The sequence below is a fragment of the Aphelocoma coerulescens genome, chromosome 3, assembly GCF_041296385.1.
Source record: "Aphelocoma coerulescens isolate FSJ_1873_10779 chromosome 3, UR_Acoe_1.0, whole genome shotgun sequence".
NCBI classification, from domain to species: domain Eukaryota; kingdom Metazoa; phylum Chordata; class Aves; order Passeriformes; family Corvidae; genus Aphelocoma; species Aphelocoma coerulescens.
The window spans coordinates 64414635-64486723 of NC_091016.1; the positions used below are offsets into that span (position 1 = coordinate 64414635).

General features: G+C 40.0%; 1 protein-coding gene across 1 annotated transcript; it reads left to right on the forward strand.

Moving 5' to 3' along the window:
* The first annotated feature begins 9507 nt into the window (after positions 1-9507).
* NOX3 (NADPH oxidase 3) lies at positions 9508-49251 on the forward strand. Its single transcript, XM_069008546.1, has 13 exons — positions 9508-9594; positions 10260-10355; positions 10558-10668; positions 12458-12542; positions 21236-21381; positions 24445-24626; positions 27404-27533; positions 31204-31296; positions 32329-32582; positions 36023-36185; positions 43394-43540; positions 46790-46914; positions 49125-49251. The coding sequence occupies exons 1-13, from the start codon at positions 9550-9552 to the stop codon at positions 49249-49251; spliced, it is 1704 nt and encodes a 567-aa protein (XP_068864647.1). The 5' UTR covers positions 9508-9549.
* The last annotated feature ends 22838 nt before the right edge of the window (positions 49252-72089 follow it).

Here is a 72089-nt window from a genome sequence, read left to right on the forward strand (position 1 = left end):
ACTGGACCAAATATTATTTTGTGGAGGAAAACTGAAAATCAGTAAATTTTCAAATGGCTTTGAGAACCAGATTTTGGATAAAAGAGAATGAAGTAGGAAAAAAAAAATGGAAAATTTAGCATTCAGTGGACACTTAGACAGTGTAATTTACATGTATAGGAGACAGAAAGAAGTCATTAAAGGAAAAGCAAATTATGGGATGGTGTAAGTCAAAATCTGTTCCTTGAGAACTTTAATTAGCTACCCTCATCATTGCTTTTCTCTTGTAGGCTCTTCTGCCCCATCTCATTCAATTGACACCAGTCTAGTTCAGCACCTAAATTCAGGGATAAATTATATGTTTTAATAAATACGCCCGTTCTCTGACAGGCTCGGTTTACAGCCTGTCACTCTTTATGATGTCACAAAACTTAGGCCAGCTTTGATGGAAGATTCACTCACTTTACCACAGCCCTGATTAATCTGTCTTGGAAGCATGATTTGAGGAAAGCTCCTTGTGATTTTAGAAATACAGTAAGAATTTTATTTCAAACATTTATTTTTGAGGATTATTTTATTTGATTAAATATAGCAGTACATACTGTTGCGCACAGCATGATTTATATGGTGGGTCTGAAATTACATTTATTGTGTATTGTCCATGCAGTTTCAGCTTTCAATGTACCACAGGCTGTCATTTGTAGGTTTAATAGTTCATTCATATGTGTAGGACACTTCATATTCCTCAGCAATCATCCCATGATGTCTTTAAGGTCTGGGAAACATCACTATATCAGTTTGCTCTTGATTTATATTTTCAAGGCTGTCACCACAACAAGGTCTAGGATGTGGTTCATTTATTTGCCAACTGAAAGCTGACATTCTTGAACAATGTTCCTGGGGAAAGGGTGAAAAATATTTAGAACTGAGTGTGTGCAAAGTTTTTCAAAGGATAGCATTATCTTCAGCCCTGATCTTTGCAGCCATCTTCTCTATTGTTAACAATTTTTCTACATCATTTGTGACTACTGGTTCTGGTGCATTTTCCTCTATCGATTTTACCAATGCTATAAAGCATGTCATGTTCCTACTCCTACTCAGAACTCCCACAGCCATTTAGCCATTGTCTCGCCCACTGTAATAGGAATTCAGAATGAGTCAGTTTTCGGCTCAAAACCACAAACTTTTCTGAAGTCGCTGCATGCCAGGAAACAAAGCTTCATCCTGAGCATACAATGTTTTTCTTACATACATAGACATTCAGAGTGCATTTTGTTTGAAATGGCCCAGGCTGCAGGATGAATCTGTGTGTGAGTGTGTCTGGCATTTCCTGCTCAGGCTGGGCAGGTGAAGGACACCCTCCCTACACTGCAGATCCTGTCCCAGGGAAAGGTCCCAGTCTCCAAAGCCAGTATCAAGCCATAATGTCAGAACAGGGATGCTGGAGCAGGTCTCACAGGCTATGGTAGCAGTTTCCCATTTAAAAGGTATTAATAATACATGGGCTGAAAATCTTTAGAAGACAAATAATGAATTAAGCAATAAATTTCTTGTCATCTTTCTTTTTGTTTCTGGCTGCCATTCTCTCACGTAATCTATCTAATCACATTAAAAACATTTGGGTCTAGTGATTACACATTACCATTTTCTTTACTATAATAACAATTAAGGGTGTAGTTTTAATGTCTTATATGAAGAATGTTTCAGCTTTTTTCCAAATAACATACAAATAGCAAAAGCCTTATGAACTGCTTATGAGCCACAACCTGTTAATAGTTGCTGTAACTCTGACATGTCACTTAATCTCCCCTTCTTATTTTCCTTTTAATAATAACAACTCATCTTTGTCTTACAGAGTTTGATATTAAGACTAAATAGAAATGTTTGAACAGCACTTTTAATATGGCAAGAGCCACCAAAAAAGAGTGCATGTTTTGAATGAAAAATACATTATTATATAATAAAATTATATTAATATAAGCTTTAACAATTATGTAATAAAATATGTACTATTCAAAAACTATGAAGTGAATATTGAAGTAAATGAAACAGAACATTTGAACCGAATTGCTGTTAATTTAAAAATTAGCATGATTTGTAAATAGGCTTCCTTCAAGGTTATATTTCTATAAAATACATTACAAAAATGTTGCTCAACTTTTAAATTAATAGCAGTTTACTTATAGTCCTTTAAGTGTCTTTTAATTTCTTTATTTTCAAACCACAGGCAATTGTTAGAACCTTTACAAGATCTGAAAGGAGCAATATCTGAATATAAACCAACTTTAATCTCTTCTGGTTTAAAGCACTATGTTGGGAAAGCCTTTAAAGAAATAGAATTCATTAGCTTAAGTTGCAACGACAATATAAACAGGCATATATTAAATACTATAATCATCATGTCCTTGCCATTACCTTTATGTTCATACTTACAATAAGGCAAATTTACAGTTCCACAGAAATTGCAGGCATCTCAAAGCCTTGAAGCACTTGCAATGTTAATCTAAATTTGGAGCAAGATGATGTAAGAGCTGATTTCCTGGAATCCTGGTGAGGAGTGATGCCTGCGGAGAGCAGGTGTGGGTGGGGCAAGGGCATGGGGCCAGGGAAGTGGGGTAGTGCTTTGGTGGTGCTACAGCAGCAGGGAACACTGCTGGTCACTGCCTGGCTGGAGGAGATGGGAGCTGATTTTGCTGCTTGTGTTGCTTTCTTAACAAAGTGTGGCAGGACGCCAGCTTGCATAGGTTGTGGATAGGAGGAGGAAGTCCCCACACCATGCCCAAAGGGGAAGGGAGGTGAGAAAAGAGCATGAGCTGTCTACTGCTTCCTTCTCCATGCTTAGCATTATGCCCCTACTGATTGGGAATGACTCCATTACAGGTGTCAACTAATGAAATCGAGGTCTTATTAGAAGGAACCACTCAAAGTTTAAATGCAAGGATAAAATAAACATGTGCAGCCACTAAGCCTTTTATCCTAAAACTTCATTTGTTCCTTTGTCCATAACAAGTTAAATCAAATGTGTCACAAATTGCAAGGCTTCTTACTTACTTGGCCCACTGGCATGAGACACTGGAGAAGTCTCGCATAGGACTAATTATTAGTTGCAAAAACTTACACTGCTTTTAGAATAGATTTAGGATAGGGGAGAAATATGTGGGGAGAAAATGTTGAAAGGAGAAAGGCATCAGTCGGAAACCTTCGCTTACAAGAGCTTTGTTCCTTAAACTGTGAAAATACTTTTAAAATATATCATCCTCCCATTTTGTCTTTGTTCATCGTTTCTTCACCTCTTCTTCGTGTATTCAATCCTTATTACCCATCCCTGCCTATGCCTCTTCACGGCTTCTTCTCACAACAGAGAGACACTTTATAGACAGTGCCACTGACTTATTTGAATTTCAGGTAATAGAAGCAAATAACATTTTAGTGGCAGAGAAATGAGTCCAGAACACTTACAGCTTATGCTTTTACATATTGCTATACTGCAGTGTTAAGAATGATGGGCTATAATTACTTTAAAATACAATTTCCACTTTGAACATCCTAGAAAAATGCTTTCAACTAGGTGAACTCTTAGCTCTTGACCTCTGTTCTGTGCACACTTGTGAAGAGCCATCTGGAAAGCTTGTACGTATTGTTACTCTTCCTGCGTGTGCATATGATTACTGACACCAAGGAGTACATAGGAGTGACCTTTTAATGCTCCTATGCTAGGCAAACTGTATTTCATTTTTAATTTAATATGAAATAGGGTTTAATAATAATCTCGGAATGAATTTAGGAAAGAATATAAAGTCTAAACTATGAGAAATCATTCACTGAAAACCATTCAGATAACGTACCATTTTATCAACTCTGGTAATTTTACTACTATGCAAATAAGGAATTTGCATGATGATGTGTTTTTCTGAAAAATTATTTGTAGCACACAGTCATAAAAACATACCTACACCCAAGTCCTTATATTAATTCAATTGAAGTCTTTATTTGTGACATTGCTGTTCATTTTAAAGGTATAGGAAGTCTCTTAAATACCTATGAGTCCTTCTTACTATTTTTGGCATGTCCAGTGACAAATTTAAGACTGCATCAACCAAAAATGCTATAAAATATTCCACTGAAAATATTCAATCTAGCACTTCAAAACATATCCTCCTCATAAAAATGGGCTGCTAATGGGATCACAAAGTCCTGAATTAGAGCCAGAAATAAAATCAGACTAATCTAATAACTGCTTCATTAAAATTTTAACAAAAGACAAATTAATTTAGTTAAATTAAATATGCACATAGTCTAGGGTAAGAAACTTCAGAACACTCCCTTCACTTTGTTCTGGTAAACTGAATGGAAATTTCAGACATTCAAAATATCTGACATTGGAAGGGACCACTGGAAATCTCCCTGTCCAACCTCCCTTCTCAGAGTTCAGAGCTGGATCCTCTACACCAGGTTGCCTGGGGCTGCGTTCAGATGATTTTTAAGTATCTCCACGGAGGGGAATTCCATAACCTCTTTGGGCAATCTGTTCCAGTTGCCATCACAGTAAGAGTTTCCTGATGTTCAGGCAGAACCTGCTGTGCTCCAGTTTGTGCCCATTGCCTCTGATTCTGAGTATGGCTGAGAAGAGTCTGCCTCCATTTTCTTTGGGCCTTCCCATCAAGTATTTATACATATTGACAAGATCCCCCTGAGTCTGCTCTTCTTTCTCCAGGCTGAACAGTCCCTCAGCTTCTTCCCCCATGAAGGATGCTCCAGTCCTTTAATCATTGTTGTGGCCCTGACTGGACTCATTCCATTAAGTACGCATCTTTCATGCACTGAGTAGCCCAGCTCGTTGTAATGTCATGCTGACTGTACTCATCTTGTCCTTCAGGTGTCTGAAAATGGTTTCCAGGTGGATTTGGTTCATCATCTTCCTCGAACCTGAGCTGACGCTGACTACTTCAGGTTCCCCAGATGCCCCTTCTTGCCCTTCTTAAAGACAGAAATGACACTTGCTTTCTTTCAGCCCTCACGAGCTCCCCCAGTGGCTTTGACCTTTCAAAGATGATTGAGAGTGCTCTCACAGTGACATCAGCCAGCTCAGCACTCTTGAGTGTGTTCCATCAGGTTCCACAGACTTGCCTTTGACCAGTTGGATCAAATGTTCCCTAACCTGATTCTCCTTCACCAAAAGTACACCTTCTATGCTCTAGACTTTCCAGCTTGCCTCAGGGGCCTGGAATAACTGAAAGGCAGTTTTACCAGTAAAAATTTACATGAAAAAGGGTCTGAGCACCTCAGCTTTTCCATGTCCTTTGTCACCATGTCTCAACATTGATCTGACCAGCCCTAGAGAGCATGGAGAGGGTGATGTATGAGCAGTAGTATTAAGGAATTGGTTGTGTGTTGATGTGCAACCTGAACAACCCTTTTACACCCATATGGAGTCTCTCTCAATACTTCCTCCATTGTGTCAGTGATGCCCTGGCTCTGGGGGAGGTGAATCATGGATGCTAGTGATCCCTTTTTCCTCCTGCTCCTTGTTCTTCCCTTTTCTCAACTCATCCTTAAACTCTTTTCCACAGCTTGCTGCCTACAAAATAGCTAAGAGGAAAATTCTTCTGGGTAACCTGTGGACACATCTATTTGTACAAGATTTTAGCTGCCTTGAAGGATTGTTTCCTTTTATTAATGTGGAAAACAGCTCTTGTGGGAAAACTAGAATTTTGCACATGTAATTAGGAAGGTATAATATTGTATTTCTGGAGATGCGCAGTCAAGAGCTGGGAGATTTTGGCACTTACTGAAACAAATAGCTTCTGAACATCTGAAATTTCTCCTGAATATGTTTTGATTACAGTGTGAGTATGGCAATAAAAGAGTCCCTTGAGAGAGAAAAGGTCTGGAATCAAATATTAATGTTGTTTGGCTGGGAACTGGTTATCTCCCAAGACAGAGCTGTTAGGTTTCTCATTGATAAACATTTCTATTGGCTTGAGGAAAGAGCCAGAGTCTGCAAACAGGGTGCTGAGCCCTGTTTTAGGCAGAAAAAATAGTTGTTCCCACACCGGTCAGTGACAAACTCCCTTACAGCCTCCAAGATGATTTTGGATTTTGATCCGAGACCCTTTGCATTTTGCCATGCTATTGACTCCTCCTCTTGACTCTGCAGGCATCACTGGTGTACACTACAATTCCAGATTCTGGCACTGCCCGTCAGTTGAGATATCCCTAATACCAGTATCAGGTCTGCTAACAGGAGCTGTTTTTTTGTACTGCCTTACGAAGTTCAAGAGGAGCTGGACCTACAACCAGAACTCTTTTCTTCTTCTTTTTAAAGGGGTTATGAAACTTTGTTGTTATTTTCTGAACAGAAATAGAAGTTTTTCTCTCAATTTTGTGCCTTGTGATGAATTGTGGATTTTGTGCCTTGTGACTGATTTTGTGGATGTAGTCAATACTTGCTATACCCTTGCTAATTCTGCCAGCTGCATCACAAGTGTTTTGATAACTGCATTATTTTGTTGTTGCTCAAGCCCACTTTTAGGGCCAAGATTTTAAATATTTTATTAAAAAATAAACACACTGTTACTAACAAAAAGCTGTAAATGGGAAGCCAGATGCCCTTGAAGTTTCAGCACTGTCCCCCAAACTGCACACTCTATTTTTTACATTCATAAATTTTAGAACAATCTGATGATTTTTGAATCTTTGGCACTGACAACGATGGAATTACACTAGTCTTTTAGAGCTCTGGGAATTTTATGAATGTTCTCAAACTGCAAAACAGTTCCCCCATCCATAATGTGAGTACAGTTCATAAAAGAAAAAAAAAAATCCATTAACATTAATGAGGCAGTTAAACATAAAAAATAAAGCCCCAGTATAAGAAAATCTCTAAAAATTATATAGCTGTTTTTTAATGCTACTAGTCACTCAGCCACTGTTTATGGAAATTCAGTGTTCTTTTGTAAAGCTAGAATCAGAGCACTGCAGAATAAACCAAAGATGAACCTTGGCCTCTGTTCCCTCAAAGTTGTCTTTATAGGGAAAAACAAACAAACAAACAAACAAAACCCACAAAAAACCACACAGACAAAACCCAAACAAAACAAAAAGAAAGGGTTTGACCTTTAATTAACTTCAGCAGTTTCTCTCTTCACAAAAGTGAATGGATTATCCAGTATTTTGCTCAGTTTCTTCATCCATCAGAGACAAATCTGCCTTCCACTTCTTGAACATTTTTGCGAAATGTTATGTGGAGATAATGTAAAAATTAGAGAACACTTCATTGACACCACTTTCTACACTCTTAATACAAAGCATATCCTCTGATACAGTCAGCAATGAAATGGTTTCAGCTGGTCTGCAAACTTACAGCACTCTGACTCTCTGGATCACTTGTTTACCTATATCCATCTCTAGAAGTAGCACAGTGAGGCTTATAAAGTTCATCCAGGTTAGTAACAGACATAAAGTCAAGCACACAGGAAAATTACGAAAGGGCTAGGGCAGAGTTCAGAGCCAACTGAAATGACTTTGCCTTTGAGAAACAAGGCATGCATATCTAATAGTAAAAATAGGATAGCCTAGAAAAATGAAATATGTATAGGTATATGTATGCAGTCTCATGCTAATAATTAATTTGTCTTGCAAAGGGTAAGCACTGTTCAAAAGTACTTTGAAAAAATTACTAACAACCTCAGATAGAGGTTGCTGTCAAATAGAATAGAACTAACTGTGATTGAGGTCTGTAGCAGTAATTGATACAAACATTGACATTAATGCTAAGATACTTACATGGAAGAATTCAGCACCTCATAAACCTCTTTCCATGCAAAAACTGACCTTTTAAGCTAATGACAGTGTTGCTTGTCTCTTGCACAGGAACTCAGCATTGGCCAGCACTGCTTTCTACCCAACTGCTAGAATGAACCCCTTTTCATCCTTTTTCTATATCTTTTTAGGACCGTTGTAGCTCATGATAATGATAAAAAAAAAAACAAAATGGAAAAGCATTACATCTTTAATCAACAAAATGTCCTTTCCTGAGTCTTGTCTGAATAGTTTGTGCTAGAAATTGGATGAGATCACTGCGAATCAGTATAATAAAATGATGTTGACCAGTTCCTTTGTACAAAATGAAGCAATAAAGAGCTTTTCTGTTAACTTTATATTTTTATTGATAGATACCATACTCGAGACCGCACACATTACCATTATATATGAGAAAAAACATAGCTCTTTCAACAGACAAAAGTTAAAGTGCAGTTGATTCATTGGCTCCTTTAAGAGGACTGGCATCTGGACCACATGCACTTCAAAGTCAAATGCTGTACTGAGATGTGCTGCTTTGAAGTACAGCTGCTGATCCAGACAAATTTTGGAGCCTAAACCAGCATATGAATCTGCTGTACTCTGAAAAAAAATCCATTTCAGATGCCAGTTTTAACTCAGTTTAGAAAATTGCTGTCTGGATCGGCTGAACTTCAAAGCCGAACATCGCAGTGCTGCATTTCCCTTTGAAGTACAGCTAATCCAGATAGTGGATTTTCTCTCCCTCCTTTTTTTTTTAAGTAGTTAAAATTGGCATCTGACCTTACTAGTATTTCTCTTTACCATCTGCACACTCTTCTTCCCGTCTCCCTTATTTCCTCATCTTTTGACCTCTGAAAAATACAGCAAGATTCACTATCTTGTTAGCTCCTGCACTACCAAAGCTACTATAAAGGGGGTGGTTGGGGGGACAGCCTATATCAAAGTTACATAATGGACAGTGGCAATTACTGCACATGGTTTGTCATAAAGTTTGTTAAATAATACTTCATTTTATCATCCAAGAAAAACAAAGCTCAAGGCAAATCCCTTGTAAATGTTCGCATTCAAAGCATTTGTAAAGGCATTCTCATGGTTCCCGTAGCTCATATTAATGACCATTAGCACTGGTTTAAAAAGTAGCTGAGCTTGATAGCATTTCAATTTTAAGATATTTTCAGTTATTTTGTCACAGAAAGGTCTCCTTCACAGGCTAGTCAGGAAAGCCTTAAGGAAATCGTTTTACTAGAGAAAGAATGAGATTACTACAGGCAGAATTTGCACAGCTTCTGGCAAGGGGAACCAAGGGTAAATGCAGTGCCCTCACCAGGACATGCTCCCATATTATACACACATAAGGGATGCTGCCATTTGCAACTGAATTACAAGACAAATCTTGAAGAAATGTTGCACCCTATTCAAACGACAAAAACAAAGTGAAAAACCCCCACCCAAATACATGCTAGTACAAAAGGCCAATTTAATGACAGCATCTCTCATTTGCTGAGAAATGACTCTGAGAGAGAAAGGACTGGACAAGGACCAGCATTTTATTTACAGAGATCATGAGACATGTCACTTGGGCGATCTGTTCTTGTCAGGCAGTCTTTAATTAGAAAATTCCTAGAGAGAACTCATGCTCCTACTAGGTGCTTATTAAAAACTAAAGACAAAAGGAGTTAGTAGAAAAGCCCGAGGAATGGACAGAGAACTCAGGTTACACTGAAAGGCAAGAGTCAGCTGCTGCTAGCTTAGGAAGAGGCACTCAGGATGGGATGCTGGATTTTGAATGAAAAACTCTCAGTGCTGTTATTAGTGAGTATTTTTAGCATTAAAAAATCTAATTGGATATATATAAATATTTTAAGCTTGTTTAAAAGACATTTTAATGTTTGCTTACAGTAATACTCCCCAGCTTAATGTAAAACTTGCTATAAAATATTCAGCAGCCTTTTTATAACTAGTCTTAAAAACAATTTAAAGTCTTAGTGTTTTATTTTTAATTATTTTTAAGTCCATGTTCTTTAGTCCTCAGATAAAGGGAGCAGGGGTTTTCAATTCTAATTGAAATTACATTCTGAATTCTTTTTCAGACAGTTTGGTGGATTGTGTATGGAGAGCAGAGAAAGGAATTTTCTTAGCTCCTAATTCCCTCAATTTCTGTGATTTTTTTAATGGTAGCATTTACTGCCTTTTTAGAGAGCAGGTCTGTGCTTAAGAGGAAGTTTAACATGACACAGCAAACATCATTTTTATCTTCTACTGGGGATCTGGGGGTAGGACTGTAACCCTGCATTTGCTAAAAGATAGCCTCATTCCAGTAGGATTTTTGATTTCTATCATCTGTGATCAAGAACTGCATTGCACACTGAGAGTTTGAAACATCTCTCAGATTCTCTTAAAACTATAACCATAACTAGTTTTATAAGCATTAAAAAATACTATAAATGGCACTAATCTGTAGCCTCTCTGCTTTGTAGCTGGTGTGGCTGGGACTGAACTTCTATTTGTTTATTGATACCTTCCACTGGTATGAAGATGACAATGCTTACATTTATACACGGATTATGCTGGGAGTAAGTACGAGATTGATTGTTAAAGGGCTTCACAAGAAGAATGTATTCATAGTCTGATTTTATTTACCTCCTTCATAAAACTTTTGATGCTTCAACAGTAATTTTCCCATATAAGAGTATTATATTAATATAGTATTTTCTCTCTTTTGCTCTTTCTATACCAAGCTTGTAATTTAATTTCTTTATGCTGTTGTATGTACAGTCAACCCTGGCTTGGGCAAGAGCTTCTGCAACGTGCCTTAATTTTAACTGCATGCTAATCCTGTTACCAGTCTGTAGAAACCTTATTTCATTCTTAAGAGGAGCAAGCATTGTAAGTACCATTTCTCAAATAGCCATATTATCCTCTTTTTTATTTCTGTAGTTCAGCAGTATTATCCATATCAAACATTTTCCAAGGAATTTTAATTTTTGATAGAGAAGCCTGTACACTATTGCCTAGTTATTACCATTTAAATTGTCAGTATTCATGACTGAAGAGAAACAAATGACTTGTTTAACACAGTGCTCTAAATGCAACACTGATTTTGGCAGCTGCTGCATAGCATGGTGTCATGAAGAGAAAAGTGAGAAGCTACAAAAAAAAAAGGGACATAATAATATGACTTGGGCAAATGGAGAAAATTCATATCCATCATGTGTATTCTCTGTAGCTGCAAAGTGAAAATTGAAGAAGTAAAATGTTCAAAAGATAATAACGGACATGTTTAAACACTTCTGTCTGAATGGCCACCATTCAGGTCTTCATTCAAGGTAAATGCATTTTTGTAACAGTGGTCATCTGCTCAGAGGTGTTTACATGAACCTTGGAATCATGAATAGGAAGTACTTAAGGCTTTAGCTCTATTAGCTAAAACTTCAACTTGCATTGAATTATTATAGTCAGACCAATTCCAATACCACATATTTGGGTAAAAAATCACTGATCACTTCATGACTCCAAGAACAACAGGAATTTAGAAACAGAAAGACACAGTTTTTTTATAGTAAGCTGGTTCTTGTTTCAGTTCTGCCTTTTTTTGTTTCCTTGATTTTTAGGCTTAGATGTTAAGCAGTCTTTAGGCTAGGAATCAACATATATAATTGTTTGAGTTCAGGAGTTGTACTTTCACAAAAAGAAAAGAAAAGGTGAATCAGTTTGTGAATTAGCACAGAATATATGCATGCCCACTTAGATGCTGAGTAAGAACTCAGAGAAATGGAACTCTTCTCACAGATAATATTTTGCTCTTCTGGACAATATTCTGCTCTTGAGGAGCATGGTACAGAGCAACATGACTGGCTCCAGCATGGCCAGCACCAGGCTGGATCCTGTGACTCTCCAAGGAGGTGCCGTGTATTGACATTGCACCCTGTGGTGCTCCAGATTTTTGGAAGACTTATTAACTGGGAAACAACGTGGATACATGCCAGCATCTTTGTCATGGCACCATGCCAGGTCATGTGAGCAATCCAGACACCCACACCACCACTCAGAGACTGAATTCTGTCCATGAGTGCTGTCTGGGTTCCAGCAGAGCATGTTGGTTTTGGCTCAGTGCAGCCGGCCCCTGGCCCCAGGCTGGCTCTGCGCAGGGGCACCCAGCTGGCCGTGAGCGCACCACTGCCGAGCCCTTCCAATAATGGGAGCACAGCTCAGTAACACATCAGCATGCAGCCACCTGAGGTCTAGACAGCCTCACCCTCCTAGGGTGTGCATTTCCTGAAAGCAGACAAAATGTTTTCATTGCAAGCTGGCTTTGCCAGCACTTCAGCTGTGCTCATGCAGCTAAAGCTAAGCTTGCAAGGCGGTGGGGGCCCAGCCTGGTGTCCTTATACCAGCAAATGAGTTAATGTCAGCTCAGATAAACCACTCACAAATCACAGCTAAGTGTATCAGAGCTTTATCAAACCCTTTTTTTTAGCCCCTATATAGGCTGAATAGCTTCAGAAACCCTGGAGTGTTACTCAGGAAAGTACCTGAGTCCTAAAACTAACCCAAAGCTTCCACTGAATTCCTTCAGCATTCCATTTTCAAATGTACTTAACTCTTCTCCTCTCCAAAATGTGAGTTGTAAACACCAATAGGAATGTTATAAAACAAGTTCTGCTTTTTCACCAAGTACTGTGGAGGAGCACTGAGGAGACAGCTTGACAAAAACATCACATTTCACAAGATGGTTGCCTATGGAATAGCGTTAAATGCAAGTAAGCTTTTTTTTGTTTTATTTTTTTCATCTTTGCCTTTGAACTGTTTTGAATTTCCCAGTGATTCTGCCTAGTGCTGTAATCCCCATCAGCTCTGAGATGTGATATTTTAGTGCAATCATTTGTTGACTGCAGCTTTAAATATGTGTAGGAGTCCCATCTGATTAACCCTTTGTAATCATTTTTGCTTGAGAAGAGTTTGACTGTTAACGCACTAAACTTTCCATCTGAATAGTAAACACCAGTTGCCACTTAGTTAATCTGACCAATTTTGTGCTCTTAAAATTAAGTGTAAACAACTTTCATTGAATCCCTGAGGGTAGACGTTTTGGGAGATGACACAGCGTTACTATCTGATTCTGTAAGGAAATTATGCTTATGAGCCACACCACACATCTTCCCAACAATACATCTTCACTAATTTTTCAACCAGATAATAAATTTAATCTGAATTTGAGAGAGGCAGGTGTCTCAAAAACAATGGATTCCTAAATATTTATTTTAAGTAGGTGACTATTTAGTAGTCACCTACTTAAATCATTAAGTCATTAGTAAGAAATTAATGGCCTCCTTGGGGGAAAAACAGCACCTTGAGATCAAAATTTATCTGTTCTGCTGGTCCTAGTGGTTTACTGAGGTGTTTGTTCACCTGGCTGGGGATAAGACATGGCACCTTCCTGTTCCCTAAATAGTAAAAGGACCTGGAGAAGACTGAAGTTTGTAGGAATTCAGAGGACGTGAGGGGAACAGGAGATAGCTTGAGGAAAAAGGATGTACGGAGAGGAATGATCAAAAGCCAGTGTGAAGAAGGACATGAGCACACAGAGATGGTGAGGTGTCTGAGATAGATAGTTCTCTGAGAAAATGTGAAGGAGATAGAGGAATTAATCAGGGCTATTTGCAAGCACAAGACATTGCAGGGTACCAGTTCTACCCCCAGGCTGTCAGGGTGGATTCTGGTCCCAATATCTTTTTCAGCCTGCATGAGGAAGCTGCTTTTGCGTGTATAGGCTGTTAATGTCCTCATGCAATGAGACAAGAATATGAAGTCAGGATTGCCAACAGGAACCAATAGCTGAAGTTTGTCTTCTGTATGTCATGCTAAAGAATTCAGGGGGGGAAGGCTGCAGGATGTAAACGTGCATCTTATATTGTATTATAGTGAATTACTTATCTGTCATGTCCACTCATTCATCAGAGTTCAGTTTCACCAGAGAACAGATTCCTACAGAGTGCGACATTGCTTCTTTAATTCAGAAATCAACCCAGGAATACAAATTAACCAACTTTGCTTTGTGCATAATAGGTCATGTTCCAAAAAGAAAGCAAAACTGCACAGTCAAACCTTTTATGTTCTTGGTTTTCAGATTAGTATTAAAGTGTTTGCTAGTGCATTAAAGTGGACAGGTTGGGAAGCGCAAGTCTATCAGAAAAGTGATTACTTTAACGGCTTCACTAATTTCAAGGAAAAAGACATAGAAGCCGATGTGAAATGACAGAAAGCATCATCATAAAATTCTCATTTAAATCACTCTCTAGGGCGAAATCAAGGGTTCATTTTTGAGTAGTTATTTGGGTTGGTTGATTTTTTTTCCTAAAATATAAAATGGAAAAATAGCTGATGAGATATTTGAGAAAGAAAACACAATATGGGGAAGTCCAATGAACAAAGCATGACAACATATTAATTCCTGCTTCCTTAACAGTCAAGTGAGAAACATCTTTCATATTTGGAAAAACACTACATCACTGTATAGTCAGACTTGCATAAAGAATGGCCAGAAACTCAATTGCCTGAAATTAAATTTTAAGTTCATAAAAATATAAAATCTACAGAACATATTGTGACAGAAAAGCAACATTTCAGTGGTACCCACAAGTACACTGAATCCTTTTTAATAAAATCTAACAGTGTTAAAATGATGTGTAAATAGATGCCATTTTCCTCTCAACTGACACATTATTTATCCTAGTGCTACCTATATTCCTTTCTATTACACAAAAACATAGTCAACTCCTATTAGTCTATTGCAATTTAGTAATTCTTAGTTAAATGGATGTTCTCCCTTGTATGATCAATAGCCTAAATGTGGCAGCAAGAAGTTGAACCAATTTGAAGATCAGATCAGTAAGCTTAGCCTCACAATATAAAATTGTAAACTCCTTTATTATTAAAGTAACGTGTATTCATCTTGGCTTCCCAGGTGGTGTTATTCCAGCATATTTATTTAATAGTGTGCTAAAAATAGTCAGTGCAACATTAGTATTGTCTGGCTTCTAACAGGCAGCTAGCTCAGCTGAGGTGTGCCTGGCCTTGAAAAAAGTACATCTGCGCCTTTAATTTTTCATCAGCTCTAATACAAATTCAAGAGCAGGCTTTAATTGGTCAGGTCATAAAGGGATATAATTAGAGACTAGTGGAAGAGGGAAGTTGGAGGAAAAAGAGAGAGTAAACAATGCTATCTATAATCAAGGGCATCATTGAAAATTCAGTAAAGGGAATTCTGCTTAGTTTGGCTTCCTGCGTTCTGCATGCCTGTCTGTGATAAGAGCTGTCTGGGAGTTATTCACCCACTAATAAATCTTCCTTATAGACCTGTAACTCTGCTAGAATAAAATCAGAGTTTTATGCACTCTCAGTTTGATCAGTGCAAATAATTCTTTGCTTCCTAATGGAAAAGAGACTTTTCAGTTGAGACACAGTGGCCTGAAAGTTAAAGACACTACAAGAGATAGTAAATAATGTTTTCTACAACACCTACCTCTTACTATATTGTTTTTATCCTCTCAAAAAAGCACATTCATACATTTTCCAAAGTGGGGAGTATTGGGGAGATTTTTTTTTTTTACTTTGATATGACATGCTTATCTTAAAGAACAAACTATTTGCATTGTTTTGGTGTTTGCGGAAAGGTTTTATAGATACTTTGCTCCAACAATTTTGAATTATGATATTAATAAAGTTTAAGCAGTTAAGGGAAAATAGGGGAAGGACAGCTAGGTTGTTTGGAGTTAGGCTGTTTGAAATGGTGGTTCCAGCTCCTTAAAAATTCCAGCAGTGTGATTTCCTTTAAAAACATGCAAAGTGCAGAAAGAAGTATGGCGATGCCAGGTGTGTTTGGCTTCTGACGAGCACTGAGAAATCTATGGCTAAAAATACTAGGAAAGCTTTCCATTTTCAACCAGTTTTTTGTAGACTATGTGAATGGCTTTGGTTAAATGTTACCTGAGTAACATTTTTGTGTAAGTGATTAAGTTTTCAGGGAAGCAGATGCTTATCTTCAAAAGAGGTTTAGCTGATATCTCAGTGTTGTACTCCCAGAAATTACAAAAAATCAAACTTCTATTAAACTTTTTTTTTTTCCCAGTCAGATTGTTTAAATCCAGACTTAGTGCAAGTACTAGGAAGGAAACTATATTAAATTGAAGATTATAGGCTTCCAGCTAAGATAAAAAATGGTCCAAGTCATGTTCTTCTTTGATGTTTATAACCATTCCTTAAAACAAAACAGAATGCAAGCATGTGTGTGGTCATTATTTTAATTTTTACACAACCTGCAGCTTTTTAGTTCACAAAGGCAGCATGAAGTTGAATTAGGGTTTCTGAGTAACTAGGAATGGCACAAGAATGGGTGGCAAAAAGAACCCCAGCCTTGGTTGGGGGCAGAATTCTCCACGCCTGGGTTATCTGCCTGTGAAGTTGTTCTCTTTGCTGTGGGCAGAAAGGCCAGGATTTGACCCACTGACTTTATCATGATAGGCTGGTTAATCAAAATGTTTAATTGCCAGCAGCAAGCTTCAATTTGATTATTATCCTGTACAGGCATGCAGAAAAAGAGAAAGTGAAACCTTGTCCTCAGATAAACACATGAAATTTCTGTTTAGTTCAATGAGAGTTGTGCATGCTTCACTGAAGGCACAATTGGCTGAATAAGACTAACTAAATTGACCATACTTTCAAGATAATTTAATTACATCTCTTTGTATTTAAGGATATGTACAGTAAACACCATGCTCTAATAGCAACCCTTTTCTTCCCTCTCTCCTTCCAATAAAACCTTTTATTTGATCTCAGAGGTGGACTAGATAGAATGTCTCAGGGTCAAATACAAATTAATGTATGTTAAGTGCTTCAGAGGTTCCAGATGTCATTAAAAACAACAGTCAAAATCCTTCAGTCTTCAGGAACTGTTATAAAAAAGAACTTTGTTTAAAAGATTGGATTATTTATTCCATGTGTTTTATTTGGACATGCAGACTGGGGAAAAAAAATGACCTGAAAATCCTGAGATGTAGTCCCTTAAACTTTGCCCTCATGGTTAACTTAGATAAGTGGTGCAGAGGAAAAAACTAACAACTGTGGTAAGCTCAAATTTCAGAAATCTGCATATTAAGTTTGGAATTGCTTAGTAAATCCTATACACTGCAGATGCAAAGACCTTCAGAAAATGCACTTTAGGGATGTAAAATCTTTTAGTTAATGGCAATGTGCTCAGTGCCAGACTTTATTCTGCTACAACTATTATACATTAAATGAACCGCACTGAAAATGGAATTAGATCTTTGCATTACTCTTACCATCCAGCTATAATTCATTTTTAGATTGCATCATTTTTTGCTAGCAGCACAAAAAAACCATCAGAAGTATTAATCTAATAACACTCCAGGCAATATGTAAGATCATGGGAGACTCAGGTAAACCAACATATTCAGTACATCATTAGTTTGAATGTTAATATTTTTCAATGTATCATTATGCTCTGTACATTAACATTTACCACAGAATAGCTTGCAGAAAAAAAACCCCAAAAACAACAACAACAACAACAACTCTCCTCTTCATTCTGGAAGTCTTCTACACTTGTAATATCCTCGACCTGTCAGATGAAACCTGGAGAGGTTGTCATCCAGAAGGGAAGATGTGGTAGATCCCAAAGAAGGCATGATTATGTTTCCATTGACAGAAGCACAGGGAAACAGAACAATATGCAGATGGAAAAGACAGTGTCCTCTAATAGCCTGCAGAAAAATCTTACTGGGCTAGGTTGCCAGAAGTGGATCTCTTCTTCCAGGGGAAAGTTGCAACATGAGTACTCTTCATCAAACCAGAGTCTCAAGACCTTCCTGAGAAGCTATACCCATTTGAACAATTTTTTTTCTGTCCAAGACTAAAAATACTCTGTTAGGAAATGTGGACCTCTGTCTGTCTGGAGAAAACTAGCACCTCATTTCACTCTCAACACTCAGCATTTAGCAGATAGCATTAGATATCCTGTCACTGCCAACATGACTAGAACTTTTACAAATCACGTGGAATCCTGCACTTCGGGGAAAGTACAAGATTTTGTAGCCTTATAAACAACAGAAATGTCATCATTTCATGGGAATACTTTATAGTCTGCAATATCACTTAAAAAAATCTGTTGTTTTGAAGGTGAAAGGGAGAAAGCATCTTTTGCTATGAACCCCGATTCAAACCTCCACAATTAGTCAATGTCACTGTTCTAAATGAGCACATATGATCCAAAACCTGCAGCTGACAGGCTGCAGGCAAGCTTTGGTAAAATAGCACTATGGATCCTAACTGTGTGAAACTCTCATGGTCCCTAGGCTATGGGGACTATTACATCGTACCAGAGTTATAAAGAGCATCCTGTAGGTATAGAGAACAAGAGGCCCAAGTTACAGTAATCAATGATAGATGCCAAAATAAAACTGCTTAGTAGAAGTCCACTTAGAGACTCATTGTCAGAGTTTTCCATCCTTGAAAGTTTTCTTTCCTCTTTCCCTTAGCCCATACTAGACAATGTGCAGGATGTAACTCCACAACTTACCAAAGACTTTTACCCCACACTCCTGTCCTATGAGTGAGCTCTTTCAGATGTCAAAGAAATCAGGCCCTCATCAAGCAGTGACTTGGTTCCCTTCCAGCTGGATCAGATGACATCCTTACCGGGCCAACACATCTGTTCTGAAAGGAGCCCCTTGTAGGAACAGTTCCGTCCTTCCCACTCAGCACTTAAATGCACTGTTACACTTAAATACATAAACAGTGTTTATATACTGATTATACATCAGTTGTACACTGGGGAACAGATTGCCACAGCCCCCACACAGCTGCCATCTAAACCATGCAGCTCAGAGCTTCTTGAGCTCTTGGGTTTTGATGGCCTAAATCCACACATCTCACTCGCTGCTTGTCCAGTGTAACCTTCCTTCCAGTGTCCCTGCACTGCTGGGGTGCTGGGAGCATGCTCCCATGCACAGGCTCCAGGAAGCATCTCCCACCTGATGCTGGCCAGGTTGTTTCACATGCAGCACCTAATCCATAACAGCAGGTGCAGGACATGCTGGGCCACTGAGGCCAGTGCCCTCTGACGCTCACAGTCACGTCATGTACACCATTTCATAAAATGACCAACCTTCGGCTGAAAGCTGCTTAGATTGCTTGATCCCATTATCCCGTTTATTGAAAGGTTATTTTAGAGTCTCATTCCTTTGATGGTTTGAATCTGTCTTCTAATTTCCAGGCTCATTTTATCTCTGTGCAGTTCATACCCATTTGGATTCAGTCTCCATCCTGCTGAAGCTATTCCAGCTTGTATAAATAATTTATTATCGTTGGGCCAAAGATTCAGGAGAAATGGGAGCTTGATTTTGCAGTTGGGGTGCTCAGGATATTCACGTGGGATGCCCATATCAATAAATATTGGATTATTTTTATTAGGGGTTTCATCAGGAGACAGCTCAAAATAGAATAACCAGTCAACCCAGTGACTAGGACATGTGATTAAGTTTAAATCCTTACTTTAATGTAACAAGGATTTTAAAATAGGTCTTTCATCTCCCAGTGAATATCTAAGCATGAGGCAATGAGGTGAAGCAGGTGTCAAGGAGTGGCGGGGGGAGTCCCTAAGTTTATTGAATAAAGTGCATCCTGACAGTCAACCAACCACAACACATCTACTGCTGTAGAAGGATTACCTCAGAAGTACACAGTGAAAACAGCCTCTCTTTTGGACACCTGGGATAACCTACTGTTGGGAGGAAGGTTTTACCTTCTTGCACTGGCTACTTTAACCATTTCCATGGCCAGCATTCTACTTTAACTCATATTCCTGCAGACACAGCTGTCTCCAGGTGCTGCAGAGGAGCTGGACTCCAGCATGTGGAGTGAGGGAGTCCACTAAGTGGATAGGCACATAAAAGACCGGCAATATCAGGGTCCTTATGCAATTAATCCTCTGTTTACATCTATGAGTACACAGTAACTAGTATAGTAAGACATTACTTTCATCCACATAGTTATGGTTAAAAAAGAAAGGCAGAAAAAGGCAAGAAGAGGAAAGAAAGAAGACGGAGGGGAGAGGAGAGGAGAGGAGAGGAGAGGAGAGGAGAGGAGAGGAGAGGAGAGGAGAGGAGAGGAGAGGAGAGGAGAGGAGAGGAGAGGAGAGGAGAGGAGAGGAGAGGAGAGGAGAGGAGAGGAGAGGAGAGGAGAGGAGAGGAGAGGAGAGGAGAGGAGAGGAGAGGAGAGGAGAGGAGAGGAGAGGAGAGGAGAGGAGAGGAGAGGAGAGGAGAGGAGAGGAGAGGAGAGGAGAGGAGAGGAGAGGAGAGGAGAGGAGAGAATCTTTTTGAAAATATTGTTCAGGGAAGATCATATTTGGTTGAATACAAATACTGCCTTTTAGAAAGGTTTTTTACATGGTCAGGGACAGAAACAGATAACCACTGAAGGAGAGATGATAACAGGAAGCTAATTATAAAAACTAGAAATAGCTCTGCTGTAAACATATAATTATCTTTCACTGTCATTTTTTCATCCTTTGGCATTTAATATCTTGCATTAATTACAAATTTCATGTAATGGATTTGAGAATCTCTCATATTGAAAAATGAAACTCTGCACCTAGCTTGATTACAACTTTATCTTTGTTAGCCAATAATAAAACAAAGTCCTTCCTTTTCCACTCTTGAAATTATACTCTTTCCACCCAAGAAAATAATTACAGGGGAGTTCTTACTTCAGTCTAAGGCATTTTTCTAAACTGACCATTTCATATACCTTTTGGAAGCAGGCCAGAAGTAGAGGTGACATATGATACTCAGGACAAATCAGATCTAACACTGCAATTTGCTCTTCTCCCTTTAAATCGTAGTTCCAGTGGCTTCCCCAGACCCCACCTGCATAAAGTAATGCTACAGCTACTTGTTAATAGGGGACAGATTTTGAAAGCAACTCTAGTGCAAGTTGCAAACTGGTCCATGCCTAAACCAGTCAACTCAGTGTCCTGTGTAGGAAGGGTAAGCAATGGCACATTCTAGGATATTAATTAAAAATAGGAATTTTTATCAGTTTACATAATTTTAAACAATTTAAAATCAGAGGCATACACTTTTATGTCAACTCTCGAGAGGTGCTCCTTTGATGACACTGGAGACTGCAGGGCACTTGACTGTAAACCTGGGAGATGACCCTGGAGCTGTTCCTATCCTCTCCACTGTGAAGCAGTCACTTCATATTAGACATGCAGCTGATAAAATTCTCTTTTTATTGTCAGCTTAATCCATGCAAAACTCTCAATTTATGTCTGAGCTTTTCAAATAGTTCGCAGTGTGCATAATGAAGTTCCTTCTGGCACTGTGGGCACATACAAGTGTGCCTGTAATTTCACACCACTCTTTCTCTCCCACAGCCATCCATATTGTTGCCCACTTGATCAACATCGAGCGGTATCATTCCAGCCAGTCAAAAGAAGCTGGGGAGTTACGGAATAAACTTTCTGGTCTTGGCAAGAGCCCAAATGAAAGCTACTTGAACCCAATCAGGACCTATGAAACAGTAAGCTGTCACTTTTTAGGTTTCCTCATCTAAAAAGTTTTCCTCTGTGGATTCTATTGTCGGTAAAACTGCATTTCAAAGCCTTTTAACCAGAGCGAGAAGGTCCTGCCAAAGGTCAACCTCAATTTCAGCTGAAAACACTTACTCAGAGCTGCAATTTTCAGGTTACTAAGCTCAAAGAAATGTCTATAGTATTTTAATTAGTTTGTCAGGAGACAGCTGGTGGGGGGAGGATAAGGAGTGTTGTGAATAGTAGGCAATTAAATAAACCTGCAAAGAATTTTAAAAACTCCCAAAACTAAACTATCAATATGTGGAACAAACACAACTTCTTTTCAGAAAGGAAAATAACCAAACAGCAATAGCCCTTCACAATATTTCTTTCACATTTACTATTTGTGTCTCCCCACGGTGGTGCAGCACCTTCCCAATCTGAGGGCTGATCCTGCCTCATTAACGTGTGGAGTGTGGCTGCCCAGGGAAGAGCACCTTTGAAACCACCCAGAGGGTTGCTGCATATGGGAAGCAGTACAGGGGGAGGCTACTGCTGCTGTGTGCATTTCAGAGTCTAGCAGACCTACAGAATCCCCAACCCAGCAAATGAATAGTCCTGCTTGTTTTGGGGAAAAAAGTGACTCCTGTCACTGTCTTGGATAACCCACAACAGAACTGTAAGCTCTTCCTTATAATATTCATAACATAAAGAAAAGCTGAGCATGCAGAGAATGCATGTGAGCCATGCAAAAGTTAATCAGCTTTTTTTTTCCTTATCCCATTATAGCACACATCACATTTATGTTATGTTTCCTTGTGTATCCTGTTGCATAGTTACATATTCCAGGGTTGAAATGGCCTTGATGAGACTCCCCATGCATACTGTTCTACTCTTTAGAAAATTCCCACATAGTCAGCATGAAATAAGGACTGCTTGAACACCATGGAGTGGTGCTCTTTCAAACAGTGATGTGCTCCACTGAAACAAGAAATCAAGTGAGAAGATGGTTGGACAACCATCGATAGGATTCAATAGTGCTTCTAAGCTGGATGGCTTGTCCTGCTTTTTCTTAGTTCCTTTCCAGTTTAGATAGCATGGGGTTTGCATCTTTCAAAACAAACAAGTAAACAAGTTCACTTTTGAAGAAAATCAAACAAATTGATGTAGTCAGTGGTGTGAGTGCAAAAATCTTCATGTTAGTGTCGACAAAGCAGTCAGGTTTATCAGAACAGGACAGCAAGCCAAAGGCTCAGCTGCCAAGTCTTTCAGTACACTCAGTGACCACTTTCACTGCATGCCTGTGAGGTGCTCCCCAGGAGGAGAACAAAGCTCACAGCTCTGAAGAGGAACTTACCATCTTTCAGTAAGCATTTTTTTCTCCACTAAGCATTCTCATAGTGATATAATTGTGAGGTAGGCCTCTAATTAGCATTAAGATTCTAAATACCCTTGAGGAGGAAGGCTGGAATATTTTGAGATTCTTTCTCAGATTTCTCACAGCAATACACTCCACAATTACCTTTCAATTTACAGCCTAGATTTTACTCTAACCTCTAATATTTATATTTCTTTTATCACTCACTCATGTCTCAGTAGCTAAACTCAGAATTAATAAATTATGAAGGGAAGCAAACAAAAGATTGCTTCTAACTTCAGAGAAGAAAGTTCTGAGATCAACAATTCAGGCTTTCTTTGCAGTTTCATCCTACTGCCATTGAAGCAGTGTACTAAGTGTCTTTGACATTTTACCTTTTTTCATCTCAGCATTCAAACTAGCCACTGTAGTGGAAATGTTCAAAATATCACCTAGATCAATCCTGTTAATATGTAATAGGATCTGAACACACTCTTCACAGGTACCAATTTGAAAATGTACTGTGTGCTGTCAAGTGTGAGCATTTGAAGGAATTATTTTACTGTAAAAAATGACTGTAAAAATGGCGTTGTGGAATTTTATCTAGGATTTCCATATCAAATGAGTGCACTTTACAAGTACAATAGAGGGTTGTTTTTTTCCTCCTAGTGTGTTAAGCTGTAGAACCAAATCAGGATCCAGAGGATGTGCTGAGCTCCTTCATTCCTGTGCATCAGCACAGGGAAAACAGATATACATGCTTTGTAGGCCAAATGGGGACTTCATTTACACTCTGATGGCATATTTAGCTTGATTCTCATCTTGCATGTGAGATTTTTACTGTTCTTCATGATTTGCACCTTATAACTGCAATCAGCATCTGACTGTTGTGTTCAAAATATGTCTTCACTCTCACTTCAGTTTATTTTGGTGGGTTTAGACAGATATACCAGACCTGTGCTGACATCTGTGAGTCATGAACAAGAAAGAACATTTTCTAGCCCTCATATTAATGTTTAATCACTGACAAGAATAAAAATGTAAATATAAATATGTTTTTTAAAAAATAAACCCAAGTGTTATGCAATGCATCTGCAGATAAATGTAAGGAACAGGCAAACAAGATAAGTTTTTTAGGTAAATGAGAGTATGCCACCTTTGTACACCATTTCAGGGCTGCTACAGCCTCACAAACTTTGACGTAAAGCAAGCACAAAAGAGTTCCACACCTTTATGGCTGCAGGTGTCTTAGCACCTGACTTTATCGCCCTCACATAAATAAGCTGGTTTCTAGTACTGTTTTCTTTATCACACTTCTAGGTTTAATCTTATTTCTGTAATGATTTTTCTTTATTTGTGACACACTTTTATGTAAGCAAAATTGATAAAAGTATGAATGAGACTGTCTAATTTCCTCCTTTCAATTCCTGAAACAACTAAGTGGCAGCAAATATTTACATATCTGTTTGGAATAAGCCTGAGTAGAAATGGAGCAGAGGGATTGTCTTTCCATGCTGTTCTGTGTTAAAATGAAGGCTTGCCTTGCTTCTATGTCCTGTTCTGGTTTTGTTCCTATGCTGAAGATTTTGGCTTCACATGTAATAGCAGCAACAGAAACAATAATAAAAAAAACATAACAGAAATAGTAATAAAAGTAACAATTATAACAACAATAACTACTAGTACTAATACTAATAATGTATTCTTATTCTAGAACACAACAGGAGAAGTACTAACTACAATAGCTGGAATAACTGGAGTTGTGATAACTGTGGCTTTAATTCTGATCATGACTTCATCCACTGAGCTCATCAGAAGGTCATGCTATGAGGTGTTCTGGTACACCCATCACCTCTTTGTGGTTTTCTTCACTGGTTTAATAATCCATGGTATGGGGTAAGTGTCTGCATGAACTACATGGGGTATATGTACACAGTTGAGATGAAACACTATCTAAATCTACAATCCCGTGCTTTTCTACTAATAAACTGCTGGGATCTTTGGTGAGATTACAAAATGAGAACACTCTGAAATTAAAACACATCACTTTTCTGAGGTCTGAAAGTGTCCTTTAGTTTATTCAGCCACTCTTCTACCATCTTATAACCTGCACCTTATCAGTGAATGAACTTTCATGCTTGGGAACTGGGGACATTATAGATCAGGAATCAAATCTTTGTGTGTTCAAACTGGTAACGGATAGACCTTACACTCATAGCTCTTGTAAGGCATTTTGCAACAGACCTTGTAGAAGATTGAGAAGCTTTCAGCATGTCGCTTACCCTATGGTAGGTGTCCGTGGCCATTCTCCTCTGCATCCATAAAGGTAAAGTGATTTTGACCTTTCTCTGCAAGGACCAGAACCCCAAATTTCCTCACCATACAGACATACTGTGTAGTAGTGCTAGGTACTATACTACAAACCAGGTTTAAATGACCACAGTAACAAACAACTCAGGCTTGTGACTAGCCCAGTCAGATGGCTTTTATGGACACGGATGACTGCCTGGTTGCTGTTTGTCTCCCTGTTCCTCAGCACAAAAGAAAGTTCTGTCCTCTTAGAAGAGGATTCTATTCCTTACAGTGAGGGACAGCAGATTCATAGGACCTTTCCTGAGAAGCTCAGGGACTGATCAATCCTCTGTCAATGCAAAGTGAGAGCAGGAAGGTGCTTAAAGCTGAAAACATTTCTATCTTCTGTTTCCAGCTCCACTGGCAAAATCTGCTTCTCCCTTGTGTGCTATCCTCCATTTCCTCTTCTCATTTCTGTGTGATAGCATTCATGTGAGTCTACATTCACATTCTAATTCAGTGAGTGCAGTTTTGAGGTAAATCTCATGGTCTTCCTCACCGCCTAGGTTTGGCTCATACCATGGTACAATACTTGGGCTGCAAAACCCAGTGTTAGGGGTGGAAATACACTCACAGGAACACATTGCTGTGTGCCAAGAGCTAACCAGTGATCCATTCACAGGACCAAGCCAGAATTAGCCCTAAACCCTAGGTAGCCCTCAATCATGTCCAGTGAGGGGCCCTCAACAAAGATTGCTTTGTTCCATTGATCTTTTCCTGCTGCATAGCTTGTGTGCACATGGCCACAAGCTGTAGTTAAGCTTTTCAGATCCAAGGACAGTCATTTGGTGTTCACAAAATCACAGAATGGTTTGTGTTGGAAGGGACATAATGATCATCTAGTTCCAACCCCCCTGCCATGGGAAGGGACACCTCCCACTACACCAGGTTGCTAAAAACCCTATCAGCCTGTCCTTATTATCATAATATACTTTTTATGTCTATTTCATAAAATACTCAGATGCTGTTGCCCACCACTGAAGTATGTACAGACCACAACTCTTTAACAGAGTGGAACTTCCTAGCCCACAGCAGCATGTGCATATGCCTGCTCTCTGGAGGTACATGGATGGCATCATCATGAGGCAGGGAATAGGCCAGTAAAATGTTTTGTGGCATGTTACTTTTCTCACCTCTTTCCTTGTGGTTTGAGAGTTGCCACATCCAGTTTGGCTTTCAGTGTTCCTGAAGTTGGCCCATTTTACAGTTAGTCCCATTTTATAGAGGCAGATTTGCAAGCAAACGCTGTAAACCGTATCCTGGCCTGATTAAAATGCCCCTCTCCCCTCCCTCTCTGGCAAAACTTTTAGAATCTAACTTCAAACTACTATAATGAACCCTTTAAAGCCTTCAGCTTTGTAAGCTCCCTCTGTCTACCCGGCTGACCAACACTACTCAGGCAGAGACTTCCCCAAAAATGGGACACTGGCTGAAGAGCCCTATCAATACCATTCAATGAGCACTCTGCTCGCTCCAGGCTGGGAGTGCAGTGCAACAGAGCTTCCTTCTGCCCCAGAACATCCCTACCACTACCCCAGTAATGAAAAAGAGTCAAACCCCAAAGTTTCATCCACCTCCCACTTCTTTCTCCTTCCCAGGTGGCTGAACAGACCTCACTCAACCTAACTCCTTTTCTTTCTGTCTGAACAGGTGGCAGAGACAAACTAAGTATGCAAGGGAAAATTCAGAGAAACAATATGAAACAAACAGGGTTTCCCCATAAAAATCTTCCTTCTCTGCCCACAATCAACACCAGGTGAAACCCATTTAAACTGAACAGTTAAGATTGATATATTTTGAAAAAATCACAACATTAACATTCTCAGAAGCAAGGAAGCTAGAATTTAGTATGTTTAGAGAGTGTACATCTAATTACACTCTTCCAACTTTATTTGTAGTTTTAAAAAATGCATTTAGAAAGCAGTAAAGGAAAGAGAAGGTCTGTCACTATTAAATTTTATCACTTTACTAAACACTACCAGATGCTCAAATACAGAGGAGGTGAAAGAGCCTACTCCAAAGAACTTGGAAATCAAATTTTGCCACATACAGTAAAATGTACATTTTCTATGCAAGGGCTCTCTGCACTTCAGCTGCACTGATGGATATCAATATTATAGCACACTTCTTGCCTTTGGTGAAAAAATCACTGCAAAACTAAAGGAAGGGTAATTTGAACAGGAGATCAGAACAGGTTTGAAGTGGCCAGTTCTCAAACTTTCATTTATCTCAGAAGTGGCATTTGATTATTGGTGCAATAGGTACAGAGACACAGAAACCTTGGAAAGAAGCATATCACTGATGAACATTTTTGTTTTAAGTCAGCTTGTCCGAGGTCAGACGCCTCAGAGTCTGCTGCTTCACAATGTCACTTACTGCAAAGATCACTACTGGGAATGGGAGAATGCCACTCAGTGCCCTCTGCCACAGTTTTCTGGCAACAAACCTGTGGTAAGAGTGATGTTTGTCTCGTGTTTTTAACTTACTCTCCTTTCTTGGGAGGCCAAATGTCTTAGGGAGCAAGGGGCTGGAGCATATGCTAGTGACTGGCACTTAGTCTTATGTTTAGAGAGTAGTTTCCTACAGCTGGTGGTGGGGTCAGTAGCTCTGACCCAGGAAGAGGTGACTGGTCCAGAGAGATGGTCCTGAAAGGGATCGCCTTCCTGAGGCCCAGTGTCTTCCTCTCAGCTGCTGGCAGAGGGGCCCTTGCAGAGGCTGTCAGCTCTTTAGTGATTATCAGCTCATGATTCCAGCTCAGCTCTGCAGGGCACCTCCAGGCCAAAGCAGACCAGAGAGAGACGAGAAGGCCCGTGTGGCTGGTTCCGCACAGAGGCAGCTTTATTGTTGGTTCCCTCCGGCGAAGGGGAAAGCCAGGGACAAGCTCTCTCCCCCCACAGAGCCAGGGGGCTTCCTTTTATAGGGATACGGGGGATCAGTGGGGGACCAATGGGTTACAGAGGGTCTGGGACAGACCAATGGGTTACAGAAAGATCTGCATAGTGTCTCTCAAAGGATTGTGGGTCCACTTTTCCTCGCCATGATCCAAGAAGTGGTTTGCCTTTCCAGGGAGTCCTGCTGTGCAATTTCAAAATCTCTTGTCTCAGCAGAGATCCCTCCAGGGCAAGGGCTGGGCATATCCCACAGTTTCCCATTCCTCTTCCATGACCTCTCCCTGTGCATTAAAATAGTGATCTCAACCTCCTCTGTAATGAGTATAGACACATGCAGGTGAAGACTATTGTATACAATTTCGATGTCATTAACAGCAATTTTTATTTCTGGAAGATCCTTTAGTTAGTGAAGACTAACACTCCCTTTGAAGGGTATGAGTATCAAAATTGTACTCTATCCGATCTATTGTATGCATTTATTTTGAATAATTCAGTATCACCAATATCCCTGATGTGCTCATTGCACAAAGACAGCATCCAAGTGAAAACCTTATGAGGGTAGAGATACAGAAAATACAATAGAACTGTAAAGCTAGGGATGCAAATTAATATTATTATTTTAACTAATAGTACTTTAGTATGGGTAGTTTAAATACCAAGGGAGAATAAGGTGGAGAGAAAATCATGTCCTTGCTTTGGGGCACACGCTTCATGCTGTCCAGCCTTGATGTCTTAAGTTATGTAAAAAGGAGAGAATTTGAAACAATGAATTATGAAAGGGAAAGGCACAAGGCAGGAAAAACGTCCCATGGAAGGGTGATTTTGCTAGAACAAGATTGCAAATCCACAGGGGGTAATTAAGTAGCAGACTTGTACAGTATGTCAGATGTCTTGCATACAAACAAAATCATTTAACATTTTCAGCTCAAGATTTAGGTTGCTCATATGCAAGTGTCTGTTGTTTCTTCCAAAAAGAAAAAAATATACCAAAGGAAATCCTAAAGTAAAGGAGAAAAATTAACATTCAGTGTCTGGTAGCTCTTTTAATGGCTGACATAGATTTTTCTTAAACTAAACTATTGTTAGCCACTATCCAACCAGCATATTAATGAGAAAATGAATGCCTTTCTAAAAATTTCAGCTACAATGTCACCATAAAAATCAATACATGGCTACACACCATGAATACAGACACAAGCTTGCTTCCAACAGCATGTCTTGACATTCATTATCATAAAACTAACTGGAAAGAACTTCCACTTCTCTATGTTAAACCTATTTTGTCACACTTTCCTGCCTACCCAGGGCCATACTTGCACAGTCACATTACTTTAAATGAATTGTGATAATACCACACGGCATATAGATCATCGATATGAACAGTGCCTTGCTGGATGTGTAGCGTGCTATGGTGTGATACCTGCTAGACAGCGCAGATAAATAGCACAGACTCACTCAGAGGCTAAAAGGCCACGGCGAGGTTTGTGCAGCAGCGGCAGGGGCTGGCGCGGGTGGGACAGAGCAGGGAGGGGACACCGCTGCTGGGACAGAGTGCAGTGACACCAGAGGGCACACCACGCTGGCCACGGCGCCTGGGGCAGGCTACCACGACAGAACCCCTCTCTCAGTCACGTCACACCTGCTCCCCTGCTCCCTATTTCAGCAGGTAGGAAGCAGCCCAGTCTGGCTCCCGCTGAGGACGATGGAATACTCCTCTTGCACCCGGGGCACCCGGACTTTTATCCTCACAGCCTCGCCTGAGCCATCACCGCCCCATCTCAGTTCATTCTCATTACAGGAGGAAACTCTACTTGGGCAAGAATACTGATGCTCTGATTAGCCAGCCAGGAGTTGCTTAGGAGCCCATCTCTCCTGGTGGATGCCCCGTTGTCCCAACCAAGCCAAGAGATATTTTGGATTGAATGCTCCGTTGCACTGGAGGGATGGCACATTTAAAATTCCAGCTGAGCTCTCGCACAGGGTAGCCTGCAACCTTATCATTCCTGTCACATGCTTTTATTTACAGGTAGCACAAATGGAAGGGAGGAAAAACAGATCTCATCATTATTGTGGCTTGATATATGCAAATGTATTCAAGACATGAGATTACCCACTGCGCAGAGACACCTGTAGTATTTAGGGACAACGGATGTGTGGAGTTTCTGCTTTAGCTGAGAATCTTCTGGCTTATGCTGGTTTCTTCCCATTATTAAATCATGCTTCTTTTTTTTTTTAATTTAATTTTCAAGACTTAACCTTGGGAAATTGCCACTCCACCCTCTTAGCACTTTCTAAGGAAGCCACATAATTTTATGGCTTGCTTCTCATAAAAGACACTTTATAACCCCTGTTACCCAGCTTGTGGAGCAAAGTCAATGTTTCAGCAAGTAAAGTTACTCTTTGACGATTTTAAAAGCCACATGATCGTGGCATATTCAGTTTGCTAGAATGAGCTGTGTCATTAACAAAAATGGAAATAAAACAGTATCTCTTCCAGGAAAAAAAGAAAAAAAAAGGAAGGATTCTTTTTAAATCATGAAGATTCAATTACATTTAATTATCTTAGCTATCAGTGCAACTCCGTGAGATGATCTGCTCGTATACTTGAATATCCAAGTATCTCTGATTGTTATAGGGATTAGTACATACGATTAGCAAGTACAAGCACAGCAATCAACTGCAGTACTTAAAGTATGACCAACTTAGTATCCCAGATCAAAAAAAAGCATTTATTGATAAAGAGTTGACTAGTGGATTACGTAGAAATGAATCCCATTTCTCTAATTGAATATTTGGGGCTTAATGTTTTCTTATGACCACTCCAAAATACTTTAGACTTTGGGGGAAAAAGAGATTGTAAGGCTATGGGTAATACTGTATAACTGTACACATCTATACAGCTTCAGGTCCAATGATATCTATATGTAACAACACCTAAATACATTAATCCTTTGCCTTTTAATAGGAAAAGATTGTAAAGGACTCTTCTTGGCCAGAGTACAGATAGATATTAGCACTGCTATTGGAGTGTGTTTGTGAGGGAGTCCCATATGTCTATTCCACAAGAAAGCCAGAACTGCTACAGCAGCAACACAAATACTCTCTTGAGAAAGATGAACCAAAAATCACAGAAAATCAAATCATTTTACCTGCTGATTGAAACCAGAAAAGCAAAGTATTTTTGTAGACATTCAAATAAATGCTGCTTTTAATTATGCAATTTTCTACAGGCTTGGAAGTGGGTTTTAAGTCCTATGCTATTGTACATCTGTGAAAGAACTGTTAGGTTTTGGAGATTTCAACAGGAAGTCATCATTACTAAGGTATGGAACAGAGCTTGCACATCTACATTAAAAAACCCATTATGTCAATAACTTTTTTATCATTTATAGGTAACTTCTCTATGTTAGGACCTCATTTTTCACCCCTAGCTTCAGCAACTTTTCAATCATTAGCATGGTTTCAGCCAAGTATTGATTTTAGGTTTTGCATTTATTCCAATAGCAAATCCATAAGAATATTCCATATGGCACCAAACTTGATTAATGAAGTACCAGACTTTACACCACCATGACACAAACATCTGCTTGTGGTCTCTCTTTTTAATGAACTAAAACCATGTTCCACTGCAGTTAATGCCAGAGACTACCTTGACTTCAGTAGCAGAACACGGTTTTTACTTTAAAATCTGGAAGCTTCCAGGAGATGAAGGAGTTACATTATAAGTTAGCATATATAGTTGAAGCCTTGCTAATACCACTGTAACAACTTCTCCCAGCTGTGTCAAGGGATTATTTAAGTCACATCAGAATAGATTGAGGATGTCACTACTGAAGCAGCTGAGTCCACATGTATCAAGCCAGGGATCAGAAACAGGTGTATCTTGTGTGAGGGGAACAGGATGTTGGATAATTCTTGCTGCTGATTTCACAGAGTGGCTGTGATCTGAGAATCTCAGTATACTATGTGTGACATACAAAACTGCTGCTTAACTGAGATTACCTCTTTATAAAAGTGTATTAGGATTGAGCTCACTGTGCTTTTTTCTTCATAATCCCACAGATTTAGCAGTGTTACATGAGAGTAAATCTAGGAATTAATTAATTATTCTAATCAATTAAGAAATACTTTTGCACAGGTTATACCAAGAAAATTGACAAATTGTTGAATTGTTACAGCCTTTCCTCTGCCTCTTGCACTCAGAAGTCAAGCTGTCCCACAATACATACTGCATATACTCTCAACCTATTGGGCAACAACACTGCAACATGCAGGTTAGGGTATCTGTGACCTAATGAAAACAAACATTTACCCTTCTGAATGAAAATAAAATTTGTCCCTTTGTCATTGTTCAGGTGGTGACACATTCCTCTGGAGTCCTTGAGCTTCACATGAAGAAACATGGCTTTAAAATGGGAGCTGGTCAGTATATCTTTCTACAGTGTCCATCTGTCTCACAGCTGGAATGGCACCCTTTCACCCTCACCTCAGCTCCCGAGGAGGAATACTTCAGTGTCCACATACGAGTTGTTGGGGATTGGACTGCAGCCCTTTTCAAGGCCTTTGGAGCCGAGGAAAAAGCTTTCAAGGAATTGTGGATGTTACCAAGGTTTGAACAAGAGACTATATATTTTTAAATGTTACTTCTACGTTTTAAAATAAATGTTAATATTTTAACTTTAATTAATTTTGCATGTGTTTTTTATGATACATTATTAGACTATAGTTCAGGATTCATAAATACAGCATTATGCTAAAAAACACCACAAACAAATAGCCATGAACTGGGGCCAGCAGCTACCAAGAGGATGACTAATCCAAGATTTAAAGTCCATGTCAATGGACTACCATCTAGATCTCTAATACCTATATGTACACCTAAAGATCTCTATTTTGAATGATGATTGTTTAATAAATGATGCTGGAAAATATCTGCTAGATTTGTGCCTCTATGCTTACGCTCATGCTCTGATGGTGCCCATCACTTACCATCCAAAATTCCAGCTTTTCCCTTTCAGTTCCTTAGATAATCTGTGGTCCCTGAAACTTCTGCCTAAAACTTACTTCTTTCTGACAGTCTCCTTCGATGCTGTCTCCATTTCCCAAACTCTGCTCCACTTTATAAACATTATTTGTGTTCAAATCCTGTATCTGCATCATCTTAACACAAGCAAAAAGTTGATGGTCTGTTGCTCCAAGTTAGCAGGCATCCTCTGAGCCATCCCAGCTTACTCCAGCTAAGGACATGGCTCTATACATAATGGATTCAAACCATGTAGCTCTGCTCCTGCATTGCTTGCAGGAATAGGGGAGATTTTCAGCAACAAAGAGCCCAGCACAGGATCATTTAAATTCTGGTGGAGTGTGTAGAGCCTGGGACCAGAGGGACTGATTTCCCCCTGGAAAGTTTATAGACCCCATGAGCTGCAGAGGTCTGCTAGAGGGTGGGTGCAGAGAAGAAAGTCTGGTCCAGTCCTTGCATTGTATCAGTTAATAAGAATTAGAAATGAAATCAGTGCCTTTGTTAAAGGCAACTGGAATGAGAAGTATGCCATTTCAGCAGAACTGGGGCAAAAATTGTTCAAAGTGATTGACAGCAAGTGTAAAAAATGAGAAAGAGAAAAACGTTATCAAATGTTGCTTGCCATAATGCAGGGCTGAAATTAACAATACTTTCATATATAAACACTCTTCTTTTTAATCTTGTTGGGGTGCCTAATTACATCATTCAGTTGCTTTCTTGCTATGTACTAAAAACAATATTTCAATAGTTAAACTAGCAATAAAGCAAAAACCAGATCATTTTCATGGTTTCAATATCTAAAGATATACACCAAATTGGTGACTATATTAAAAAATAACATTTAGCAGAAACTGAGCAGATGTAGCAACCAAGTAATAAGGTAGGGTTAAGAACAAAATATGTGTTTTTTAATTAATAAAAAAAGATTACAATAAAATGTTCATGCATATCTATAGGTAGCAAAGGCAGTTGTGATTTCTGACCAGTTTGGGAGCTAAAACCATAGAATACACTATTTCTGTGAAAATAATCAAGTTCTATATTATGTCACTTAAGGATTTTGGCTGACATAATTGCTGTTTTAATACATTGCCCCAAAATCTAACTTCTCTTACAGTCAGGAGTACTACACAATCATCATGGTGATCAGCAAATGTTTAAACTCAAAAAATAATCATAGAATCTGTTAATGATACTTTTTCGAAACTAAATATTTCTCCTGCCTTCCCCATAACTATAATTTCTTTTCTAATGAAATTGTGGACATGGATACGATGAATATGGACTAAATCCAAACTACAGCTGGAAAGTCCATAGCCCTATTTTCTACTTCTCTTGGCCAAATGCAAATGTAATATTTTTTGTCACTTTGTTTACTGTCTTTACCTTCCTCCACTCTGTCTAGATCAAATAAATGAGTTGCATAGCTCAGTTTCTCCTCCTCCTCTTTCTCCTCGCTGTTTGTCTGAGGCTTTGTATTTGGCTAAGCTGTACAGCTATGGCTGAAGAAGGCATTCAAACCAGTGACGGGATCTCTGTCACCTGAGGATTTAGGAGCAGACTGACAAGACAAATCTCTCCAAGGAATGATTCAGAAATAATTGAACCTGTCTTATAGCACAGCAACAGACTAGAGAATCCTTGAAATTTCTTCCAGATCAATTTTTTCTCAATCTACTGACAACAATGAGAATTGCTTCCAGCCTCACATTGAACTACATAGAAAGTTTATCTGAAAGCTGCTCTTAGGCACTATACATATATACCATAAATTAACCATATTTTACAGGAAGTTTTGAGTGCTCAAAAAAATACTGGGCTGGGCAATAATCTAAATAATTGCACACATTAAAAAAAAAAATTCTTTATGTCTAAGGTCAAATTTCCAGAAGTTATGCCAGAGTAGCTGTTTTGTTTGCTACCTCACTTGCAGAGTATTCTGAATATTGAAATAAAAGGGAAAATGTTTGCTGGGGCTTTTAAAAAACTAACAATAAGGTTTGAGATATGTTGTGTCCCTATATTTGTGTGCAGCATCACTTGGGGATCCCCCTTTCTCTTCCTATTAAAACACTTCATTTTAATTATGTGTGCCTATTTGTTTATACTACTTAAGAATAAATTTTAAGGATGATTCATGCAATAAAGAACAAAAACAACAGAAAATCTAAAAGGAAGAAAAAACTTCTTTTCTTTCTAAGGACTGGGTGTTAGTGAAACCATCTTCCAGAGTGTGTATGTTGCATAAAGACAGGCTGGAAAGAGCACTCCAAAGTACTGTGTGCATTTACACTTCATGTTGCTAAAGGAATGAATCTGATTATTCAGTAACCTTTTTCATCTCTGATTTTGACCAAAAGTAATTTCTTGGCATCATCAATATTGATTACAGGAAGTAGTAACATACACAAGCATTTGTCCTTACATGTTTTGCCTTTACATCAGATACTAAGTACAGAATTATGCCAAAAATGTATTCCTGAAATACTGCTTTTTCAGAAAGAGCTGAGAAAATAGTAGTACCCTTGCATATGATGACCTTTTTCTTGCCTTCCCTTTTATTACTTTAACTCAAATACAGAACTTTTAAAAATGATTAATATAATCTGTTCCTCTTCATTTTGATATGTACAATATAACAAATAAAGCTCTAAAACAGGATGCTTTTCAGTAATTCATAATTAAGTATGCAAATTCCACAGCTAAATTTGGACATGCAATTATATGACTAATCACATTTCAGAAAGCCAGAAAATTGCAATTGCATGCTTAAATAGATGGCCAGGCCCCAAACCCACATGGGTGCTCTTGTTCTCTCACTTCAGAAAAGACAGTTGCTTTGCTATTAAATGGCACCCACTGAAAATTAAATGTATTTGTACAGACAATTTATGTGCCATCTTAGACATGTCTCTTCTCTTTTATTTTAACAGCAATTCAGTTTCAAAAATGCACAGCCCAACAAATGTTAACCTTTTGTCACTTTGTGCGTTGTTGACTCTTGACTAAATGTCTTGTTGCTGTAGACTGGCTGTGGATGGACCATATGGATCTGCAACCACAGACATCTTCCATTACCAAGTCAGTGTGTGCATTGCAGCAGGAATCGGAGTCACGCCATTTGCCTCTGTTTTAAAATCCATTTGGTACAAATGCTGCAACCCTAACACAGTACTGACACTGCAGAAGGTAGGTGGGAAAGTTTATTGCTTCATTAAAAAGTTCCATAAGTGAGCCTACTTAGCCAGGGGAGAGAGGCAATTCAGAGCTAGAGGCTCACTTGAGTGCTTTAACTCTGAGAAGCAGCCACTCCCTTTTCAGTTGCCTTAGGAACTGTTTGGGGTGAAGTCTCCTGAATTCACTGTGATTCCCCAGGAAAGAAGGTAGCCCTAGCTGCAGTGTTTTTAGTAAAAATTGAAGAATCAGATTTTCAATAGCAACTGGAGATAACTGTGGAATGTCTTTCATAGCTAGACAGATAATTAGAGAGCTACAAGAGAAACTTACCCTCTTTCTTACCAAAAATAAATCCTGCAATGTCATCTCAATCAGAAGTGAAGGGCAGCACTTGCTCTTTGTCTAGCTGCAAGTTTCATGAGGATCTTTTGGCAGTGTGTCCTCGTCCAGAATGCTGCATTCAGCAACCATTTTCTGCTTTTCTCACATTGCAAAGTCAGGATATTGACCAGCATAGAAGGAATAAAAAAGGCATTTAAGCTCCAGATGAGATGCATATATCATGATGCATATTACTCCATCAAACCACTTTAATTATTTTGTTGAAAAAATATATTTGGGCCTATAAGGCAAAGATGGCACCCATTAAATTAACATACTCTTGATTTTCTAACCTGTTATATACCTTCTGCTAATGGCATGTGAGGCAGCACTGGGGGAGGCTAGGTGAAGAAGAGACAGTAGGTGAAGTGGGGTGAAGGCAAGAAGGTAACTTAGAAAAAAATCAGCATTAAACATTCTCTTCCATATCCATCATGGCAAGTGGTAGCTTGTGGACATTACAGCTTCTTTTAGCCCATTTTCCACTATAAAAGCTGAATTAGGAAGTGTTCAACATTTCGCATTTAAGGACAAACACTGAAATTGCATTGGAGTGGACAGATCTCTGAAAGGGTCAATACATATGGAGCTGATTGCAGGACCAAGGGGCTGATCTTTTTAAATGAAAGAGTGTTAAAACTGGCATCTTAATGACAAGCTGCCACTGAAAAAGCATCTGGGATTTTAGTAACTGAGGAGTTGAGGACAGGTTCAAATCGCCAGGGGGGATCTTTGAGGCAGAAAAAGCACTGAGGAGGGAGGGAAATAAAAATAGAAATACATGCTATATGTGAAAAGAAGTGTATTTGCAAACACTATGATTGTACCAGGATGATCTTTTTCACTGGAAGGAGAGCTATGCATATGCATATAAACTTTATATATGTATATTATGTATATTCTACATGTATACAAGTAAAAGTGTTGTTATTATTGTCATTGCTGCTATCTTAAGGGGAAAATAACAGAATTTAACTATGCATCAACAGTATACCTGAGGGTGTTCATTCATAGCTTAGGGAGAATCTCGGGTAAGTGTGCCTGCAAAAATAAATGCATCATGCATTCTGTCATGGTTTTCTGCTAGAGTGTTCACTTTTTCTAAATTCCTGTGAAATACAAAATTATCAGGATTGTCTTTTTCCTATATCTTGGCTTCCTTATTGGTGCAGTGGGAATAGCAGTGTTTATTTTTCACAGGTGTTATGAGGCTAAATTTCATCAGTGCTTGTAAAATATTTTGAAAGTGTGGATAAAAGGTCATGGGGAAGTTCATAGCATTACTTAAAAAAATTTAGCAGTCATCTCAGTGAGAGTGATTAATCTCAGGGTAGCTCCACATTTTTTTTTCCATTGGTTAAAAGCTTCCACTTGTGGTATAATTACAAATAATTTAATCTTCCTCAAAGTATTCAGCACTCTCTTTCTGCCATGATGAGTACCATAGAAATGTCTATTAAGGAAATAAATAAGAGGTTTTTCTTTTTTTTAACAACTTCATTTTGATTTGAGTACAGCTATCATTACGCTTATTGAACGAATATTTCTTAGTGTTGCCCACATATGGTTGAGATATAAATACTCATAGTTTCCATAATGTCTGCAGCTGTATAATTTAAAAAACCCAACAAATCAAAAGGACTACACATTTATCTAATTGATTCTTCACAATTAAATAGCCTTAGAGCCCTCATTTCCCCATCATTTTTTTGCATGTACTGCTAGTCATGGCTGGAAAGTTTCTACTGGCTTTAGTTATGCATAATATGATTTTTTTTTTTTTCCCCTTCACATTAGTGGTCTCATTTTTCAGATCAATTGCTACTGAAATTGATAAAATTGTACTGATCCATCAGATTCTAGTGTTAGCAAACATTTTCTCTTCCCTACAAAAGACATAAGAAAGGTCCTACTGATTACCGCCAAATATCCATCTAGCCCAGTATCCTGTCTCCAACAGTGGCTCTTTATGAACACCTAGAGAAAAGTATACAGACCAGAAAAATCATATGGTGATTGGTTTTTAGGGGACACTTTCTCCCCATTGAGCAACTCGTAGCTCAGTAACGCCTTGATACGAGAGCTGTACCTCTGTCTTTAATATCCCTTTGTAGCTTTTTCTTCCATGAAGTAGTCTAATTGTTTTCTGAATCCATGTAGACTTTAGACAACCATAACATGTTGTGGCACTAAGTTCAGCTACATACTGAGAGGAAAACAAAATCAGCCTCTTCCATTTGTTTTGAGACCAACTTCCCTGCCTGAGGTAAATCCCTGTCCCAGTCCATGGCCTTCTGCACAAAAATCTTGTCTTGAAGACCCAAAAATCTAGACTCTTTCTTCTGTCAAATGTAACCATCTTCCTGATCTCATCTGAGAACAGTTAAAGCATTTTGCTTCATATTTAGGAATATGGATTTGAACCTTGTCATGCATTTATAGGAAAGGCTGTTTGCTGCCACCCTAACTTGAAGTCAGTGCCTCCTGTAGGCTGCCAAACCCCCACATCCCACGTGCCCCAGGCTGCAGGCACTGCTGTGCCTTACCTGGAGTGGCTCCCTGATTTAATTACACTGGGGAAAACCTCTGATTTTTTTTTTGTATGCTACAGCCCACAGGTAATGTAGTACACTCAAGAGCAGGAAGGACTGGATGCTTGCAGGGAGGTGCCCAGCTGCAGGTTTAAGAGGTTTTTGCAGGGATTTTCATGTCTAAGATGGAGCAGCAAGAGTCCGGGATGAGAGATGTCCTCCTTGGACACCCCTTTAGTGAAAAGCTGGCTTTGCCCAGAGCTACAGGTCCAACTCTGCCTTCAGGGAGCAGGGAGAAACAGATGGATGCTTGTCAACAAATAATTATTAATGACTTTCCTCATGATGGAAGCTGATTTACCAAGAATGTTCTTTCACCTTACAGGAAAGAGGTAACACAGCTCTTGTTCTTGTCCGTTGTACAAAATTCAGGATGTGGGAAACTGAAGGATAAATATCCATGAATTGCAAGGGAGCAGAGCATTACAGAAATAAGCGACTACTCAACCCCCTGCATCACAGATCTGATTAATAGCAATACTGCATCTAACTCAATTTGCAAAAAGAGCACTTGGAAAATTTAAGACAGTTTGCTTGGGCAAGCCATCAAACTGATGAATGCAATTGATGGCAGTAGGGTAGGTGGAGACAAATGAAACATAAATCTAAACCAGATTTTTAAGGGTCCTAAAGAATTGCAGTCAGTGAATAGTATGAGGCTTACAAGAAAAAAAACTGATTCAGAATAATTTTTGATTATAGAAGTGCACTGGTGCTACTTTATTCTACTGTTTTAATAAGGATTAATTTTTTTGGTTCATTTATTGTATTTTAATTGTACATGTAATATGTTGTGCTATGCTATGGGCAGTCAGTGTAAAGAAAGGAAGACTTCTTTGTAAACACCATTTATTTTAACATATTAGACTAGAAGTCCTCTTTGATATAAGGGAAACTAATTCCTTTTACCCATAGGCCATCCTTCTTCACTATCTCTTTTCTTTCTAAGATTATAATCACAGCCAAGAATACTTCGTATAATGACAGTCTTTCTTCATCACCAAATGCTCACCACCTATAACGTGAAAATAAGAGGCAACTCAATGGGTGCTGTGGGATGAGCTTAAGGAATGTCTGCAGCTTCAGAAAGCTGCATCCCTTCCTGAGAGGGCTGTGCCAGAGGTGGCTTGACCCAGCTGGTTGGACTGGCAACAGCCAGTTGACTGTGACAGCCAGGCCTGCAAACAGCTAAAAGCACTCCTTCAAGATCCATAGTCTGATGTTCTGGAAACCAGTTCCCCAAGTTGAAGACCATATTGTCTCAGATCATTGGCTAGCTTTTTCTTCCTCCTTCTCTGAATGTGCTTATCCCCCAGTCCTGCCCACATGCTCCCAGTTGCTACCCCATGAACAATTCTTTATTTGTATAGAGATACATATCTCCTCTCCACACACATGTACTAAATATACATTTCCACAAAATGAACTGCTGAAAAAACTTGAGAAATAAGATGATCAAGTAGAGTCTGGGGGAAGAAATTTCTCACTATAAATCAACAGCTATGGTGTGATACAGACTGACAGCACTCAGTGGGCTGATTTTCGAGGTGCTGAGGATATAGAACAAGTGGGGACTTTAGGACTCAGAGACAAAAAAGCTACATAAAGGTTAAGGCTATAAATCTTACCTAGTTTTGGTAATTTAAAATAATGCTCCTGTTGTCCACAAATATGAAATTCTATAAAGTCAGTGGGCTTGCTTTTTCCTGATAACCTATGCCAGTGTAAATCAGCAGCAACCCCCCTCCATAAAGCAATGAGTTCATATTTAAGGCAAAGTGTTGAAACAGAAGGGGAAAAGGCAAACAGCCAAGATGGTTAGTACTAAAGTTCTACAGACAGTCTTATTCCTGGGCTGTAAAAATACCCTACTTAACCCTGAATGCCTTATCTCTGTTTCTGGGATCATACATCATTTATATTTCTTACATAAACCACAGATGGTCCCTTATAGTACACTCAGATCTAGGAAGCATCTCAAATTACTGTTAGTGTCTTTCACCAAATCTCCACTGAAGCATGGTATTACCACATTTTTCTCCCACCACCTTACCAGAAGTCTGACAACATAGTGTATTAAATCTTCGGGAAATTCTTTATAGGTTTCTGGTTTCTTTCTTTGGTTTTTTCACTTCAGAAGTGTCCAATACGCATTTTTACCTCATTGATCCTGTGGAAAAGGGCTACAATTTCCAAAACATCAGAGTCACCACAATGATTGCTCTGGGGACATACCTTCCAGATCACCTTTGAGATTGCAGTACAATAAAGGACAGAGGGGCTGGTGAGCAGAAAAGGAGATCAGCTGGAGGAAGCTAAGGGATTTTGCAACAAAATAAAAATCACAGTCACAATAAAATAAGTTCCAATCATCCAGTTTTTATAAGCTTAAACATTGTCTTGCATGCTGTTCCTTTTACATCTGAAATTGTGTATTTTTAGACTTCCTCCATGTTTGTGAATTACATCTTTGGATAAATTATGAAAATACACAGCCTGCAGAGGCCCATTCAAGGTTTGGCACCATCTAGTCAGAAATAATGGTGGAGTGTGTGGCAAGAGCTACAGAATTCAAGTAATAAGAATTGCAATGAGATTTGTCTTGTAATTGCACTTCAGACTGCCATCAGGGTAATGCCTGGGCAGACAGCCTGGGAATTTCAGACATTCATCCTCTGGGTAGTACAGGAACTCACAGTGGAGTCATCTCTACATCTGGATAGGCTTCATACAAGGCACTGAGCTGAAACCAGGGGATGGACTGGTCCCAGTCTTCTACACAGCACAGCACTGCTAGAGGAGATTTCCAATTGGGAAATCATGACTGTGATGAAGACTCCTTAAGGTAATTCCTGACAGGCCTAGGAGGGCCTGAGTCTCAGTGCATCGATAAGACCCTGGACAAGGGAATCTCATCAGTCCTGAGGCAGTTCCTGTTGCAAAATTTATTAACTTGTACACAGACAAGACTTTTGCAAATGGTCATCAGAAACCATTCCTGCAGAAATGGTCATACAGGACAGCCTTCTAGAAGTAGCTAATTAGTTAGAAGATGTTTTATATGCAGGTAAGACAACAGATCACAATAGATCATGCACATGCAGGAGTGGTCACAATAATCCCTTGACAGCTGGCTATAAAAACTGCACAGAAAAAGGTTCTTGTGGACTCCCACTGTTCCAGCTGAAGATGCCAGAGGAAGGATTCTTGAAATAGAAACTTATCATCATATGGACAATGACTAACCATCTTCTTTGAAAGATTTTTTTTCTTATGCAAGCATTACCTTAAGCCAAGATATTAATAAATTAGCTTCTTTCTTTTAAAAAAAACCAAAACTCTGCTATATTTTTGATTTACTGCAGTAGAGTAGGAAAAATAAGCCATAGGAATGATTAAAGGATGCCTCTCAGTGACAGATCCCAGGAACGTTTGGTTTGCCATAGACACAGTTATAGGGTAGCTTGATCCCAGCCTCTGATTTCTACCTGCAGAAAAAAACTTTGGTAACAGGCTCTCCAACCCAATAGACAACAAACAAAAAAAGATGAAAAATGAAACTAGTGAAATCTGGATGAGACAAACAGTGTCAATTTTTGATAGAGAGGAGCGTTTCAAACAATAGAAAACTGATCATGAGATAGTGGTCCATTTTACCCCTTTGGCAACTGTAAATTCAGTTTCAGGTTTGTCTAGGAACTAGAAAAGAATTATAGATTCAGGTTTCTCTAGGAACCAGATGCTCCAATTTAAACATGAAATACATTTTTAAAAAAAGGGAATAGGGACATTCTCTCACCTGTTTTATACAGAGTATATGACTTGAAGAACAAAACTATCTTTTGGCAACATCAACAGTTAACCTATGACATAAAGTCTTGAGGAACAAGGAATTCTTTGTGTCAATGCTGAATGAAACTGAAATTAAATAAATCCAAAATTTCGAATAATCATCAAGTTATTTGCAAGAAATGAAGGGCTAGGTATTACAAGTCAAAGCTGAGATGCACTGGCAGGGGTATATGGGAAGCTCATCCATGGCCTATTTTCACTAGCACATTAATATATTCACTCATTGTTTAGGATGAAAATCAAATTTTGAAATCATCAAAATTACGTGTAATTATGTTTACAATAAATTTAGAGTGGAGAAGAGTCAAACACTATATGGTTAATTAGTTGAGCCAGTAATTCGGAAGTTTCATTGAAAGTTTGCTTCTTGTTAAATCTCTTTACTTTATTTGACAGGTTTATTTTTACTGGATTTGTCGAGACCCATCAGCATTTGAGTGGTTTGCTGATCTTCTGTTCCATTTGGAAACAAAAATGGCTGAAAAATGGAAAAATGATTTTCTAAGCTATCATATATTTCTTACTGGCTGGGATGAAAATCAGGTAATAATGAAACTGTTACAAGTCTGAGTTAATGTACCTTGCTTTTCCAGTATGGTAACATATGGAACAGGAACAGCTGAATAAATAAATGATGGATGAAGGAGAGAGACAAAGAACTGTAAATATGAAGACACTAAGATGTCTGTTTGCATCTCACATTTAGGAAAACAGGAATGGAGAAATCAAGCCAGTGATTCTTCCACTCCTACATCTTGCCTTGGGCGAAGATGGTTACCAGGTGTCTCACAGAAAAGTGCATAGAGCTTTCAGGAGCTCGTCAAGGGACATTTTCTCTACGTCTTAGGAACAGTCTTTCATTAGATTCTGGCATTTTTGTACTGAAACATGGAGGGTTGTCTAAAAAGTGTAGGTTTCGTTTACTCCTATTATTTACTGTAACTTCTGTTGTGCACATCCATACATATATATCCAGTGCATTTTTGAAAACTGCTGCACTTGGAACATTTTGGCAAACAACTTCATGGTCTAATTCATGTTGTTTGAAAAGACATTTTCTCTGATTGACTATAAATTTGACATCTCATAATTTCATTGGATCACACCACCTCAGGCACTAATTCTTAGACTGGGTCAATATTATTCAACTTCTTTAGTCTTTACCTAAACACAAATGTGTTGATTTTCTCTCTCTCTCTCTTTCCTTTTTAATGGATCACTCACACCGTGCAGTGATTAAGTTAGGCACCTGCCAGAAAAACGCTCACAGGAAAGTCTTTGCTCTACTTTTTTATTTCCTGCTGTCTCTGTTGAATGACTGTCTAGTAGAGATGAAAAAAATACAGATTGCAGAGAGCTTTTCCTTTTCTGCCTCTGCTGATACAAAAACCCCATTGTTTCTTTCTTCTTTCCTTAGAGTTTCTGACAAGTAATAAGGTATGTGCATAAAGCTATATTCAGAAAAATCTACTCCCATTGTGAAGTATACGGCAGTTACAGAAACTACTGCTCTGCATTAGCAATATCACAGGGTATTACCTAAAACCTGCTGTTAAGGAAGCTATTGGGGACAAACACAAAGTTGTCCTAACAAAACACAAAGTTGCCCTCATCTTTCAACTATCACCTCACTTTGCTCTTGGGCAAACATCAGGCCAGAAGTCAGGTAGGGTGACAACTGTTCTTGCTGGGGCATCTGTCTCTCTTCACTCGTGTGCCCTGCACTTTTTTGAAGGGCCTTCTTCTTCTCTTCAACCCTATCATCTATCTCCACTCCTGTTGGAGAAATGGTCTTCAGTGGCTTTTCCTCCTACTCTGACCTGGGTACTGTGCTCAGTAACAGCCTCACCTTCTTCAGATACCCACAAAGCTCCCTCATCTTACAGGACTTACTTATTCTTAGTAAATTCCTGTTCACTCCTCAAAATTTGAGCTTCAGCACCAGTAATATTTGAGTGATATTTTACTTCTCCCCTAGCAAAAAGCAAAACAACATTCTCTGCATTCTCTCCCTGTCTCACCATACAGATGACCAATAGTCAAGTGAAGCTGGACCCGAGGAGGATGGACATTTTTCACCTTCTAGTACATCCTCCTTTATTGACAGGTGTCTCCTCCTCAGACATGTTTGTTCAATGCTTTGAGCTCTTTGCAGACTCCATGTTGGCAACAGATGGTCAAGCAGATAAGGGACATGGTCTGCCTCTGCTTGAACAGGCACTCGTGTTTCAGCCTGTTGCTCCCTGCAATATCCCTGAGTCTCCTAGGAAGTTTTAACACTGTGAGCAACTGCAAAGGCTAATACCAAAAATTCTGGGAAACTTCCACTTAATGAGAACAGCCCATCTTCTCAATGGACAGTTTTGCTGCAAACAGTACAAAAAATCTGCCGTTTTTTACCTCCCACTCTCACCAAACACTTTAAGTTCTTTCTTAGACTATTTCAAGTCCTTTATGACAATGGCTCAAACAAACAAGAAGAAGCTTTTAGAAACATGACATCTTGTGACAACTTAGCTTGACGAGAATAATTGTTTTGGTAAGGAACATGGAAAACTCATTAGAAGAAGAAATAAACAGTATTCCCAGGAAATTGATCTAAATTCCAGCCACCGCTTCTGCAAAAGAAGATAATGATGCTTAGTTCATGCTAGGGCCTGGACTAAATGCAAAACCCATCTTTAAACTTACTTTCCTCCCGTAATTTATTGGTAGTGACAGCAATGATGATAGTCTGTAGTGGAAACAACCATATTACTCCTACCCAATGGCAGTACAATTAGGAGTGACAGTGGTTTTTGTTTTTAAATGCACCTGGGAAGTACTCGGCATGGTAATGGGTGTAGTATAGGAGCTGAAGGACAGTAAATGCCCATGAAAATCAGGATCTTTGTCCTGGCACCTGGGAGTGATGCAGCTCACTTGAAGTGGATCACCTGAGGTGATCCACTCTTTGCACGTGCCTCCACCTGAGGAGAAAAGTCAAAACATTGAGGGTTTTACACAGAATCGCAGAATATTTAGGGATGGAAGAGACCTCGTGAGATCCTCCAGCCCAACCCCCCTGCCAAGGCAGGCTCACCTAGAGCAGGTTACACAGGGACTTGTCCAGGAGGGTTTTGGATATCTCCAGAGAGGACTCCACAACCTCCTTGGGCAGCCTCTTCCAGTGCTCTGCCACCCTCAGCATAAGGAAGTTCTTTCTCTTATTGAGATGAAACTCTCGAGTTTTAGTTTATGGCCATTGCTCCTCATCCTGCCACTGGACACCACCAAAAATAGTCTGGCACCATCCTCCTGACAGGTGCCTTTGAGATATTTACATGTATTAATGAGATCCCCTCTCAGTCTTCTCTTCCCTAGACTAAACAGGCCTAGCTCCCACAGTCTCTCCTCATAAGAGAGATGCTCCAGACCCCTCATCATATGGGTGGTTCTCTGCTGGACCCCTGTTTTTATCCCTGCTGAGCTGGTATATCCACTGTCTTTTCCATCAGTACTGGAATGCTCTGGACTTGGGTCTTAGGAACTTTTGGAAGTGCTTTTTACAATTCTAGTAATATTGTGAACTCTCGAATACGCCTCTCCCTCTCTCCCTCTCCCTCTCCCTCTCCCTCTCCCTCTCCCTCTCCCTCTCCCTCTCCCTCTCCCTCTCCTTCTTCCCCCATTTGATAATTGCACAGTTTCCTTTCCCTCATTCCACCTTTCCCAGCAAAGCAGCATTATTGCTTTTGCCTCTTACTTGGAATACATGTTGTTGATTCTAAAATTATCCTGTAAATTTGCCTTTAGGCTACTCACATAGCTCTACACTGTGATGACAAGATGGATGTAATTACTGGTTTGAGACAGAAAACCTGTTATGGAAGGCCAAACTGGGACAATGAGTTCAAGCAACTAGCTGAAAACCATCCTAGGTAAGGCAGGCTGGTTTCTAACCTTGTTAGGTAACTCTTCTCTCAGCATAAACAGTGGGAGGAGGGGAGAGAAAACCCTTCTAAATGACCCTTTTAAAATAATTTCTTCTTTTTTGCTGTGTGGAAAGAAGATTTATGCTTAATGAAGCTTTTAATGAAGAAATCTCGGAAAGAGAATGCCAATAAAATCTAATTTTTGGACAAGAAAATCTAATATTTAGAAGTATTTCAATATCCTGGCCTTTGTCCAGATATAATTGAAACACACAATCCAATTACTGTTCTGCACAAAGGACAAAGTAGCATTAATTTCCCTTGAAGATGGTTATTAAAGAGATAAACTGTGATTTTTTTCTTATGATGTCAAGGATATGTTTGTTCCCCTAACATATTTGGCTGCTCTTGCAAGACTATGCTGTTCTGTTATTAGTTCATCTCTGCTGGCAAAGACAGTTCATTTGAACTTGGTGGATTTGCTAGTGGTCTGAGAAAAGCTTCTTTGTTCCTGAAAGCCTTTGAAGCAAGAATTTGAAATATTTTGTGTTCAGCAGTAGAAAATTCCAGAATCTTTGTGACTTTGTGATTTCCAAACATTTACCTGTTAATGCAAAATAAAGGCTTGCACTTGGGAGACAGAGATACAAAAAGAAAAAGGAGAAAACTTTTTTTAAAAGATGAAAAAGACCCAAGAAAAAGCTGAAAGGGAGGAGATCAAAGAGAATACAGTAAGCTACAAGAATACCATAAAATTGCAAAAATAACAGTAATAGAGAATTCACTTGATGGAGGTCAAAATAAATACAATCAGGAAATATGAAAGATTGAAAGCATAAAAAGGCCAAGAAATAGAAAATATGACTTTTGAAAGACCTTTCATAGGGATTCTACTATATAAACAGCTTTTAAAGTTATAGCTGAAACACTACTTTTTGTTAGTTACTTTTGTTAAGTATAGATGAGATAAAAATGTTTTTCTGCTGCTTAAGGCGGAGATGGGCATTAGCTTTCTGTACTGGATCTTGAGGTAGTTCTGTAGAAAGCCAGTCCTAAACTGACAGAAAAATCTCAATTTTTTTCCTGAACCTAGATGCCCATGTTTATGGTCAATGTCGAACCTTTTAAAGAAAACCTTGCATGACATAGGGATTCTTAATAAGAAAAGAACACCCTATTTTTTCTTGCTCTGAGTTATAGAAGATTCAAGAGTCAAACTGAAGAGTTTCTACTCTGTAATGAAACAATCAGTTTTAGGAACTGACTAAATTTTGGGCCCCTGCACCTAGGTTGACAGAGTTCCTCCTGGGCTGCAACAGTGTCTTTTAGCAGATTAGCAGGAATACACTGCTGCAGGTTAAACCTGGTGCAACTGAGCACCAGAGCAATATGGGCATGAATGCTGGAGGCTATGGCTTGGGCACCAAAATCATATCCACAGCCCCTTTGCTTCTTTACAGGAGCAAACATTTTAAACTCATGCTATCACTTGTCACTTCCTCTGCGTTTATGCAGATTGAGCTTTCCCCAGCAGCACAGCACGTGTGCATCTGTGTCTGCATATATGTTTTAAAACAATAAGTGTAGTGTACTTGGAGGCAAACCCTTTAGGCAGTTTCTAGCAGGCAACCAGGTTACCAGCTCCCTGTAATGCTTGTGCACATATGAACAGAATTGTTCATTGTTTCATTTGTCATGTTCTTATTTTATAAGAAGTACCTATTTACAAATATTAAATCAGCCATTTCAAAATTGTTTGGCAGAAAAGTGTTAGACGTGGTGGGGAGGGGGGAGGAGAAGAAAAATCAGAAGTAACTGAGCATTTTGTATATTTTTTAGGAAAAAAATTAACTCAGCTGGAGAAAAAGCACTTAAAATTTTCAGTGCAAGCAGTATGTTTGCCTCTCTGACTGAGAAAGATATGAAGATCAAAACCAAAGAGCTACCATTTAAAACAGTCTGTGACCTCTAATATAGCAATCCTAATAAATAATGTAATAAGACATAATAGACATGAAAGTATTAAAATTATTATTCTCTAATACAGCAACACAAATTATACAGTATGTAACACAAAATATACAGTAACACAAGATTTTTCAAATGCATTTCTCAAAAAGCCATTTGAAAAGATGCAAAGCTGGAGGCAGCCAAAAGGTACAGTGTATCCATTTACCCTGCTACTCTCATGTTTTTTGTTGTTATTGTGATTACAGCCACAGTATTGGTGTATTCTTCTGTGGACCCAAGGCTCTCTCTAAGATCCTGCAAAAGACATGCAATTCATACTCGTCAGTTGATCCAAGAGGAGTTCAGTTTCACTATAACAAAGAAAGTTTCTAGGCTGTACTTCTTAACTGTATATAGATATTACCAAATTGTGTATTTTTTATCATCTTCTCCCATCCTCTACTCATTCTGCAGCATTCAGACCAGATACTGAGAGTTCCAAATTGAAAGAGCGTATTGACTTCAGTGGAAACATGCCATCCTATGCCAACTAAAGAATTGGACCCCTTCCCTAGCTTTTCCATTGCTTACTTAATGATGCTATGAATCCCTCTACACTGTGTGAAAAAACCCACAAACCATAACCTTTGAAGAAAAAGGCATGAGTAAAATGGACATTTAGAACTGTACTTTGCTGTTGTGTATGATTGCAAGCAATACATTCCTGCTGTTTAAATCATGCCCATTGAAACCATTTGCCTTCCTGGTGTCTGATTTTACACTCATGCTGCACACACATCCATACCCACATTACATTTGTGCCATAGCACTACTATTTCTATACACCCTTTCAAATTCCAAAAGAACAAATTAATTTTGCCCTATCAAACTATGCACCATTTACACCTGTCATTTCCGTGGGAATGGTGTCTGTGTATGCCATGGACCAACATGTACTAAGGAAACTCCAGAAATTTTTGCACTCAGCAAATGCATCTCCTGAGACATGCAACTGAAACTGAGGAAAAAAGTTTCATGACAGAGTGATTGAGGTGGGAAGGCACGTCTGGCTTTTACTCAAAACCTCTTGCTCAGAGCGGGTTCTGTGAAAAGAGGAGCAACATTAGCACTCTTCCATTTCTCAGGAATCTTCTCCCATCACCATGACTATTCAAATATAAAGAATCCCTCAAGTTTCCTCAGCACTTGTGGATGCATCCCATCAGTTTCCATGGACTTGTTTAAAATATCCCTAACCTGGTCTTCCTTCACTGAGGGTAAGTATGAATTGTTTCAGATCTTCCAACTTGCCTCAGAAGCCAGGGATCTCTGAATGTCAGCCTTATCTGTAAAGACTGAGGCAAAACAGGAATTGAGTACCTCTACCTTTCTCCATGGCTTTGGGCGCCAGGCTCCCCCCCCACTCAGCAGCAAAGCAGCATTTTCCTAGCCTTCCTTTTGCTCATGATGCATGCATAGCAGCTCTTCTTCTTGCCCTTCACTTCTTTCACCAGATTTAACTCCCAATGGGCTTTGGCTTTCCTGACCCCATCCCTGCACACTCATTGTCTCTATTTCCTGCATCACTTGTCCTTTCTTCCATCTCTTGTATGCCTTATTTTGTGCTTCAGTTCTGTCACGATGGATTTGTTCAACCATACGGGCCTCCTACCACCTTTGACTGGCTTAGTCCACAGCAAGAGGGATCATCTTTGATCCTGGAGAAAGTGGTTCCTGAAAATCCTCCAGTTCCCCTGGAACCCTCTTCTCTCTAGGACCACTCTGCATGGGAAACTTCTAAACATTGAATTCCTCCTGTGTCCTCTCCATGCCATGTGTATTAGTGTAAATGCACTTCAGAAATGCATCCAGTCATGTGAGTTTTCCAAAAGAGGTGTTAGAGCTTTCCCCACCCAGCCTTTCTGTAGGCACTTGCTAGTTTGCATGGATACCCTCGGAATAGGCCCCCTTCTGCCCTGTTTTTTTGGTTGTGACATCTCTCCTGTTCACATCATCTTGCACACTTTATTTGTTGCTCCAGTGCACCATCATTTGATTGTTGGTCATCCACTCTCTCCTCATCATGCAACATTCCCATAAGCTACAACAGGGAGAAAAAACCTTCCCCTCTATCCCAGCACAGAAAGTTAAAACCACCCCATTTTTGAATTGGACTGAGGTGTAACAGTTCACTAGGACCATATAATGCATTTATCCAGCCACATAATAAAAATGGGAGATAGGAAACATCCAGTGTATGTCAGCACTTGAATGACAACAAATGACAACATTATATATGTACACTTACCCACAGACAAAGAATGCCCACTAGAGGGGACATAACTGTATAGACAAAAGAAACAGAACAATAAAAATTATGACAGAAAAGACTCCAATATTATTTTATACATCTTCTACTAGGGAATATGGTATGTGTGAACTGAAATTGTTCCACAATATACAGTTGTATTATTGTTAAGTTTAGGGCATGCATCTTTGTTTTAAAGTAGTTGAAGGTTTTTTAAATGCCTGCCTATGTGAAATGATTAATGCAGAGCATACTGTGTAGCAGTAAAGTGAGTAGAGAATTAGAGCCTCTGCCAGTTCACCTAGAGGCATTTATCTTTTATTTTTTCCCCTGGTGCCCATGCTGAGCCTCAGGGTAAGCTGACACATTTTCTAATATAAATTAAGCTTCTTTTTTTTTATGTGTGTTGAAAATCTTGAAGGAAATGAGAAATATGTGTAGGCACCAATACCAGCTGCCATTGCATGAAAGAAAGAGGTGACAATTTCCTGCAGATTCTGAATGATTGTCTTAATGGGGTTGGATCGGAGGTAACAAGCACAAAGATATTGTGCTGCCAGAAAAACAGGATCTGTTCTCCCCCCAGCCTCATGCAACAAGATGTAACATTTAGCTTCTGGCTCAACATGGCATCTCTTCACTGCTTTGATTTATTCCCACTTTTGCAAATCACTGTGGTATGCTACAGGAGACGCATTTAGAGCCCTTGTTATAGTTCATTGAGTAGCACTGCTGTTATCACCACCAGAGGAGAATTTTACTTGTATCAAGACTGAGTGACCTAGAATAAAGGAAAAATAATAATAATAAAAAAAAAAAGTGGGGAGGTTTGTTGGACGAGGATGAAACTGCATTTAGGTTGAATGAAAATCCCTTTATTACAAATACAATTTGAATCAAAATGGGAACTAGGAAAATTTGGCTTCCTGCCTTGTTTTGAATAACACTGAGCACACAGCAGCTATGATAATGTGAGTGCATATGTAACGACTCTATTATTATGTTTATATATGGAAACATCATTCACTGTCAGGGAAAATGAAAGATATCTTCATGGATTTGTCCATTCAGCTGCTTCAGCAGGAAGTGTTCAGCACTGTGTAGGAAAATATTATTAAATAAAATATAGTCATAACAGCACAGACTCACCACATCCTGTGACAGAAAACTAATCATAGACAAGGATCATAAATATACAGATTAATTACTTTGGCTCTTACAATAAAAAGAGTGCTATTATAATGATTGAAGTTGTGTTATGATAATTTAAGTTTATTCACTAGGAATTGTAAATTGAAATACATGGGCTTGTATGTTCCCTCTTTCCCTTCTCCTAAGTTGTATGTAGTAGAAATTATTTTAGTAAATTCTTTCCTTAGTTTACACTAAAATATTAAAGAGAAACTGCCACTCTTAACAGAAAATCCATCATAGGATGTCTGTGCCATATCAACACCATTACAAGGACTCTTCTGCTTCTTTCCTGCTTTTAGGTATAATCAAATGGCTTAGCAGAAATACCGTTAACTTCAAAAAAGTGACAAACTTTTCAAAGGTTTGAGTACTCCTGATTAGCAGGAGATTTTATAAGAACTGCCTTAAAGGCAGCTTACTTGCCTTCAGAAAAGTAATAAACTAAGTGACATGGTAGATTTATAATCTCAACTGGTCAACAATTTCAGTGCTTTTTTTTTTTTTTTCTTGATGGAAAATTGCCTGAATTTCTTCAGGAACAGAGAAAAGAAAAAGAAAAAGTGCTTCCACTGAGCTTACTCTGTAAATACAAAAAGCTTTAATGAAACATGCACAGTCAACCAAGTAATGAGGAATGCAAACCTGTGAGGGTCAAAGCAGCATAGCAGGTGATGGGCCGGAAGGTGCAGTACTTCATAGTGTCTCCTGACGCTTCTCAGGCAGTCACGTACCAGGCATGAAGTCACCTTGGTGACCACTTACAAGGTGGAGGACACCCCATTAAGGACTGGCTGGCCTAAACCTTCCTACTGCTGGAACCTGGCTGAGCTGAGGTTTTCTCACCTCAGACAGGTTCTCTATTCTGCAGCAGCAACTCTGACTCCTCCTGTGTCATCACTTAATCATCTGATAAACTCTTCATTTCTGCAGAATAAAATTGGGTGTCCATTTCATTAAAACTGCAGCCACATTTTCCTGGAATGTCTACTTACATGTTACTGAATATGTTCAAATGAGTGGGCTGATGATTTGCATTTTAAAACTCTCACCAGTTAAGTCTATTTAACAAGAGTCTACTTGTCCTTCAACAAGTCATATCTTGCAGTGAAAAAAATCTCAATTACACAATGGTCTTAATATATGGGAACAAATGTGTTAGTTGACATGGAAACACACTTTTTCTCCTTTCAAAGGCAAGAAAGGACAAAAAAAGCTTAAACTATTTAAAAGATATATTAGTATCCTTTCAGAATACACAGAAGGAAACAAAAGTTGTATAGTATAACAAACCACTGAAACCAGCATATTTCAAAGGCTATCTGCTTCAAACATTTGCATCTATTATTTCTAAACAATAATGACTTCTAACATGGTAAGACATTTGTATTCATTGAGGATAAAAGCCCTGAGCCTGCCAATACTTACACATGTGCTTTACTAACTTCAAACAATCTTTTTACTGTCCTAGAGGACTAAATATGGTTTCCTTTGACACTCATGCACAGAGGACTGATGTCAGGCTCAAGGCTGAGTCCTGACGGCTGATCTCTATTATTCAGCTATTACACCACCAGACTGTCTTGATTCTTGTCTAGAGACCATTTCTCTGGTACAGTAACTCTGAATATGAAAGATAACTTACAATCACACTTGCCTTAAGGTACACAGATAAGATTGCACTTATACACTCTAATAAAAGGCTTAGTTTTTAGTGGTCTTACAGCTTTTATTAAGCAAAAAAGAAGTGGGCTTGGGGAGAGCTTTTATCTTCTTTTATTCTGGTCAAATGATGAATATGCAGATCTGAAAATTTTATTCTATGGATATATGCAAATAAGGAGGAAAGAGGGCAGATAAGGGCCTCTCCTCTCAGGCAGAATTCCTGGTCTCCAGCCTATTGCTGACCATTCCCCAGTATCACTGCCTTAAAGACTGAATCTCTTGTGCCCTTGCTTGAGATGGATTCTTTGCACAAAAGCAGTATTTTTCCTCCTGCTGCTGTCTAAGGCTGCAAAAACCTTTACAGAAATCATTACTGTCAAAAAACTGAACTAAATGGGACTTTGTGAGCAAAGATAAGGATGTGTGCACAAGCCCAAGTTAACACACAGTAGTTGCAGCGTGGATGCACACAGGAAATTTGCAGATACCTATCTGCTTTAGATATCATGCACACAATTCCCTCTTACTGTAACAAGCACAATGTATTTGTTCTCATGTTTCTAGGAATTCATCAAGGTTAAAAAAATGAAAGACAAACTTCAAATTCAAAAGGTCGCAGGCACATAATCAACCTGCAACATATCACACATTAATTATACATTACTATACTATTACATTACATTTAGATAAAAATGTTTAGATTGAAGAATAGCCACCATTTGCTCATTAATATTAGTAAAATATCCATGTAATTTTCTGAGTTTGTGTGCTGCTAAGAAAATTCAGAAGGCTATGCAGAATGCATACCAATGCAGAGTCAGCCATTTAAGATCACTCTTTTTTAGATTCCTTACCACGCTGGCAAGAGGAAGATAGTTAAGAGGCACAGTTGGACAACTTTGAATTTAATATCAAAGGTTTGAGGATGAAACAAACAAATGTCTGCTGTGATACTGGTCAACACTGAAGTTACTTCAAATACAAATCATGGGGAGAATAGATAGATTTGACCGAACTGGACTTTGTGTAATACAAACATGCCCAAGTACAATTTCTCTGACAGGAATGTACATCAACTATTTTATTATGTGTTTGGCATTACAAAGATGTATCTATTGTAAAAAACATCAAGCATAATAACAAATGCTGGCCACTCTACATCTATCTGAGCAAGTCCATCATCCTTCTATAACATTGTGCATTCATAAAGGAGCCTGAAAATGCTTTAAAAATGGTCTGCTGCTGGGAGGTGCTGAACTGAAAGAGCTTTTAGCAAAACCAAAAGAAACTGTATCTGATCAGCATTCTGCAGAATCAAAACTCTGGAGTCTGGACAACAAAATTAACCAAAGTTTTTGCCAAAATGAAGACAGTAGAATTTGGCTGTTAGTCAATATTGGTGTGGAATGATATACTGCAAATATTGAACACAGAACTTCAAATAAAAAAACTTAATTCTAAACTCTCTGGCTTGTTTATAATGAAATAGCCAATGCTTTGCTACATGCTGGTTGTCTTATTGCTATACATGTAGACAGCCATGAATAAAGTTCTAAGTGGAGTTCAAAATGCTTTGAATGTATGTTTTGTCATAATGCCATTGTCAGGTGGAAAATTTATTACTTCCAGTTTTACATGAGGAACTGAGTCACAGAAATGCTAAGTGGTTTGCCTCAAGCCCTCAAAAGAATGTCAGGACAAGGATTAAACATGCTTTCAGGACAAAGGCTATAGCTTGAACTGTTACAGCAACCTCCCTCTCCTATAAACTGTATTACATATATTTGACATGACCCTTAAAAATACCTGTGAGCTTTCTGACTGAACATAAAACTGATTTGAATTATTTTCTGTTCTATTGTTATTGGGCAGCATGGTTTGAAAGGCAAGTGTTTCAGTTCTCAGGACCAGTATGATTCATACTTGCTTACTCCTAGAATTTTATCTATGATGTAAATTATGCACATGAAAAGTAGATCCTCTGGCAGACAATGAATGATTTCTGTGATAAAATAGGAGATTTAAAACAAACAAAAAATAATATTTATCAGAAAAGAAGCAAGATTTGTGGGTTTTACTAAAAAATATTACTAAATATCTGAACATAGATTTTCATGCTGGACTCAAGCCTGATCCTACTCTGAGCAAAGAACACAGGAAAATGCTTGTTGCCTCCCATAACAGGATCCAGCTAAATACCAGATAGCACAGCATTGCTGTTTTCATTTTCATGTAGGGCAGATCAGAAAATTAAAGCTCCTCTTTGAACAATTCTTGTCAAGAATATACAAAAAAAAATTATATAAAAATAATAAAGCTAGGTAAATAAGCAATGTTCTGCTTCAGTTTCCTGGGATACACTCATCCCGTTTATGACCATTTGAGGCAACACCACATTTGTTTGCTTTCTGATTTCTGTCACCTTGCCTGCACTTATAGAATTTTCTAAGATTGCAAAGGGGGACCCGGTTATTTCTTACGTCTATCCTCAATTAGCAGCTTAAAATAAATTCTAACATAACCAGATATGAAGTCTTCATCGTGACTCTTTATCACTTCAGTTATTGGCTCCATAGTCACCCAGACTAATGTATTTGGTTATTGCCCAACTTAAACGTACATTAAAGCTGTGTCTGCAATAATACTATTTACAAGAGTAAATTCATTCCTTCTCATTCATTCACTAGTATTTTCTATTATATTAATGCTAGGGGAGGAAGGACTTAGAACACTTCACCTTCTGCAGAAGTAATCAGAAAACATTAATGAACACTTGCAGTTGTGATGGGAAGAATAGAACAGAAGGCATTTTATTATGCTGATTTTATCCTATTTCTTTTGATTGGTGTTAACTAGAGTACAAAGATCCAAGGCTCATCAGAGGAAAGGGATCTATGCATTTTCAAAATTCCCTGTTAATAAAATAAATTTGAGGGGGGAAAATGTAATTCATACCTCACCATGTGAGTTCAACTCCACTAGCTGCCAACACTACAAAGCACTGGAGCATACTGTTAAGATGAGGAATGAAAACTATTCTAAAAGACAATATCAATCTAGAAATTCAGTCATTGAAAGCCTGCTTCATGAACTGAAGCTAATTAATGCTCGCATGTAGGGTTGAACCCAAACCATCAGAATTATAGCAGCTCCACAGCTGAATTACTGTTTTAGTATGCTGCCACTTAAAATTCCACCCAGTCACTTCAAAAGGATGGAGCACATGATTAAATTGTGCTATGGGAAGGGAAAAGATGAACAATTAAAGTAAAAATCTCTCTAAACCCAGAGATTACCTAAGATATTTAAATACAGAATTACTTTATATTGCAAAAGCACTTTCTGCAAAAAACATCCTTTAATTATCTGCACAGAGTTACTCCTTGAACATCTCTGTTTAGAAGCTCTAGAAAATGTACTTTTTTCAGCTCAGTCTTACATATCTGCTTCAGTAAAGGACTTGAATATCCAAGTATCAAAGCCCAATGACAGCGCTGACAGTGTGAACTATGCAATTTTTTTAAGCAGAGTAATTTTTGTGTGCAGATGTCTGGAAGAATATAAATATGAAAATATTAAAATAAAAACCAAGGCTAGCCTGAGCAGATCCCTTTACCTTAGGAGCAGGAAAAAGCATAGGCCATTCTTAAGATGGCTATGAATCAATAGTATTTGGAAGTTATTTTCATGTTTGGCAAAATGACTTTAACTTGGGACATTGCCCATGACAGTGCTTTCACAAGCCCTTATCTTTCATTTGCTCTTCTTTGGATACTTTGCTTTCTGAAATAGACAAGAGTAAGATTTCAATGTGTGTTTAGGCTGGGAGAGGATGACCAGATGAATATGGCTATAAAACCCACATCTGCTAATGTCTCTAAATGATGCTACAGCTGCTGAAAATCATAACATTTAGTTGTCTAGGTTATCAACTACATCAAAATTATATTTACAACTGGATTTTTCATCAAATACATGGGATTACCAAAGGCAACATTTCAAAAGGAATCGAGTTAGGAGACTAAATCACATTGACTTTCAATGCAATGCAGGCATCCATGTGACATAAATAAGCGACGTATACAGATTAGTATTTTCAATACTAAGCCACGTAAAAGGCATGAGGGCTTTTGCTGTGTTGGGAACCAGCAAACTGTAACTGGGAAGAAGTCAAGGGAAAGAGAAGGGCAGAGGAAGTGGAAGAGGGGGCACAGCATTTCTAGAGACCATTGTTCATTGAAGCATAGTTCTTCCTTCCCCCAGGATCAGCTAAAAGGCTTTCTCAGGCTGCCTTGACGTGGGATAATTGTCTTCTGTGTGGTGTTTGCATTAGTTGTGACATTAAAACTGAGCCATCTTAAGAGACTCAAACCAGCATGGCTTTGGCAATCCTCTGTCATAGTCAGAAGATACGAAGAGCAGTCCCATAGTGAAGGAAACATGGACAACAACAAGGCCTTGCTCAGTGGCAGAATGAGTGGTAGGGCAACATGAGCTGCAGAGGCTGTAAAGCAGGTGGAGGCCATAGCAATAATTCTTTTTTAGATATGTCACACAAAGAGAGGGAGTATCAACATGGCAGCAGCTCCTTTACAGATGTTTCAGAGCAATCTCTGAGGCCCATAAATGACCCAAATGTCAATGGGTTGTCTTTGTGTGACTGGCATGGCGTGTGGCCCAGGGCATAGAGCTGCCATTCCTGACTGTAGAAAAGTGAGTCAGATGTCTACTGGTAACTTAAGCAGGAATCGTTCTTTTCAGACTCATATTCAGGACAACATCATCACTGCAGCTCAGGAGTTTGTACAGCTCACTCAGAAACATGTTCCCCTGATGAATCATTGATTTTGAAATAGCTTTCTATCTGGTGTCACACAAAGAAAAGTTTTGCTTCTGGTGATGTCTTTAGTTCTGGAAAAATTATATAGCATGTAGAAAATTGACAGGAATTTTAACTTGGGCTTTAAGAAAACCAAAGGAGTCAAAAGCCTAAGGTCTTGAGTTCTTAAGTTTGTCAACTCCTCCTGAACTTCTAGGCTGCCCCTCCTTCTGAGCTGGATCTAGTTTTCTCTGTCCATACACACTGGCAATCATGGTAGATAACAGAAGTGATTTAGGAGAGGTGACCACCTTAGCAGAAGGGAGAGGTCCTTAATTGATTTCACTGTGAGCAGTCAAAAACTAATGTCTATGGACATGTTGACTACCAGTAGCTGTATCTCAAAGATTGGTGGAGAGCTTCTAGAATTACAGTGGAAGTACACAGGTAGTAGACAAGTCAGAACTCCCAAAGCTGAGTAACAGACCCAAGGCAGGTTTATTGGATGCAGGTGTGGATCCTACCACATGGCCAAAGAGATACTGAAGTCAGATAAGGTGATGGTGGCAAACAGCTGTGGCCCTACTGCATATAGGTTTAGAGTTGGGAAAGTCTACCTAGAAGCTGTCTGTTAAGGATCACTAATCAAGTTATGTGCACTTGTGTAGCTGCCTAGAAGAAAACATACTTTCCTCCTACCAGTTCGAAACAATGAAAATCATGCCCAGAATGGAGGACAGTGGTGTATCCCAGAAAAGGTCTCTTCAGGTTGGCTTAGAAATCACCTGTGTTTTTGGGGCAGGCAGAATTCCAAGAGAGGTGACCACATTGCCTAGTTCCCTCTACAGATGACCAGCAAATGACATGCCAGTTGTACTAGTTTGAAAATAAACCAGTGAGAGGCACCAAGTCAGAATAACAATTTAATGGAAATTAAAGAAAAGGAAAAGAAAGTAAAAGAAAACACTGACAGAGCCAAGATACAACCTGAATCCCTATTAGGCAGGGTAGTGGTAGCAGTCTGGTGGAATGGTGGCTGCAATCCTCTGAAGTGGTGATCCTGTAGTAGAAGGGGTCTGCTCTTCCTCAGAAAGTCCAGCGGTGGCTGTGTAGCTCCTGTCCTCTGGAAATCCAGTGGAGCCCCGTCCCTTTGATGCTCAGAGTCCCAGTTATATCCATGATGGGATGCTTGGTTCCTCCCTCTGGGTGGAGCATCTCACAATGAGGTAATGAGTCATGAGGCCAGGTGTTGATTAGGCTCGTTAACAGAAGATAGTCCGGAGGGAGTTATCTCTGAGTCATGCAGCAGGACAATGATGGGCCATTAACAGAAAGATAGTCTGGGGGGAGGAGGCAAGGAAAACACTGCCCCACCTGATTTCAACAGCTCATGAGGATGGTAATAGAATACACCTCAACCCAGGACATTATCCACCCCTTATTCTATTACCATCTACATCATCCCAAATCAATACCTTCTTAAACTCTAAACACACATACATATATATATATATATACAATGAAACCCTACACACCGTTCTCACCTAAGATTAGGTCTCCCTGTGGTACACAACGGGTTTCCCCATCTTTTTGCATTACCCACCAAGTGCAACCAGGTCCTTGAGCAAAGACAATCCCACGGATGGGTTTGCCTTTGCCTGAGGTGGGATTAATCCAAACAGTCTTTCCTAAAATACCTCTCAGGTGTACCACAGGGACTCTATCTCCATCCACTGTGTGCAAGGGTTCAGACTCGGCAGGACCAGCTCGATTGATGGACCCTCGGGTATTGACCATCCAGGTAGCCTTCGCTAAGTTCGCTTCCCAATTTTTGAAGGTTCCCCCACCAAGTGCCTTTAGGGTGGTTTTAAGTAGTCCATTGCAGCGTTCAACTTTTCCGGCAGCTGGTGCATGATAAGGAATGTGATATATCCATTCGATACCGTGTTCTCTGGCCCAGGTGTTGATGAGGCTGTTCTTAAAATGAGTCCCGTTGTCTGACTCGATCCTGTCGGGGGTGCCATGTCTCCACAGGACTTGCTTTTCCAGGCCCAAGATGGTGTTCCGGGCTGTAGCATGAGGCACAGGGTAGGTCTCCAGCCATCCAGTGGTTGCTTCAACCATGGTCAACACGTAGCGCTTGCCTTGGCGAGTTTGGGGAAGGGTGATGTAATCAACTTGCCAGGCTTCCCCATACCTGTACTTTGACCATCGTCCACCGTACCACAGAGGCTTCACCCGCTTGGCCTGTTTGATTGCAGCACAGGTCTCACAACTGTGGATGACCTGTGAGATGCTGTCCATGGTAAGGTCCACCCCTCGGTCACGGGCCCATTGGTATGTTGCATCTCTCCCCTGATGACCAGAGGCATCATGGGCCCAACGAGCTAGGAATAATTCTCCCTTGTGCTGCCAGTCCAGATCCACCTGTGATACTTTCACCTTGGCAGCTCGGTCCACCTGCTCGTTGTTGCGATGTTCTTCATTAGCCCGACTCTTGGGTACGTGCGCATCCACGTGTCGAACCTTCACGGTCAGCTTCTCTACTCGGGCGGCGATGTCCTGCCAAATCTCAGCGGCCCAGATGGGTTTCCCTCTGCGCTGCCAGTTGGCTTTTCTCCAGCGAACCAGCCATCCCCACAGAGCGTTAGCTACCATCCACGAGTCGGTGTAGAGATAAAGCCTTGGCCACTTCTCTCGTTCAGCAATATCCAAAGCCAGCTGGACGGCTTTAAGCTCTGCAACCTGACTCGATCCACCTTGTCCCTCGGTAGCTTGTGCAACTTGCCGTGTGGGGCTCCATACTGCAGCTTTCCACTTCCTGTTAGTGCCTACAATTCGGCAGGAACCATCAGTGAAGAGGGCATAACGTCTTTCAGTCTCCGGTAGCTCATTATATGGTGGGGCTTCCTCAGCACGAGTCACTTGCTCTTCCTCTTCTTCAGAAGATAATCCAAAAGTCTCACCTTCAGGCCAGTTTGTTATAATTTCCAGAATCCCAGGGCGATTCGGGTTTCCAATACGGGCACGCTGTGTGATGAGAGCAATCCATTTGCTCCATGTGGTGTCGGTGGCGTGATGCATGGCAGGAACCTTTCCCTTGAACATCCACCCCAGCACTGGTAGTCGGGGTGCCAGGAGGAGTTGTGCCTCTGTGCCGATTACCTCTGAGGCAGCTTGGACTCCTTCATAGGCGGCCAAGATTTCCTTCTCTGTGGGAGTGTAGTTAGCTTCAGATCCTCTGTAGCTTCGGCTCCAGAATCCCAGTGGTCGGCCACGAGTCTCACCAGGCACCTTCTGCCAGAGGCTCCAGGACAGACCATGGCTCCCGGCTGCAGAGTAGAGCACATTCTTCACCTCTGGTCCTGTCCTGACTGGGCCAAGGGCTACCGCATGAGCGATTTCCTGTTTGATCTGGGCGAAGGCTTGCTGCTGTTCAGGGCCCCAGTGGAAATCGTTCTTCTTGCGGGTAACCAGGTAGAGAGGGCTCACAATCTGGCTGTACTCAGGAATGTGCATTCTCCAAAAACCTATGGCGCCTAGGAAAGCTTGTGTTTCCTTCTTACTGGTCGGTGGAGACATCGCAGTGATCTTGTTGACGACCTCGGTGGGAATCTGACGTCGTCCATCTTGCCACTTTACTCCCAGGAACTGGATCTCTTGGGCAGGTCCCTTGACTTTGCTCCTTTTGATGGCAAAGCCAGCTTCCAGGAGAATCTGGATGATTTTCTCTCCTTTCTCAAATACTTCCTTTGCTGTGTTTCCCCACACGATGATGTCGTCGATGTATTGCAGATGTTCTGGGGCCTCACCCTTTTCCAGTGCAGTCTGGATCAGTCCATGGCAAATGGTGGGACTGTGCTTCCACCCCTGGGGCAGTCGGTTCCAGGTGTATTGCACACCCCTCCAAGTGAAAGCAAACTGGGGCCTGCATTCTGCTGCCAAAGGAATGGAGAAGAAGGCGTTGGCAATGTCAATAGTGGAGTACCACTTCGCTGCTTTGGACTCCAGCTCGTACTGAAGTTCCAACATGTCTGGCACAGCAGCGCTCAATGGTGGTGTGACTTCATTCAGGCCACGGTAATCCACTGTCAGTCTCCATTCCCCGTTGGACTTACGCACTGGCCATATAGGGCTGTTGAAAGGTGAATGGGCCTTGCTGACCACCCCTTGGCTCTCCAGTTTACGAATCATCTCATGGACAGGAACCACAGAGTCTCTGTCGGTGCGGTATTGCCGACGGTGTACTGTTGCTGTGGCGATTGGTACCTGTTGTTCTTCAACTCTTAGCAGTCCCACGGCAGACGGGTCATCTGAGAGGCCAGGCAATGTACTCAGTTGTCTGATATCTTCTGTCTCCACAGCAGCTATCCCAAAAGCCCAACGATGTCCTTTTGGGTCCTTGAAATATCCATTTCTGAGATAGTCTATGCCGAGAATGCACGGGGCCTCCGGGCCAGTCACGATGGGGTGTTTCTGCCACTCGTTCCCAGTTAAACTCACTTCAGCTTCCAGTACAGTCAGCTGCTGGGATCCTCCTGTCACCCCACAAATAGAAATGGGTTCTGCTCCCACATACCTTGATGGCATCAGAGTACATTGAGCGCCTGTGTCAACCAAAGCCGTGTATTTTTGTGGGTCAGCTGTGCCAGGCCATCGGACCCACACAGTCCAAAAGACCCGATTATCCCTTTCCTCTACCTGGCTAGAGGCAGGGCCCCTCTATTCCTGGTTCTGGTGCATGTTGCTCCCTTCCGGTGAGTATGTTCCTGAGGTCCCTTCAAGAGGATCAGTCATACTATCATTCTGGTACCGTCTGGAGTTCTGTGTGCGAGAGACCGGAGCAATGTTGACTCTAGATGCGCTTCTTGTGGTAGTTGTCCCTCTTTTTAGTTCCCGTACCCTGGCTGCTAAGGAGGAGGTGGGTTTTCCATGCCACTTACTCATGTCTTCTCCATGTTCCTGAAGGAAAAACCAGAGATTACCTCGTGGCGTGTATCCTCTCTCCCTGGTTGGGGGGCGCCGGCTCCTAATGGCAGAGACTCTTGTTGGTTCTGGCGAGATGTGATAAATCTCTTCCTTAAGCTCCTTTTTCAATTTCTGATGGCCTTCTTCAACCAAGCTCCGGACTTGCTCAGCCAAAAGACTTGTTTCCACGGATGAGACATGGGTGCGAAATGGGGCTGTGACAGTGTCCTCGTAAATCCTCAGCTTGTTCACCAAGACGCCCACCCTGTCCTCGCCTTCCCTCCATTGCAGCGTTGCCAGGTAACGGGAGTATATCTCTGGTCCAAGGCGTGCGAACCTCAACCACATCTGTGATGTGCACTGGACACCATCTGGGCTCTTAGGAAATCTCTCATCTTCTGAGAAAATGATCTCCAGCACAGCCAATTCCCTCAGGCACCGGATACCTTGTTCCATTGTGCTCCATTTTCCTTGGTGTACCTGGAGGTCTTCTTTACAAAGGTACCTGTCCCTGACACTTGTAAGCAGTCGCCGCCAGAGGCTGAGGGTTTCTTGGGTTCTCCCGATCCCCTGGTCAATGACCACATCCCGGGACAGAGATCCCAGTTGCCTGGCCTCACTTCCGTCTAGAATAGTGTCATTGGCTGCAGCGTCCCAGATGCGGAGCAGCCAGGTCAGGATGGACTCATTCGTCTGGCGGGTGAATTCCCTCCGCAGGTCACGCAGCTCACCCAGGGATAGTGACCGAGTGATGATCTCTGGCTCTGCCTCTTCTGCTGGGTGCGAAGGTCCTGCTGCATCCTCGTCAGTCACTATGCGGACTGACTTGCTTTTTGATTTCTTCTTCTGCACGGGGGCAACTGCAATCGGTTTGGGCTGTTCTGGTTCAGTGATGGTTTGCGTGGGGATGCTGACAGTGCTTTTGGTTCCTTTCTCCTCTGTGTCAGTCTGCGTAGACATGGGCGCTGTTGTCTTGCGTCTGGCTTCTTTCTCCTCTGTGTCAGTCTGCGTAGACATGGATGCTGTCGTTTTGCATTTGGTTTCTTTCTCCTCTGTGTCAGTCTGCGTAGAGATGGACACTGTTGCTTTGCGTTTGGTTCCTTTTTCCTTTGTGTCAGTCTGCGTAGACATGGACGCTGTTGTTTTGCATTTGGTTTCTTTCTTCTCTGCGACAGTCTGTGCAGACATGGTGTTTGTTGCTCTGCTCTTCTTCCCTCCCTCATCCTGAGGATGCTGTGCCATAGCTCTGATTCTGAGCATGGTGTACATGGTGCAGGCTGTACAGAGAAGACAAAGCAGAACTGACAGCAAGTTTATGCTATCTTTGACATCCAGAGGGAGTTCAATATTTTCAAAAACTGCTGTGCCTGGCCTGAAAGGCTGGAAGAAACCACTCTCTACTCCTCCCACCAGGGGCTGGGTGCGATTGTTGAGGAGATCCCAGAAATAGGAGCCCAGACTAGGACAGCCAAACAAAATGGAGTATATTTTCCGAATGGCATTCATCGCCTCGCAGGTTATTATGCTATAGACATAATAAACCATTAAAGCAATTCTCATACCATTCCCTGGTTTTAACAGGAGTAATACTACAGGCAGGTAGTTCCCCATGTGAGGAAAGATATAGAGAGCAAGATACAGTACCCATGCAGACAAGCTGAGCACCATGGTGAATACAAAATTGTAATTCTGACTTTCTCTCAGAGCAGGCCCCACGTTGGGCGCCAAATTATGTACTAGTTTGAAAATAAACCAGTGAGAGGCACCAAGTCAGAATAACAATTTAATGGAAATTAAAGAAAAGGAAAAGAAAGTAAAAGAAAACACTGACAGAGCCAAGATACAACCTGAATCCCTATTAGGCAGGGTAGTGGTAGCAGTCTGGTGGAATGGTGGCTGCAATCCTCTGAAGTGGTGATCCTGTAGTAGAAGGGGTCTGCTCTTCCTCAGAAAGTCCAGCGGTGGCTGTGTAGCTCCTGTCCTCTGGAAATCCAGTGGAGCCCCGTCCCTTTGATGCTCAGAGTCCCAGTTATATCCATGATGGGATGCTTGGTTCCTCCCTCTGGGTGGAGCATCTCACAATGAGGTAATGAGTCATGAGGCCAGGTGTTGATTAGGCTCGTTAACAGAAGATAGTCCGGAGGGAGTTATCTCTGAGTCATGCAGCAGGACAATGATGGGCCATTAACAGAAAGATAGTCTGGGGGGAGGAGGCAAGGAAAACACTGCCCCACCTGATTTCAACAGCTCATGAGGATGGTAATAGAATACACCTCAACCCAGGACACCAGTTTATTCACTACAGGATCCCCCGTAAAAGGCAGATGTCCTGAGAATTAGCACAGGATAAAGTGATCAGAACTTCCAAACATCAGATCTTAATTCAACTAAGACAAGATCATTCAATTGCAATAACATCTGGGGCAGCGTTCAGCAGGTTGAGAGAGATGATACTTCCCCTCTACTCAGCATTGGCGAGACACATCTGGAGTGGTGTGTCCAGTGCTGCACTACCCAGACTGAGAAAGATATGGACTTCCCAGACTGAAGCCAGCCCAAGACCACTAAAGTCATTATTGATCTGGAGCATGAGAGAACAGGCCAAAAGAGTCTGGAGAAGAAAAGGCTCAGAGGGATCTTATCAGCATCTTTAGTACCTGATGAGAGAAAATGAAGCAAATGAGATCCAGACTCTTCTGAGTGGTTCCCAGGACAGGAGGAAATGGGCACAAACTGAAACACAGGCCTAGATTATCTCAAGAGCTTCCTTCCAACCTAAACAATTCTGTGATACTATAAAGACATTGCTGTACTTCCTGTTTGGAATTTTACAAGTCTCAGGGCCATTTATGTAAGTTTCTACCTTTTCATTATTATACATAAAGCAGCACCAGGGAATATTGGACCTGCAGAGAAAAAAAACAGGGACCAAAAGTAAAAATGTGATCTGATTTATACTCAGTCTGATGGAGAAGTTGCACAGAGCTGGAGCCTTTGCCAATAACCTACATCCTTCACAGTATTCTCAATGGTCATGTAATTGTTGAGTGTTGAGATATTTAACAAAAATAAGATTTTTGCTTTGTGGTGAAAAACAACACCCAAGTGTCAGTAATTGTCATGCCTCATTTGAGATACCAAGGTCACTGTGGAAGCTGAAAATGTCATCTGTTTAGTGGGGAAATGGGGCTATGATAATCTACTCCAATTTTGGAAAACAATGAAGACATGCTAAATTCAAAGTTGTGCTGTCCAAACTAACCTTAGCAATTCAAATATGGGTCTTGGCAGAGGACTTACATGGCTCCTCAGAGAAAACCTATTATAGATCTCAAAGAGGAAGCTTGTGCACCTCCTCTCAAAGAGGAAATGGCTGGTTAACAATGTTGTCAGATGTGCTTATAACCACATCAGCTGAGTGCCTTTCTAACTGCATGAAATCACTGCCTAACACTAAGAAAACATTTTGTGAGGTGGTTATCAAAGACAACCAAGAAACAGTTGAAGAATAAAGTTTATTTAAGATATTTGAAAAGTACCAAATGTTTTAACTCGTAGTATCTGCATTTTGTACTGATTACTAGAAGGGTACTAAAAAATGAAGTAGCTAAATTTGACCCACTCTGATGCCTGGACTCATAAAATGCAAGAGACAGGGAGAAGAGTCATCAAAAAAACCCAGCCTGGAGTTAATGAATGGATATTGGCAAGCTCTGTTATTCCTGAAAACTAGAAGTTACATTAAATGCCTTTCTAGCCCCTCTATCAACTCTATCTGTTCCACATCCTGCTGCTACGACTAGATGTAACTTGCAGATGAAGTACTTTGATACTATGGATATTCAGACATGATCTCGATACACCGCCTTGCAAACTGAGTCCTTGCACAGAGATCTCCTCAAGTCTCTAAGGACTTCTTTTTCAGCAGTGTCACATAATTGACTGCAGGCTTTGGTAATATCTACAAAGGTATTTAGACCCTGCACAGCCTAGTTACTGGGGATTCAAAATCAAAAGAAGTCTCAATTTCTCTCATATCAAATATAAGTCACTTACCTTCACCCCAAAGTCTCCCAAAGTCCTATTTCCACTCTTCTTATGATGTCTTGGTTCACTACTGTGACACTACAAGTCAGTGAGCTACTTACCCAGATAAAACCATGCCTTGGGCTCCTGCTGATTTTAATTCCTGTTTAAGGCCTTTTATTTGACACAGAACCAAAGTTTCCAAGGTACTTAGAGCAATAAACCTTCAGTCTTGGCTGGATCTTCTCCAATACTCAGTTGTCCTTCTATATCACAGCCAGATCCAAGCTTTCTTATCCTCATTTTACAGCTTCATTCCTAGTAAACTCCTCCTCTCCTTCAAATACTTTCAAATTCTTTCTGCTATCAAGTATATGGAGCCTTTTGCAAGTGCTTTCCAATCTCAATTCACTTTACTCTTAGCAAAGTGGGGAGCAAGAGCTAAAGCTTCCAGTGTGTACCTCTGTGCCCAGAATGAGGCCTGGGATGGCATAGCCTGGACAAAAACCTCCTTATGATGTTCTTTCCTAGCAGTACTTTTTTCTGATCACTGTGCCATCTAGTCATATAATCAGATTATCATTATCACCTTGGACATCTAATTGGGCCTCATCCCCAACTTTTGTTTTGCAGATATGTCTACACATCTCTAAGTTACTTTATCACGAATAGAGCTAAAATTCTCATCCAATTCTCAACTCTTCATATCTTGCAAAGTTAAACAATCTTCTCTCTTACAAATGCCTCCTTGCACCACTCGTTATATCCATCCTTCATCACATATTTCCCTACCTCTTGCTTTGGTCTGATCCCTCCTCTCTTTACATCTTCCACTGCTTCACCTTTTATATTGCAACATATGCCACAAACTCTCACATTCAGTTGCCTCTGTACAAATATTTCTGAGGCTGCTTCCTGGAAACTTACTTATTTTTGAGAGGCCACGGTTCATGAGAGCAGTCCACGTTTCAAAGAAGCACCTTGATGTTCCCCTCTGCCCTCCCTGTAAACATCAGCAGAGCTCCATCACTGTACCCTTCAGATCCTTGTTTTGTGATTCTATAGGAAAACTGCTGCCTTGCTGAGACGACAGCTTGTCATGCTGACCAGTGCTAACTCAGTGCCTTCGTATTCTCTTCATCTGCTAGCATCCACTTCCACCTATTCTTTTGGACTCACATGGCAAGGTTTCCCTGACAGAGGTCACATCTTCTGCTGTGCTAGTATGATTTCTGATGTGCTAGAGTTCTGCTGGGGGGTTCTGGGTGTAACTACAATTACAAAAATCCATTCTAAGCTTTGAATGCAACATTGAATAGTATCTATTTAATACACAGGACTAAACAGACACATTCATTAGCAGTCCAAGAGAAGCTGTGGCTCCAAATTAATTTCAAACAAGAATTCCACAAGTGAAGAGCCAGAAAGAAATCCATCTCAATCCATCTCCAGTTGCAGATCATAGCATGACAGAATACATCTGCAAGTGAGCAGATCACTGTTGCATTTTCTAAGATGTTAGACTATTTTTGGTTTAAAATCAAATCAAACTAACAAGACATAAAAGAATTAAAGAGTTTTCCCACCTTTTAGAAATCAGTGCTGTCACCACGACTTTAATAGAACTGTAGCAATTTATGCCAGGCAAACCCTCAGAACAATGTATTTGTAAAAAAAAACTTGCACTGTTGATTAGGGAAGCAATGTCTTGCTATTAATTTTTTATTTCTGTTTAGCACTTCTCTTAGTCTGGACAGAGCAATCATTGCAGTTAGCTTTACTCTCCCATACCCAGTACTATAGCAGTGGTAGTCGTTTGCCTCCTTAGAAATGCATGATCAGAATGCTGTGGTTGTTACAGCACCCTAATGATAGAAATAGGTTATGGTTCAAACAGAGGCACTATGTTTTATTTTTCCAGCTGCATTAGATGCAAAAAGCTGACTTAAAATCAGTTAATTGCATGTTTTGTTTTAAAAATATATTTTTAGATCAGTTTCCTCACCCTTACCTTAGGAAAATAAAAATTCTGACATTGCCTTCTTAGGAGCTCCCAACTATGATTAACAACCTACCCTTACATGTGGTATATGCAGCAGACCTGAACCTCCAGGTTTTACTGCTTGGATTTTGCTTGCTGAATCTTCCTTTCTTGCTTACTGTAAGCGTCTATCATTGACCTTCTGCTTTTTATTTCTGCTAGGCAGAATATATGGCATTCGTATTCTGGCAGCCTAACTCGACATAAGGACTTTCAGTGGAGTCAGTAACTTTTTGGTCCTTGCTAAAGACACAGCAGTTCACTCGTCGTGGAACAAGAGTGGCACCCAGTGGCCAAAGAGCTTGGCCCAGCATTCATGTCCCGAAGTTTCTGCCTTCTGCATTTTATAAATCCCCTTCCCACACACTGAAGACAGAAATCCTTTCACGCTCAAGATCCCAGACCCAAATCCCCCCTCTGGACTTGAAAGATATTAGTTAGAGAACTGAAACGAAAAGGTTTCCTCTCTGTCCTCGTTTTTCATGTCACATTTTCTGGGAGCATAAACAACCTACCACGGCTGAGGCACTTACAAAGGGTATCACTTATATCTGAGCAATCAGGCAGCAACTGACTTGCCTGACACGAGGAAGGAAGAAGAGGAGTTCAAGGATCTCATCTAACTCTAACATGTTGTTCTGCGGTCCAGATGAGGTAAACGTATGTTTTTACACTGTCCTGCAAAACACATGTGGCACAAGGAAAGGAAAACCCAGAGACACAGCCTGTTCTGTGATCTCCCCTCATAGGGAACATACAAGGTTCCATGCCACTCCTAGTCCACGGGTGGGTTTTACAAGACCATAAGATAACTATTGGAAAAGAGGCACAGATGGCCACATGATGTGGTGATGAACAGTTACCTGTGTTCTTTTAAAGGTTTAGGTAATTTTGTATTTATTTTTCATGATACACAATCAGAGTACAAAAGTCTGGGTTCCAAATTATATGGTATGTTGTATTTTTAATGAGTATCTTTGTGGGAGCCGTTGCAAGTGAGAAAGCTTTTACTCACCATATTTTTAACGAGGGGATACTTAAAGCTTAAAACTGGAACATCAATTTTCAAAACTCCATCAGAGACCATAATTAAGATTCAAACAACTATTATCCTCAAGGAAACATTCTCCAACACAGACACTTGGGTGTTGGGTGAACAAGACCAAGCTCACTAAAATACCAATGTTTCACAATGCTTTAAAATTCCCAATGATAAATGGATGATAAGTGCAGCTGCTGGCAGTACTGAGTCTTTGGTTTTTGTTTTTAGGTCCTACTTGCAGTGTGAAAAATCCCCATTTCTGCAGAAGCCAGCAGATAATGTAAATGAGAGTCGTCTTGAGTCTCATCATTCCTGGCATTCCTGAAATTTTAACCCAAAATTTGCTTTAACTGGTATTTCTTATAAATGCCCAAGCACCTAAAATGACATGATCAAGTGCAAGTCAAAATTGTCAACTAAAAATAAACTTTCTAGTGTGGATGGCTACAGCTAGAGCTTTATAATGTGACCTGAGCTGATTAAGTGGCTCACAAATAAAAAGGCACATCAGAAGAACTGAGCATTAAAAGAAATTCTAATACTTTAAAAGAAATATCATGAGTTTTAGCCATCTGCTGTGACAATACTGAAAGCCATGGATCTTTGTACTTCCTGAGTTATGTTAGGAAAGAACTCAGCAGTCTGGACAGAAATTTATGCCAGATATTTTGGTAATGTGAAGTCTTTATTCTCTGAGTGTTCAGTTTTTGCTACACAGCATCATTGAAATGGTAACAAGAAAAACACTGCTCCTAATCAAAATGTGGCCTGACAAATCCACAGTGGTGGATTGAAGATAGACTGATAGAAATAGGAATATTTCCTCCACAACTGAATTACTTGGCTCTACCAGAAGAAATAGCTGAAGTAATATACAGATTTATTTCACATTGGGTGTAAATATTGAAGTGCGCAGAACACTCAACCCAAAACAGGGACTTTAGAATGTATTGCCTCCACTATCACAGAGCAAGAAACCATCTTAGGGAGCCTCTGCAGAGTTAATACTGAAGAGGTTTCATAACAGTTTTGTACTGTTTTTGCAGCTCATGGCTTCTAAAATTACTGTGACTATACAAATGTACATCTCTCTGCTGTTATATTCCCTAAACTTCTTCTCATTTGCTAATTTATTTTCTTCAATATTTTATTTGGTCACAAAAGTCTTCCT

Excerpts from the sequence above, each read along its gene's own strand:
- NOX3 (XM_069008546.1), top strand. The coding sequence starts at position 9,550 with ATGGGATGCTGGATTTTGAATGAAAAACTCTCAGTGCTGTTATTA. Across the intron at positions 10,356-10,557 it reads ATACACGGATTATGCTGGGA|TCAACCCTGGCTTGGGCAAG; the intron begins GTAAGTACGAGA and ends TTGTATGTACAG. Across the intron at positions 36,186-43,393 it reads CAGTACTGACACTGCAGAAG|GTTTATTTTTACTGGATTTG; the intron begins GTAGGTGGGAAA and ends TTTATTTGACAG.